Genomic DNA, 70,773 nt, shown 5'->3' on the forward strand with positions numbered 1-70,773 from the left:
AGAGTTTGTAGAATCTTATGGATTTAAAGAGTTTTAGAAGAGTTACAATTTTTTATGGCTTTTGCCATGAGGTTGTACTTTGAAAACAAGCCTACAATTAGTATTTTTCATAATGCAATTCAACGTGATTGAATCAAAATGTAAAAGTTGACAAATATATCAAAAGAAAGTGGATGCAAATCAAATTTGCATGTTTGTTTCTACTTCATAATAAGTGACATACTTTCTTACAAAAGGATTGTTTAGTCTTAATTTGAAATTCTGTCAACAAATTAGGCTTGTTGAACATTTGTGTACCAATTTGGGGTGTCGACAACTTAATTTAATTTTATTTAAATTTAAATTTAGGTAATTAAGATCTAACTTATATTTAATTAAAGAATATTTAGTTAATTAAGATCAAGATCAAATTATTTAGATATGATTTGATTCTAATTTATTTTCTCTCTATCTTATCTTTATATTTATTTTGTAATTATTACAATGATTAAAATTTCTTCTAATCATCTCTCTCTTTATAATCCTCTAAGGTAATTTTGATCGATGTACAAAAATAAAGATCATCTTATTCTCTAAAATTATAGCTATAAATATGTTATATATAAAATTATGCTCCATAATTATAAAAGTGTCATCACTTATTGAGTATTCAAATAGGAACTTCAATAACATTGTTAGCAAAAAAAAAAAAAAAAAGTGACATTTTAAGTAGTAGCTCCCACCCATTATTTCTTAATCTTTGAAACAATGATTTTGTAGTTGAAATAAAATGCATAACATTCACAATATAGTAACTCTTAGTTGCAAAACTCTTCACAAAAGATTTGTGATAACTTTTTTCATTAAGTGCAATATGAAAACAAATTCAAATGAAGTTAATGTTAAGTATATTATCTCTACAATACATTTAGGGTATTTTTTTATTTGATAAGGAGATCAGTTTCTATAAAAATAAAGTAATACCTTCAATTACTATTCTAAGTTTAATATAAGAATCAAACTAAAATATTTATTTATAAAACATAAATATCAAATCATTTGAGTCAATAATTTTTAGTTTTTTTGAGAGTGTTTTACTCTTCCTTTAAAAATATTATTAATAACAATGTATGTCCCTAAATATACTATTTACAAACTTTTTTTCTATCCATAAGAAAGAAACTTTTTGTCCAAGCTTTTTTTTTTCTATATGACATTTTGTGAAGCATTTTCGAACATAGCATTTAACGGCTTTGTCATTATAAGTTAGTAAAAGTTGACCATATAAAGTAAATGAACTGAAGTAGAAATAAATAGTTTTAATACAAAAAATATATATATTTATTTATTTTAATAGAGTTTTTGGTGTTAAAAGAAAAAAGAAGGGCTAAAATAAAACTAAAAGCTTACACTTAATTGTCTTTCCCTCTCCTCCCTCCCGACGGAGCCAAACCTCTCTTCCTCCCAAATTCATCATTCCTCTCTCTCTCCAAACCAAAACCCTAATACTACGTTTCTCTATAAATTAATCAAATCTCAATCATTAACCCTAATCGGAGGAGAAGATGGTGAAGGTGCGCATGAACACCGCCGATGTGGCCGCCGAGGTCAAATGCCTCCGACGCCTAATCGGAATGCGATGCTCCAACGTCTACGATCTCTCTCCAAAGGTACCTTTTTTTTTTTTTCATTCTTTTCACTTTCCTTAATTCAATTCAATTCACTTTCTTCTTCTTTTGCAGACGTATGTGTTCAAGCTGATGAACAGCAGTGGCGTTTCGGAATCCGGCGAGAGCGAGAAGGTTCTGCTGCTCATGGAAAGTGGCGTTAGATTGCACTCTACTATCTACATGCGTGACAAGAGCAACACCCCTTCGGGTTTCACTCTCAAATTGAGGAAGCACATTCGGACCAGAAGGCTCGAGGATGTGCGCCAACTTGGGTACGATCGGGTATAGCATAACCCCTCTTTCCTTTAGTTATTTCCCAAAAGAAATAAGAATATTTTCTGAAAAAATGTCATTTTTTTAATGAAAAATGTGGCAGATTATTCTCTTCCAATTTGGACTTGGGGAGAATGCAAACTATGTTATATTGGAGCTGTATGCTCAGGGGAACATCCTCCTCACAGATTCTAGTTTCACAGTCATGACTCTACTGCGATCTCACAGGTGCTTACGATTCCCCGTCTGCTCTCTAGTTTAAATGTCTTGCCTGTATCTACCCTCTGGTATAAAATATGAGCTCACTTGCATGCTTTTAGAGCATATATTTTCACTAGCTTATAATCATGTTTTAATTTTGGATAAAAGAAAAAGTTGTTAAGGGGGAGAATGAGTATACTTGTGGAGAATCAAGAGTCTCTCGTTGATTTTTGGAGTTGAGGATTTTTGTGTCATACCCACTGCCCAGTCAAGCTAATTGGTTTGGCATGTTTTTTTGAATGTTATGCCTGACCTTGCTTTTGAAAATGGGACTGATTAATTAGCATTCTTTTAATTTACTTTCAGAATGCATTTGCTTGCACTTTTTAAGTGTTTTTAGGGCATGTTTATCTGCTTATTTAATTTATCTATTGGGATTTTTAAAATGTCTCTGAGTAGGGGAATGGTTGCAATTTGTTAACAACAGGGATGATGATAAAGGGCTTGCAATCATGTCACGCCATCGTTATCCTGTGGAAAGTTGTCGAGTTTTTGAGCAAACTACTATTGAAAAGTTGCAGACAGCCCTAGTGTCTTCGAAGGAAGATGATAACGAGGAGGCTGTTAAGGCCAATGGAAATGGAAGTAATGCTTCATATGTAGGTAAAGAGAAGCAGGGAAACCAGAAAGGTGGGAAGTCAGCCACATTGAAAATTGTCCTTGGGGAGGCACTTGGTTATGGACCTGCTCTTTCTGAACATATAATATTAGATGCTGGCCTAATCCCCAGTACAAAAGTCCCCAAAGATAGAACGTGGGATGATGCAACTGTTCAGGCCTTGGTCCAAGCTGTTGCAAAGTTTGAAGATTGGATGCAGGATATTATTTCAGGTGAAACAGTCCCTGAAGGATACATTTTGATGCAGAACAAAAATTTGGGGAAGGAATCTTCCATATCTCAATCAGGAAGTGTTAGCCAGGTTATTTTCTATTTCTCTTTAATTTTAGTGGTTTCAAAAATGTGGAGCAGAAACTGGGGAAAAAATAAAGATGTTCACTCAGATGGTTCTGTGGAATTTAGTGTTTACATGTCTGTATCTTTTGATACAGATGTATGATGAGTTCTGCCCCATCCTGCTCAACCAGTTTAAGTCAAGGGATTATACAAAGTTTGAGACATTTGATGCAGCCTTGGATGAGTTCTATAGCAAAATCGAGAGTCAAAGGTCTGAACAACAGCAGAAAGCCAAAGAAAACTCAGCTGCTCAGAAACTTAATAAGATTCGCCAGGATCAGGTTGGTGCCCTTGCCCAAACTAAACACTTGGATGACTAGAAAGTCAGCTGAACCACATGGCGCACTATATTGTTTCTGAAATATCTCGTTCTGGATCATACTTTGGTGATTTTTGGTTATATTATTAATATTATTCATTTACATGTCACCATTTTATATGCTGTCACACTGAATGCCCCATCCAATAACATCACATTCTTATTTCATAATATGACGAAGTACTTCTCTGCTTATTTCAAATTAGGCACCTTTCATTTTTAAACTTACTCATCTTAGAATCATCTTAAGGTTGCTATGGTCTAATTTGTAACTTTCAAATGTGTGGGATTTAGTTTCTGTTGCAATGAAACAACAAAGAGCTTGTTTAAGTTTGGCATTAATTTGAAGGAGAATTTATGCTCATGATTTGGGCACCCAATTTGTTTATATTTTCTTTGTAGCAAACTATAAGTTTTTTTCTTTTCTCTTTTCTATTCAAAATCACTTGTACCAGAATATGATGGTTAGGGTTTAGGCAGGCAGCAGTATGACTCAATTAAATCTTTCTATCTGAATATGTATTATTATTATTAATATTATTATCATTGTTGTTGTTGTTGTTATATGTTACTGCTAGAGACATCTTATTACACTCTAGAGAATCTTAATAGTTGTATCTCCTGAAGCTCACATTATATCCTAATAAGCATGGACACTTCTAATAGTGGCTGTGTCTTAACCATGTCAGATACATATTCATGTTGGATACTGTATTAGAATTACTTTAATTGCTTTTTTATATTTTTTAAACTTTTGTACCAATATTGATTAGAATGCCACAAAATTTAGATAAATATTTGTATTTTATTATGTTTCTATTGACTTGTGCTCATTTTTAAAACATGAATTCTCTCGAGATCTTAATTTTAAATGTTTAGATTAATTTTATATATATTATGTTATAGCAGTGTCACACCCTATAATTTTAAATTTTTTCCATATTTTCATGTTTGTGCCATATCGTTTTCCTGTTGTATTCAAGCTTCCTAGATTATATCTATCCCCTCCATTTTGTTAAATGTAGAGGTTTGGGTTATGCTACTCAATTACAATTCTCTTGATACGAAGGACTGGAAATTAAGGGTCTGTTTGGTAACTTTGGTTTCATAAAATGTTTTCATTTCTTATTTTCATTAGAGTAAAATACACTGATACACACCTAAAATTTCATGAAATTGTACAAATACTCTACTTTTTCTACCCTGTACAATAACCCTCTTAATTGTTTGAAAAACATTACACTAACACTTCTTAGACATTACATTAACCCCTTTAATTATTTGAAAATATTACAGTGTAACCTCTCCCTATTAGGGAGATTACTGCAAATTTTAAAAAAACGGGTTGTCAGTGTAATTTCACAAAACCTCAGGGGGTGTTAGTGTAATCTACTCTTTTCATTATAACATGATAGGAAGTGAAAACAAAACATGCTTATTTGAACTAAACACGCTTTAAGTTCCTTATTCTATTTCAGATTCATTAGAGGGCTGAATTTTAACCAGATTTTGTTTTGAGTACTCTGCAATCTATAAAATAAAACAATTATTTATGATTTAATGTAGTAACATAGGAAACAAATATAACTTAAAGTAAATATTTAGAACATCCGACTCATCACAATTTATATCATTTCTGCTGTGTAGGAAAATCGAGTACATGCTTTGAGGAAAGAAGCTGATCACTGTGTTAAGATGGCAGAATTGATAGAATACAACTTGGAAGATGTGGATGCTGCTATATTAGCTGTCCGCGTAGCTCTTGCAAAGGGTATGAACTGGGATGACCTTGCTCGGATGGTGAAGGAAGAAAAGAAAGCTGGAAACCCAGTAGCTGGTCTCATTGACAAACTCCATCTTGATAGGAACTGCATGACTTTACTGTTAAGCAACAATCTTGATGAAATGGATGATGATGAGAAGACACTCCCTGTAGATAAGGTTTTTATTTATTTATTGGATAAAAGAATAAATTCACCATGACAGAAAAAATTACAAAGAGAAGGGAGGATAGTCAATCCTTTTTAAAAAAGAAATAAAAAACAGAATAGTGAACAACCAAGAAAAAATAAAATGAATGGAGAAAAGCTACCCAATCCTTCATATAATGTAAAAACCTCCTTAAAAGTAGGAGAGTCATGCTCCAACAAAATGCACCTAAATGTAGCATAGGCTGTGATTACTACAAAAATTATCTTGTTATATTTAAAACTCTCCTTTTGGCCTTCTGTTATGATACTTAAAATATTTTCTTCAGACTGATTTATTCAGCCAACAAATTCTTTAAGACATCTAAGTTGTTGTGCATAAGAAGACTTGTGTATAGTTTTGGGGGTTTCTTAAACTGTCTGCCACTGTTATATGATTTTCAACCCAACATAACATGAGAAGAAAACAAAAAATTTGGAGAAACATGCCATTGATAATCACATTATATCCTTATTATAGGTTGGTCTATGTCAATAAGTCAGTATTATGGATTTTTCATTAACTTTTTATCTTGCCATTCTCTCTATCATCACTGATTTTCTTCATATTTTCTTTAAATGTGGGTTTTTAATGCTTTTCCTTTTCCCCTTGAATGTTTAACATTAGTAACCATACTATGTTTATGATCAAGGTTGAAGTTGATTTAGCTCTCTCAGCACATGCCAATGCTCGGAGGTGGTATGAACAGAAGAAAAAGCAGGAGAGCAAACAGGAAAAGACTGTAACTGCCCATGAAAAGGCTTTTAAAGCTGCAGAGAGAAAGACTCGCCTACAGCTTAGTCAGGTGGCCAGAAATTGTATTTTTTCAACTTTAGTCTATATAGCAAATTAGTTATTGGATTGTTCTCGAATAAATAAATTGAAGAAAAAACTTGGAAAAAGAAAATAAGCGGTCTGATTATGGTAAGGAACATAATTAGTTTTGCAGTTTGTCTCATTTCAAATTCTAAGAAGTTTATTGGATCATTACCATCTTATATTAGTCATATAGCATGTGCATTGTAAATTGGTTACTTGATCGGGTTTCCATTTGTGGTACTGGTAGGACATAAAAGTTTGTATTTGTGCTTATGTTTAGAAATATGCCATTACCAGATCATAATACTTGGACATTCTCTCATACTTCACTGCCTGTGGCATTATTTTACCCTGTATATTTTTCTTTTGTTTTCCTAGGAGAATTTCTTATTATCTGCTTCCACACTTTTTACTTTCTATGATATAATGAAGCTATATTATTTTTATAATACTTGTGACTATTCTTAAATTTTAATGAAAGTTGACTTGTGCTATGGCTATGGGATATAATTGTCATTTTGCCTTCTTTGTGATATTTGGCCAAAGGTTATATTCTCTAGGGTTTGAGGTTTCTTTCTTTGATCATTTCTTGTTATCTTTGGAGAATGCCTCGTCATTCTTACCTTAACCTTTACATCTTCTCTCCCAATAAGAAACTATGAATAGATTTTTCAGTGCTGAATGTATAAATATAAAACATTGATATGCAAGCTTGGTCTGACTTTTCCATTCTTGATTGCTTTATATAACTACTAAAATTGTATGTAAATTTCTCCTTTTTTGTCAAATTTATTTCCAGGAAAAAACTGTTGCCTCAATTTCACATATACGCAAAGTTCACTGGTTTGAGAAATTTAATTGGTTCATTAGCAGTGAGAATTATTTGGTTATCAGTGGACGTGATGCACAGCAAAATGAGCTGATAGTGAAGCGTTATATGTCAAAAGGAGATCTGTGAGTATTTCTGTGCAAAAGCTTAAATGTTGATGAAAAATGCTTAGTAATGGTTAAAATAATATTAATTTGGTTCAGATGCTATCTTCTTGGAAATGATTGACACTTAACTGTTTACATGCCTCTAGATCATTTGAAGAATATGTTAACTAGTATATCTTTGTAAAAAGAACTTTATATTTAATCCAAACATGCTGTATACTCATACAAAATTTATCTTCTTCTAATAAAAAGAAAGAATTGTACAAAAGTTTTCAATGGTGAAATTATAACAATCATAACATATCTTGTGCGAAATATTTGTATGCCTGCTTCACTCTGGAAGATGCTTCCACTTTTGGGCCATAAAATATACTGGTTTTCTTCATTTGCACCAGTAACATCAGCTCTGTCTGTTCCCCTTGTCTTAGGAGGCCACTTATTCCTTGATTAGACATGTAACATGTTTTCTTCATGTCACTCGATACTACCAGTATTTATGATATCTTGTTGGTCATGGTCACTGCAACTCAATAATTCAAATTATTTATACTAGGTCATTTCTAATAATGAACTAATGCACATTCTCAGCAGCAATGTAAAGCACTTGGAACATCTGTAATAACTAATCAGAATTTAGAAATAAACATGATTATACTCTACTTTAAATGTGCAAACTTTTTTCTGTTTTGAAGTATGATTTGATTTTTGATTCAGTGATTCTCATTTTGTTGATTTGTTTCTATAATAGGTATGTACATGCCGATCTACATGGAGCTTCTAGTACAGTTATCAAGAATCACAAGCCTGTGCAACCAGTTCCACCGCTGACCCTGAATCAAGCAGGGTGTTTCACAGTATGTGTTTAACAGCCCTTACTATGTGATCTAAATTTAAGTTTTTGTCATGACCAAAATCTAATGTTAACCATTACCACTTCCACATCATTTTGCAATGTAGGTCTGCCATAGCCAGGCATGGGATTCAAAAATTGTTACTAGTGCCTGGTGGGTCTATCCTCATCAGGTTAGTAAAACTGCTCCGACAGGTGAATATCTGACAGTAGGGAGTTTCATGATCCGGGGAAAGAAAAATTTTCTTCCACCACACCCTCTTATCATGGGTTTTGGCCTACTATTTCGCTTGGATGAGAGTTCCTTGGGTTCACATTTAAATGAAAGAAGAGTAAGAGGAGAGGAGGAAGCAGCAGAAGATGACTATGACGAAACTGGCCCTCTTGAAGACAAATCTGATTCAGAGTCTGAGAAGGATGTTGCTGATGTAAAATCTGCTACAGAATCAGAAAGGAACGGTAATTTATTGGCAGATTCACACAAACCCCTATCAGAAGACTTTCCTGCAGACTCATCTCAAACTAGTTTGGCTACTATAAATGCCGAAACTGCAATTTCACAGGATTTTCCTGCAAAAGAGACAAGTAAGTCAAAGATGGTTGATAGGGAGATATTATCAGACATTGGTGAAAATGGCATAGCGTCTGTCACCCAACTTGAGGAACTTATTGATCAAGCTCTGGAACTTGGATCTGTTGCTAAATCCAGTAAAAGTTATGGAAATGAGAACTCTCAAATTGATTTAGGCAGTGAGCAACATTTTGATCAAAGCAAAGCTGCAGTAAGGGAAAAACCTTATATATCAAAAGCTGAGAGACGAAAACTTAAAAAAGAACAGAAACATGGAGAAGCAGATTCAAATGTTCAACATGGAAAGAATGAATCAAAACTAAAAGATATTTCTGCTAACATACCTGCAAAAGAAGATCAAAATTTGAAAAAAGCTGGTGGTCAAAAAACCAGTCGTGGACAGAAGGGCAAACTTAAGAAGATAAAGGAGAAGTATGCTGACCAGGATGAGGAAGAAAGGAACATCCGAATGGCATTGTTGGCTGTGAGTTCAGTAGCTTACATGTACTTTCATGTCTATGATCTATACACATGAGTAATAGATATGTTTTTGCCTTATGCACAATACATGCATTATGTTCCCTAAACCCTAAACCCATTATCTAGGATACATATTACAGGGCTGCTAAGATGAGTCTCAGATGTTAAATTTAATTAATGCTATAATCATTCCCTAAAAAATATTTCGAATAATCAGAGTAGGAGAAAGTACACAAGATCACATAATGGGTATTTTCAAGAACATATACTGCCTCCCTTGTAATTCCTGAATTTTTTTATTTCCCTGGTTCCACCATGATTTTGCTCTAAATATGATTTTTTTGGTGGTATTTGTAGTCTTCTGGAAAATCAATCAAGAAGGAAGAAGTGTCATCTGAAAATGAAGCTTTGGAGAAGGGGGAAAAACCTAGCAGTGGTAAGCCTTTCTATAGTTTCATCATCAGTGTTGCCAAAATTGAGCTGCACCAAGCTTGGTCTCAGTTTGATTTTGATTACAATTGGATTGCCTGAAAAGTTCAGCTTGAATTTATGTGTACCAATTCGTTTGGATTGATCTTGCCTCAAATAGAAATTGTAACTGTTATGATTGACTTAGCTTGATTCATTTAGATATATGTGCCAATTTGAGTTGAGCTGGAATGCTGGATCATGCATTTCACTAATAGGTTCATGAACGTGCATATTACATTAAATAAGTTTGGGCATGGTACTATATAGTAGTTTGTATGATACGTTTTTATTTAATTCATTTTATGACTTGATCAACTAAGTTTATGAACCAAACAAGATGTGTCATGAGGAAAACATCTAGGAAATTCTTTACCAGGTTTCACTATTTGGTTCATGTACTATAGGCTCTCTATCTTTGGGCCACTTAAGCATTTGGTTTATGGAATATTTTTTCGTCCTTGTGAATCATGTTTCTGGGAATTAAATTTGTTGGGAATCATGTTTCTTGGAAATGCCAAATGTTTGGTATGTCTAAAATATTCCTGCAAATTAGATAATTAAAAAAAAAATTTAATTCTCCCTTCATGACCCCTTCTCATGACAAAGTTTTGGTGGGGAAAACTTCATTAAAAATTATCCCTGGGAATTTTAGATTCCTGAAAATGTTTGATTCATGACACTGATTTTTAAAATTATCGTTCCAAGCATAGGACTTTTAACATTCGTAACCTAACATTCCTAATAAACTTAAAAGAATCCCATTACCAAACATCCCCCGGAGGGTTGGGTAGTGACCCTTCTTGGTTCATTGCTCAGTGGTGGTGGGCATGTTCTGTAATTCAATGTGTCACACTACCTTGTATCTATTACCTGACTACCGAGATCTGAACTTTGCTGTAAATTAGACACAACATATTACATGCCAATTATTGCAGCTGTTTCATTTGTTATCTTGTTTATTGTATTATAATTATAATGTTAATGTTCATTGTGGCAGGTCCTTCTGATGCTCCAAAAATATGTTACAAGTGTAAGAAAGCAGGTCACTTATCTCGGGATTGTAAGGAGCAACAAGATGATCTGTTGCATAGGCATGCAACTGGTGAAGCTGAAGAAAATTCCAAAATGACTGCTATTGACACTTCCCAAGCAGACAGGGTGGCAATGGAAGAAGATGATATTCATGAAATAGGAGAAGAGGAGAAAGAAAAACTAAATGACGTTGATTACTTGACAGGGAATCCACTTCCTAATGACATTCTCTTATATGCTGTTCCTGTCTGTGGTCCTTACAATGCAGTTCAGTCTTACAAATATCGGGTGAAGATAATTCCTGGACCAGCAAAGAAAGGGAAAGGTTCTATTTTTATTCTTTAATTTTACCTGTTTTCTCCTTAATTTCATTTTTTATTGATGACTATTATCTTAGACTAGTGCCTGGTTGAAGGAAATATTAGAAAACTAGTTTTAACCATAATTGATAACTTGCCAGGAGTCTAGGATTCTCTCTCTCTCTCTCTCTCTCTCTCTTCCCTTGGCAATATATGCTTTAGCTTATGATTATGCAACATTAGATGCATGAATTATTGATATCTTATTTCAAGATGTTCCCATAATTTTTTTTTCTTTTCCATTTATTGTTTAGCTGCAAAAACTGCGATGAACTTATTCAGCCACATGTCAGAAGCAACAAGCCGGGAGAAGGAGTTGATGAAAGCCTGTACAGATCCTGAACTAGTTGCTGCAATTATTGGTAATGTGAAAATATCAGCAGCTGGCCTTACTCAATTGAAGCAAAAGCAAAAGAAAGGCAAAAAGAGCAGCAAACAACAGAGTTAACCAACCCATGGATCCATCCTCTACAGTTTGGAAACTAACTTCACCTCATACAAGCTTTAATCCTATGTCCCGGTTCGATGCAACTCAAATTCTATTGTTTGTTCTCTATTAATAAGCCCTTGGATTAAAACTGCATGTCCCTGCCATAGGATTTACTCAGGTATAGAAAAGTTATTTTCTTTTTCTTATTTTAGCTAGAGTTGAGAAATTTGTATGTTGTATATCCTTCTATGTTCCAACAGTAGATAGAAGTTTTCATCAGTAAATCTGCTGGCTAAGTGCGTATTAACTTATTGCACGGAAATTTTATACTATCCTTTTTGGTTTTCTGCTCTTTAGTGTGAAAGACTAGGTCACAAGATTTTTTGTTTTAGTCAAAGTATATGAAACCAACGGGTCAATTATTACAGTGGCACCACTTCATCCAACCTCTCCCATCTCTAGTCGCATGCTGTCTTTCTACGTCTTTACATTTCGTAAGAACTTGTGAATGACTCTTATCTTAATATCTAGAAATATTGCGTTGTTAGTCAAGCAAATCTTGTGCAATCCCAACACATTAATGTGCATGCGTAATTTGTTTATCTAAAAATTTATAATCAAATCTTATAAAAATTGTACCCTATTGTTGGTTGGGTTTTTTTTTTAAAAAATCACAATTGTAGAAGTCTTGCTTTTTATTTAATGAGCTTTGATGATTTTGTAGTTTTTGATAGATTTTAATCAATAATAAGGTGTATTAGGGAATGTGTAGTATGTAAATAAATATAGATTAATATATATTTTATATTTATGATCTAACAACAGTATGTAAGAAAGAATTCAAACAAAATTATTTGATGTGCGTGTTCACATGTATACGTTTAGCGTATGAATCATTTCGTACAAGTGTAATAAGTAATATATATTCACTTCATTTAATAACTTAATATAAATTACTATTTGTATTAATCTAACTGTTAGATTAAAATTATTTGTTACCGTAATTGTTTGTTAAAATTTGTATAAACTAAATATTATTCTCTTCATATGTTTTTTAAAACTGCATATCAAACTAGCTAAATGTCCTAATTACGCTAATTGCAGAAGAAAAAAAAAGTATATATTGCATTAATATTAATTGGTTAAAATACTTTTTATAATTTCACTTATTTTTTTATTTTAATTTTTATAGTTTATAATAGATAATTTTAATTTATATACTTATTTTTTTTAATCTTTTTTAATTCTTATAGTTTAAGATAAAATTTTTAGTTTTTATATTTGTAATTTTTTAATTCTTTTAGTCATTTTTATTAATTTTTTTAACGTTGTCTTTTTAGTAGTCATGTGATAGATATATTAATTCAATTTTATATGTCAAATTTATTTTGGGTGAATTATTTTAAATTAGACCTTTCAATGTTTCATGCCTCTTTTATATCCACACATGTGATGTCTATTGGTGAAACACATTTTTCTTGGTCTCAAAATTGAAAATCACTATTACATCAACATAAAACAATGTTACAAAAAAAATATTAACAATAAGAACTAAAAGAATTTAAAAGTTGCAACTATAAAAATTAGAAAGATCTAAAAATATAGGAATTAAAAAGTATTGAAAAAGATAAGCATATGAACTAAAAAAAATATTTTAAATTATAAGGGTTAAAAGATAAGTGAGTAAAATTATAAGGATTAAAAAAATACTTTAACCATATTAATATACAAATTTATTTACACTTTTAATCTTTAGTTTGAACTATGTAATTTTAGGCTTTCAAGTTTTTATTTTAGCTTTCAAGTTTCTCTGTTTAAAATTATGCAAAATTTATTGTCCCTTTCAATTTTCTTCTACATAAAACCATCAAATGATCATTTTCTACTCTATCGTTACATAAGGAATCGGTTAGACCATTCTAAGCTCTTCCATTCAAAATTTATTAACCATAATATCAAATTTTATCCAAACTAAAAAAAATTTAATTTTTTTAATCAATTTCTTACTAAATTTCTGACTTCTAAATTTCTTTGAATTATTTTATACTTAAATCTATTAACCCCCAAATATTTGAACAAAAAAATTAAAAATTTAAAGTATTAGAAAATTAACAGGACCAAATTTACTTAATTTTAAAAATATGGAAACTTATTTGACTTAAAGAATCTTAAAAGATTAAAATTACAAAATAATTCAAACTGTCATTACTAAAATATATAATTAAACCTAGTATGTATCAACGTGTGTACGCTGTCGATTCAACGAGGCCTGATTTCAACAAGTTAGTGCGCCCGGCTCGCTCCAATAATGCCAGGAAATGTAATACTATTCAAGTCCTTTTCATAAGAAATAAATATATTTTATTTCTTATGAAAAGGACCAGATGGCACTATCATTTATTTCTTATGAAAAGGACCAGATGGAGTAAGAATTACAATGAAGTGCAAGTTTCTGGTTTTGCCATATGTACGTGGCTGCCTTGTGTCCATCTTTTCATTGTCGTTATTCCAGTGGCTTTCAAAGTATTCACACTGTTGCCTCTTGCTCGGATGATAATTTCAGAATGAAGATGGCAATGTGATATTAGCTAATTTCTGTAACACAGTAGGTTGCTAACAGTTATGCCTTATGAGTTATGACAATGATAGCTATCAGAGACATAAATATGTGAATCTGGTTTTTTGAACTGATTCTACGATTGTCAATCTTTAGCCTCTCCTAATAATTTTGACAGAAAATGAAGTGTTATACAATTGCCTTTACTACAATAATGAGTTGCTGAGAAGAACCGCTACATTAGGTTCATCTTTCTGTTCTACAGCAATATTGAGAGCAATGTGTAAAAAAGAAAATAAAGAAAAAAAGATAAAGGGAGGGGAGGAAAAGAGGTCTCAATTCTCAATCATATCTTCTGCTGGGGGTACCTCACTCAGATCCAGTCCCTCTGGAGGCAAGTCTGAAGTAAGTGGTCCTAATATCCCGTCACTGCTGAGAGTTAATCCACTCTGTAAACAGAAGTATAGGAGTAAAATAGGTTCATCAAATGAGAATAAATAATGTCTCAGTATGCATGAATGCTATAAGGTGATCAAAGAAATATATCCAATCCAACCCAAATATGAAACTGTCAATAATTGAAGCAAGAATTATTCAAATTGATATCTCGAGTCAGTAAAAGGAGTGACTCAGCCAGGACTAAGGAGTCCAAAATATCAAAACTACTTGTCTCCCAACTAAGATCATCAGAACGGAAATGCTTAATTTTTTTTTGTATGTTATCCATTAAAAAAGATCCATCAAAATCATTTAAATTTTGTCATTTCAGAATATGTGATACTTTTCACGTGCAGCAGCAAGAACCCAGAAGTGACTTGTTTTTACGCTATTTGTATTTTAGTCCCCTTTAATCCCTTGTTGCTTCTTCATTTTCATTGAGATGAAATTTTGAACAAATAATTAACAAATAAATACCTCTGGCTGGAACCTAAGCATATCAGCACGAGCCATTGCTTCTGCTTGGGCGATTCTCTGTCTGAATGTCTGAGCCATCTCCTCTGCCTATAAAAACATATTAAGAATTGTAAGTGTAAATTCTCTTTCAAATACGATAATCCTAATGAAAAAGGCTTGATATACCAAATAAAGCCTCTTTTGTGCTACAATCGTAATTCAGATAAGTAGCGGGCAAAAGGCTTGATATCCTTTTGGTTGAATTATACCTTCTCAAAGACAAGCTTTGGATTGCGAATCATGTCCCCAGGTGTGGGTTCCAACTTCTTAGTGGAAAGACTTACTCGTCCTCTCTCCCGGTCATGACTTAAGATCATCACCTAACCAAATAATGAATAATGAGATTTTCTGTCCGCTTAACACTTGTGATTCCAAGCAAATACCCACGTAGCTTATCATAGGTTTACCTTCAGAATATCACCAGGTTGAAGAACAGTTGCAATATCAGTTATACGGTCATGACTGATCTGACTGACATGAAGGAGGCCACTGATTCCACCAATGTCAATGAAGGCACCATATGGCTTTATGCTTTGAACAGAGCCAGTGACTACTGATCCAATTCCTAGCTGTCCTTGGTTCTCAGCCACAGCTTTGCGGTGACTGAGGACAAGTCTAGACTGTTCCTGATCCACCTCCACAAACTTAAAAGGAATCTCCTTCTCTAGAAGCTCTTCTCCGGTAGATTTCTAAGAAGAAAAAACGCAAAAGGGAAAGAGTTTGAGTTGGCAGCTGAAATTGTAATTTTTAAAATGGGACAGATGAATGAATATGAAAAGAAACTTTCTATTTACCCATAAAAATCTACATGAACTTGTTGAGGCATATAAGTATTGTTAGTTAAAATTGAATGACTCAATTTCATATTGATAAGTTAGTGGAAGATTGACATTTACAAGTTTTTGGCATGAATACATGCTAGAGACTATTGGGAAAAATCCAACACCCACATTAACTAGAGATAAAGCTAACAAATGGTATATAAGTAGGAGACAATCCTCTTCTTACAAGTTAATTTTATAGAGTTAAATTCAACTCAAACCCACATTCTAAGATATATATATATATATATATATATATATATATGATATAAAATGTTAATTTTATAAAGAAAAGATATATAAATTGCAGTCGTGTATTAAAAAATTATCATTACATAATAAACTAATAAACTTAAGAATTATTTCAAGAAAATATTTGATGAATAAAAAAATAATTGAATTATAAATGAGCTAAAACAAGTCAAGGTCAAACTTCATATTTTTCCAACAAACAAAGATCAAGTTTTAAATTTGAGCCAAGCATGAGGACCATATTTTTTATGCAAGCCAAGTTTGAGCTTTTTAAGTGTTTAGCTTGGCTTGACTTGTTTATTCCCGTAATTGCATGAATGTTTTGAGATTTGATCGCCCTTATCTGATTCTTGTTCCCTAAAAAAACCCTTATACTTTTCCTAATGACAATAAGTTGAGCTCCTGCCGCATGGCAAGTTTGAATCTGATGCATGCAAGTCCATAAATGTCAAAGTAGGTCAAGAGCTAACCGCTGATATCTGTGAAAATGGAACAAACCCCTTAAGGCATTCCACTTGAGCCACTAGACCTCCTCTGTTTGCATTAACAACCTGCCACACCAAGTGCATAACCAGTTAATTTAATCAAAGGATCAAATAAACCACTCACAAAGGTAATAATATCAATTTTTCTTATGCTTCACCTTGTAATCTTCGCTTGATAGAGATTACCAAAAACTGATGTCATAACTATTAGAATTTGAAATCGACACAAATATGCCAAATCTAAACAGAATTAAGTTTCTCGATTCACAAAACCCACCTTACCCTTGACAACAGCATCTTCAGTTTGAAGTTGTCTACAGCGTTCCCATGCAAGGTCATACTGGATAGATCTCAAACTCAAGATCAAGCTATCATCCGCTTCATTCTCACCAATGATCACAAATTCCTCTCTCAAGCCAGGAACTATACCTGCTTCTTCCACATTCTTAATTCTGTGGATGCAAGCCTCTTGCAGAGGCAAGTAAGCTGTTGACTTTGCAGTAATGTCCACATAAGCTCCACTGGCATCTGTGGCAAAAACAGTGCCCTTAACCTGAAACACAACCAGCAACCATCAGCAATCCATTCCAAAAACCCCAAAACACAAGGGTAAACTTAAAATGTACCAGGCCCAATTTTATCCAAATAAATTTTATTATTATAAATTTTCCATAAGCACTTATAGGAAAAAAAATAATAAGGTAAAAAAAAAAAATTGAGTTTATCTTGTAAGCTTAAATCAACTTATGCATTTAACTTTTATGGAAGCTCTCTTGTTTAGACTCTACTAGCTGAAATGCACAAGTTAATTTTAGCTTATGGCAGAAGCTCAATTCATTTTACTTCCTATTTTCTCCGCTTATCAGCTTACGAAGAAGCTTATCCAAACAGCTCCTATATGCTTATGGAGAAATTTATTCAAACAAGACCTAGCTACAGCGTAAACTACAACTACAAGCCTCTCAAGGTTCTAAAACAACAGTTCTCAAGCGCAATAAGTTTTTTAGGGTCTTAACCACTTGCACCATATCAGCTGCATTTATCCACAATTTTCTACACTATCAAGGATCCCAACGAGACCGCAATGCACCTCGTGAATTGCATTTGTTCACAATCCTCTGCAATATCAAAGATTGTAACTGTAACTAAACCGCAACCACAATGCAAAACCTGGAACCTCCTCTCTTGTTTTTTTCTTCATACAGAATCAATCAACAATTGATGCGTATCATAAGCAAACTAGGTAAACAGAAAACAGCGTCATCCAGAATCCACAGAGAAGTTGAATTGAAAAGATGAACGTGCCTTGGTGCCAATTTCAGCGTTGAAGTCGTACTTGTCGAGAGCGTCGGTGAATTGTTGGAGGCTGAAGGAGACGCCTTCGGTGGGAGCAGTGCGGCACCTCTCGTAGGCTTCTTCGAAGAGTTTCTTGAGTTTCGCTCTCTCTTTGTTCTGCGCGTTCTCTATGGCGATGGAACAGACCACCGGAAGCACACGACGCCGTTGCTGCTTGGGCGGCGGCCTCCACCCCCACCGCAGCTGAGACGCCGTCATCGCCATCGTCATCGTCACACTCACACCGTTAGACAGATAAGGTGTCAAATTGTCGAAATGAAAAAATAAATTATGTCTCCTCAAAATCAAACTTCTACACTTCCTAACCCTCATTTATTTCATATCCTCGCATTTAAAATTAATAATTTAAATATATTTATCTCTTAAATTTAAGATAAATTTATTTTTATTTTTTTAATTTAAAATTATTATTTTTAATCTTTATAATTTTTAAAATTATTATTTTAATCTCATAAATTACTAGTAATATATTAAAAAGTAATAAGTTAAGATGATTATATAATATTAATCAAGTTTAATGTGATATTTTTACAAATAAAGACATTAATAAGTAAATTTTATATAATAATATTTAATAAATTTTTTAACAAAATTTGAATATAAGAATTAAAATAAGATTTTTTAAAGTTACAAGGGCTAAAAATATTAATTTTAAATTTGAGAGATCAAAAATAAATTTATCTTAAATTTAAGAGACTAAAAATATATTTAAATTAAAATTAATTATGACTCATATTAAAAATTTGTTAAAAAATGAAAAATTGTTTTATTAAATTATTTATTTGATGTGTATAATCTTCGATATGTTGTTATTTTTACATATTTTTCTTTGATGAGAGAATTTATATGAATTTTTTATCTAATTTAATTTTTAATTATCATAATTATTTTATAAATTAAGTATTAATATTTTAAAATAAATTATCAATAAATAAAATATATTTTATATATTTAAATATAATATTTATTTTAAAAAACCCTAAACCTTAAACATGTTAAGCAGTTTTGGCTCTGCCGTTAACACAAGACAAAATTCTCTAGTCACAAAATTTATATTAAAAAAAAATCTGACTGTAATAAGTTACAATTAAAAATTATTTAAGAACTAAAATTCAATTTTTATAATACAGTATTGAAATTTAAAATGGAGGTAAGTATAGAACAGAATGAATAGTTTAACTATAAATATTTGTATATTTTTAGAATTTAGATTAAAATGGTGACTAATTTTAGAGGGATAGGTGAAGTGAGACGGAAATGTTATATTTAAGTGGTGGGGTTGGAGTAATAATAATAATAAAAAAGTCTATTACATTACTCGAATATATTTATTCTTTGGAGGTAAATTTTGATAAAGAATATATTTAATATTATTAAATTTAATTGTTGATCAGTTAATTAAAAATTAGAAGTTATAATAAATAATGTCAAATTAGAGTGTATTTAGTTAATTAATCTGTTTCTTAATGAATACATAGTATTAGTGTAAATTTATTGGGTCAAATCAACTTTTATCTTGGTAAGTAGTGTTATTTCATTATGTATTGTTAATTTATGTTTAAGTCGAATAGGGTGTTTTTAACGGTAATACAACATGAAGGACAATATGGTTTAATAATAATCGAACATTTTTCAACTATGATGAATGCAATGGATGGAAAGAAATTCGATGGCAAAGGAAAATCCAATTACAACAGTAAGATGTGAACCTATTGTAGAAAGCTAGGACACACGATTGAAACTTGTTACTGGGAACATGGTTTTCTTCCTAGTTCAAAGTATAAAAAATGAAACTCAACCATTAATGTCACTGGTGAAGTTTAATCTTTTTCTTTTGGATAATGAGTGAAGTTTAGTCTTGTTAAAGGATGAGACACCAACAGAAAAGTCATTGACTATTCCCAATTTTACTCCAAAGGAGTACAAAGCCTTACTAGGCCTTTTGAAGCATGTCCAAAGGCCACTAATTAAGACTCGGGAGCACTAGGAGATTTGAGTATCAATCAATTGATTTTGAAGGACAAAAATTTTTTTTCACGATTTTCTACAATTATTAATGAAGGTATTCAATGTATTTTTCATTACCATGTGACTAAGAATTCAAATTTATGGATTGTAAATTACAATACCATTGATCATATCAATTCTTGTAAATCTTTGTTCCATTCATTTCATAAAATTACAATGTACATATAAAATTGTCTAATGTAAATATAGTGGTCTCAGAAATTGTTGGTAACTTAAAATTTTTAGATACACTCTTTTAGATGATGCCTTATTCATATTTAAATCTACCTTCAATTTGTTAATAGTCTCAAACCTAGCAATCTCATTGTAGTATTAGTTTGAATTCTATGGTGGATCTTGTATTATTTGGGAATGTTTGAGTTCAACAACATTCAATTTCCAATAATATTGTGTTGTTATCACTCCTCTTGTTACTAATATATATATATATATATATAAATAATGTCCTTTTCATTTAATTTTTGGCCAAAGACTACCTTATGGCATTTGAGTTAGGATATGTATCCCAAGATTGCATGTTGACATTATGTAAACATTTTCCTTTTATTCAATTACATAAACATGATGCTTGTGACAAGAGAAATTAGACTTGAGTGTTGGAAATGTTGACATGATTAAGCTAATATAAATGACATTTTTGGCCAAACTAAAGTTAAATTTTTAATAGTATATTTGAATACAAGTTAAAAATATTTTTAAAAACTTTTTTTATATTAAAAATAAGGAGTATTTTTCAATTAAAAAAGCTTTCATTTTTTAAGTTTATATCTTAAGAGATTAATAATAAGTGTCAAAATTTCATCTTTAAATATTTAACACAATTATATACTTAAAACTCCAACTTTAAAATTAATAATTGAGTTAGAACACAATTTTGCATTGATTATTCCATGCACACAGCGGTAGAAGGTATAATTTTTGGCGTTTCCTAAAAGTTTTAAAAGACTCATTTTATAGTTGTTTCTGATAGGAAAAAAATACATACAAAGAGTTTGATGATAAAATGGATTAAACACTCGTCTTTTCTTTGATTAGATAGCAATGTTGTTTTAAAAAGAATTAACATATAATAAGCATCGGTGGTTGGTTTTATCCAATTCTAATAAAAGCCATCAAAAATATATTTATAGGTAATAAGTCTAATAGATACTTACATGCACACAGTTGCTACTTATTTAGGATATGAATTGTTAGGTTATTTAATATGTATGCTCATATACGTGTATACCTTAAACATTTGACACTACAATTGATTTTGCCTGTGAGGAACAATGATCTATAACACTTGTCAATATGTGAACAACACTGAAAACAACAAATTACGTACTATTGTTGAGACCACTCGAAGTGAGAAGACTCGAAAACAGATTGACTAAGGGCATTACCTCAAGGCTACCATACATGAAAAACTTATAACCAGCCCTAAAAGGAGATACTCGAGACAAGGTCGAATTAAGATTCAAGAGCATTCGAGTTGAAAACAAGATTTTACATGGGAGACATTCAAAATAGGGTCGAAAATAACGCACTTTGGAAAAGTCGAAATGGCTAAGCCATAAGCGGTTATCAAGGAAAAGGATAAGAACACGTGGGAAGAGCGGTTTAAGGAAGTTATTCTGAACCACGTAGCAAATGTAGTGGGTAGCAGTTATGGGTTAAGAATATACGTGTACAGAAGTAACTACCCATTACATCTCTATAAATACAAAGATCACGGACTTCTTCAAGGTCCGAAAAACTCATATCTAATAGAACTCCCAAGCATTCACTGCCTGCGAACATGGCTTCTGCGCGAGGAATCATCTTTGGGTATGATTGCTTCTGGACCATTTTTTACTTTGCATTTTAGGAGTAGGGTAATAGTAGTTTTCCATTCTTGTACTCACGTAGCGTAGTTATATGGTTCGATCAAGGTACTTTAACGTGAATGTAATCAACCTTCAAATGAATCATGATTTGTATTGCTCGCATTATGATTGTTCATTCGATTCATTTAAGCATTCATGTATGTGAAAATAGTTATATGTTAATCATTGATGAATGTTGGGAAATGGGTAATCATTAATCTCTCTATCTCTCTGACGTAAGTAAAACACACTTAAATTGAAACACTCATTGTGCTAGTCTAAATAAAAAGAACTCATAATTCCACCGTAAACAAATTGGCACGCCCGGTGGGACACGTTTAATTTAGAACATAATTGGACTAGTTTTAGGTGTGTGAATTGCATGAGATTAAGGAGTGGAAGAACTATGTCTACGTCTGATAACATGAACGTAAACCATAATAATGTAGATGTAGAACAGCCTAACTCCAATCTTGATAATGCCACCAATGTGACCAGGGGGCAAGATCCCCTCCTGTGTTGCTTGAAAACCATGCTAGGCATAATAATACCACTCAAGAGTTAGTAAATGTTACTAGAGAGTACCCTTGGGGTATGCCACCTAATTGGCGAAATACCCAGCCTGCGTATGTCGAAATGTCAATGCCTTTTATAGGGCCAAATTCACAAATGAATATATCCCCACAGGGATATAATCCTGGGCCAAGTGGACTGGGTTTTGTTATGCAAGACCCGTATCAACATGTAGGAACAAGTCAGGAGGGTTCATTAATTCGACAAGGTAGTTACATGCCCACGGGTATTAGTAATCAAGCAATGATGGCCCTTCGACAACAAATGGACCATAGTAATCATGACATGGTCAATTTGTTGTCTACTCAGATGCACAACATCATGACACCCCTTTATGAGCTAATAAACAAAATAGGAGATAAGTTGGGTAATGGGCCTCCTTCGAGAGCAATGAGTGTGAATTTGAACGATACAGAAAACCCTGGGGGGCATGAAAATTTGCAAAACATAGTTCGACCTAACAGAAACCCTAATGATAATTTAGATCAAATGGTAGAAAGGATATTGAATAGACATGGATTCGATGTAGGTCGAAATGAACGCCCATACTTTGTGTTAGCCTTTCCAGATTATATTACACAAGTAGAATTACCCCGTGGAGTGAAAGTCCCAAAATTCTCGAAATTTGCAGGAGAATTAACTGAGTCAACAGTTGAACACATAGCTAGGTATGGGGTCGAATGTGGGGATTTGGCTAATAATGAATACTTGAAAATGAAATATTTCCCAAGTTCGTTGACTAAACATGCTTTTACCTGGTTTACTACCTTACCTCCTAATTCGATACATACTTGGGTACAGCTAGAGGGTAGCTTTCATGAGCATTTCTTTCGAGAGGAAACAAAGGTTAGTATAGTCGATCTAATGAATATCAAAAGGCAAAGTAATGAAACATTAGATGACTATTTAAATAGGTTTAGGCAATTAAAATCTCGATGCTATACTAATATTCCAGAACATGAATTGGTTAGAATCGCCGCAACAGGTTTAGACTTCTCAATACGCAAAAAATTAGTAAACGAACAATTGAGGGACATGGCTCAACTCGCTGAGAAAGTGAGGAGGATTGAACAAATTAAATTAGAAAAGGAAAAGTTGAGGAAATTCGACAAGTTCGTTCGAAAAGAAAAGATAGCGTAGTTAGAAAGTTCTGAGTTAAATGAGGATTCTAATTATGAAGTTGTAAGTGAAGATTTCGAGATTAATTTGGCAGAATTACGCCCTGGACCTACGTACCAATGTCAAATGCTAAAACCAGGAGGTAATATAGAAGGGAATTCGACTAAGAAATATAGTTTTGACGTTAGTAAGGCAGAAAAGATATTCGATACCTTGTTAAAAGATAAACAGATTATACTCCCAGAGAATCATAAAATTCCACCTTTCGAGCAAAGAAAAGGAAAGAAATTCTGCAAATATCATAATATGTATGGACATTGGACTAACAGTTGTGTGAGTTTCAGGGATTTCATCGAGAAGGCGATTACTGATGGTCGCCTGGCTTTTGAAGAGAAGGAAATGAAAGTAGATGTTGATCCATTTGCTGCCCACACTGGCTACGTCAAACCAGTTTCGATGTCCATCAACATGGTGGAAGTTGCTGCTGAGGACGATGATAGCATTGAGCCCATTTCTGACGAGAAGCTCGAAGAGTTAATGGAGGATTTTGCTAAAGAGCAAGAACCCATATACCCAAAGGAAGGGGGATAGTCTGGTGGAGTTTCTATCGAAGAAAAAAGAAGCTGATAAAGAGGTCATGTTGTGTCCTCGATGCAGTGCTGTCTTCGACAGAGCAGCGGCTAAGGCTTTCGAGGAGTATGAAATAATGAAGAATTACAAAGCTGAGAAGCTGCGTGAAAAAATGAAGCCCAATGCTAGGTCGAATGCTGGTTTGACCATGAGGCAAGTTCATATGCCTCAATATAATGCCCCGGTCGGGAAGATGGAGATGTATAACTCGTCTAGGTTCGGCAATACTTTTGTGCCGAACGCGAATGTACCTGTCGGGAGATGGAACGCACCACCTAGGCCTATGATGGGTCGAGGTAAACAAGTAATGACTAGCATGGGAAACCCGGTACAGAGAAATGAAGGAAAATTTTCGAATTTGACTACAGGGAATGTTAGAATTCCAGCTGGGGGATATGGACGTGGCTTTCGACAGCCATTTAACAACTTAACCAAAACCCAATGGAGGAGGCAGCAAAGGATGCGCAAAGAAACCTTTGAAGGTATGGGAGGAAATCGTTTTTCGATCCCAGTTCCTCAAAAAGGGGAGTCTTCTGGAAAGTTCATCGAAGACGATGAAGACATGATAACAGACTGCTTCGAGAGCGGTTTCGAAGATTCTTTGGAAGATATTTGTGGGGTAGTTTCCATTCTACCTTCAGAGTATAGTGGTGCTATGGAATCCGTGAATGAACTAGAGGACATGCAACGAGAAGATTTCTTTGATGACCCCAATTATGAATCCAAAATCATATGGGTCAATCAAATCTCGAGGGTCATCCCCAAGTTTAATTCTGCTGTCTTCGACTCTCCCACAGAGGAAATGAAAGGACACCTTAAACCCCTATTGTTAACACTGATGATTGAGGGGCAAGAGGTAAACAAAGTCTTGGTCGATGGAGGCGCAGCTGTGAATATTTTGCCTAAGACAATGCTAAAAAGGTTTGGGAAATCCTTGGCTGATCTGAAACCCCACAACATCATGATCTCTGACTATGCAGGCAAGTCTTCACATCCTGAAGGTATGATTCTGCTCGATGTACAGATTGGAAGTGTGAAGAGGACTACCATGTTTATAGTGACACCTTCCAAGGCAAACTTCAACGTGTTGCTAGGTCGGGAGTGGATCCATGGTGTAGGTGCTGTTCCTTCGACCGTACACCAGAAGGTTTTCTTCTGGAACGATGATGAAGGTTTAGAGGTTCTCGAAGCTGATCAGAAGACTTATGAAGTTGGCATGTATTTTGTTGATCAACAACTGACAGCATTTGCCAAGACCAAACCTTTCGACGCTTACAACTCTGGGGTGATGGATGAAGAGGAAGGTGTCAAGAAAACCTTTTGTTGGGATGTAAAGAGAGGATTCGTGATTCGAGCCGAAAAGAATTCGGCTCCACTGGATACATGAAGGACGAAGATCCTTACTCGAGCTTCTTAGCTCGAATATCGGCCTACGTGGCCGATCAAACGGCCAACTTGGCCGATAAAGATCAATTTGACAATGAGGTTAGCACGGCCATGTTGGCCGAAGAAAAACAAAAAAAAAGAAGAGATGGATTTCGAATCAATAGAGAAAAAAGAAAAACAACAAAAAGAAAAGGATTTCGAAATCGGGAAAAAGATGGAAGAAAAGCAAAAAACAGAAAATCAAAGGGACGAAGGAGTCTCAGAAAAAAATGAAAAGCAAAAGGAAAAAGCAGATCTAGAGATCGAAAGGACAAAAGAAGGTAAAGAGCAAGAGCTAGAACTCAAACTGGACTGCATTTTTGATGATTCACCTTTGGGTTTCGAGAGGGCCGCTAATGAAGAGCATAAGTTAGAATCCCAAGATCCGCTCGAAGAGGTTAATCTGGGAACTATCGAAAATAAGCGGATCACTTACATTAGCAAGTTCTTGCAAGGGGAGCTGAAAGGGGAGATAATTCAAGTTTTGCATGAATACAAAGATTGCTTCGCATGGGATTATGATGAAATGTCAGGTCTGGATCGAGAATTGGTGGAACATAGGCTACCAATGATCCCAGGAAGGAAGCCCGTGAAACAAAGTCCTCGAAGATTTGCTCCTGAAGTGATTGAGAAAATCAAGGGGGAAATTGAGAGATTGCTGAAGGCAAAGTTCATCAGAACTTCGAGATACCCTGACTGGATCTCGAATATAGTGCCGGTTATAAAGAAAAATGGGAAACTCAGAGTTTGCATTGACTTTCGAGATCTCAACATGGCAACTCCCAAGGATGAGTACCCTATGCCCATTGCTGAAAATATGATAGATGTCGCTGCAGGTAACGAGATTATGAGTTTGTTAGATGGTTATTCTGGATATAATCAAATTTATATTGCAGCTAATGACGTGTCGAAAACTGCCTTTCGATGCCCAGGTGCCTTAGGCGTCTACGAATGGGTGATGATGCCATTTGGTCTTAAAAACGCTGGTGCGACTTATCAAAGAGCGATGAACTTAATCTTTCATGATTTGATTGGTAAGTTCGTGCAAGTTTATATTGATGACATAATTGTTGGCTCAAAACAAAAGAAAGACCATTTATATCATTTGAAACTAGCCTTCGAGAGAATGAGGAAATATGGTTTGAAAATGAATCCACTGAAATGTGCTTTTGGTGTCATAGCAGGCGAATTTCTGGGATTTATTATACACCAGAAGGGGATCGAGGTAGATAAGAACAAAACCAAGGCTATCATGGAGACCAAGCCTCCATCGAACAAGAAAGAGCTTCAATCTCTCTTAGGTAAGGTAAATTTTTTGAGGAGATTTATTTCGAATTTGTCTGGTAAAACTAAAGCATTCTCTCCTTTGTTGCGTTTAAGAAAGGAGCAAGAATTTCGATGGAATGAAGAGCACCAGAGAGCATTCGAAGAAATTAAAGCTTACTTGGCTCATCCTCCAGTGCTTGCACCAATCTCTGAAGGGAAGCAACTGAAGTTGTACATTTCAGCTAATGATTCGACTATTGCGGGCATGCTGGCGCAAGATGATGAAAATGGCATCGAAAGAGTCATTTACTATTTAAGTCGAATGTTAGTAGGAGCAGAACTTAAATATACCCCTTTAGAGAAATTATGTTTAAGTCTTTATGTTGCGTGTACTAAGTTGAAGTACTATATTAGGACTCGTAATGTTGTAATACTTTGTCGAAGTAATGTGATAAAATATATGTTGTGTAAACCTGTGTTACATTCTCGAGTCGGCAAATGGGCACTCGCCTTAACCGAATACCCATTAACTTTCGAGCCGCTAAAAGCAACTAAAGGACAAATAATTGCAGATTTTCTTGCAGATCATTCGAATGAAACTGAAGAAGTTAATTACATAACCACCAAGCCTTGGCAATTATATTTCGATGGCTCGAAACACGAGTTAGGCGCCGGAATAGGTCTTTTAATCATCTCTCCCAAAGGGGTCCCGACGAAGTTATCATTCAAAACAAATACAGGATACTCGAATAATGAAACTGAATACCAAGCACTGATCACTGGACTTGAGATTCTTAAAGAATTGGGCGCTAAAAATGTGGTAATTCGAGGAGATTCACAACTGGTCATCAAACAATTAACTCGAGAGTATAAGTGTTTAAATGAAAAATTAATTGAATTCAAAACTCGAGCTACACAGTTACTTGACACGTTTGGTGAAGTAGAGTTACAACACATTCCTCGGGACTCAAATCTTATTGCAAATGAATTGGCCCAAATAGCCTCTGGATATAAAATCAGTAAAGAGTATCTCGAATATCTGATTCATACAAAGAGTGAAGTGTTAGACTATCGAGAAATTCTAAGTATAGGTTCAGCAAGTCAACAAGATTGGAGGAGCGAATTGATCGAATACTTGCGAAATCCTAACATAAAAGTCGAAAGGAAGATTAAACTCCAAGCTCTTAATTATCTCTTACTAAATGATGAATTGTACAAAAGAGGCTTCGACGGAGTTTTGTTCAAATGTCTGGGAGACCATGAAGGTTATATAGCAATGACAAAAATTCATGAAGGCATTTGTGGAGCACATCAAGCTGGAAAGAAGATGAAATGGGTTTTGTCAAGGAAAGGCTTATATTGGCCTACTATGATTAAAGATTGTATCGAATTCGCAAAAAGTTGTGTGGAGTGTCAAAAACATGGACCAATACAAAAGGTACCGGCAAGTGAGTTGCATTCGATCATCAAACCTTGGCCATTTCAGGGTTGGGCAATGGATTTAATCGGACAAATACACCCACCTTCCTCGAAGAACCACAGGTATATACTAGTTGCCATAGACTATTTTACAAAATGGGTTGAAGCTATTCCTTTAAAAGAAGTCGAGCAAAAAGATATAATTGATTTTATCGAAGACCATATTATTACAAGGTTTGGAATTCCTCAAACAATCACTACTGATCAGGGTACGGTTTTCACGGGTCGAAACGTTGCTCGATATGCAGAATCAAGAGGAATTAAGTTGGTAACTTCAACACCATATTATGCCCAAGCTAATGGTCAAGTTGAGGCTGCTAATAAAGTGGTAATTGGTTTAATCAAAAAACACATATCAAATAAACCTCGAAGTTGGCATGAAACTCTCGTCCAAATACTATGGGCATATAGGAACTCACCTCGAGATGCCACGAAAACAACCCCATATAAATTAGTATATGGCCATGAGGCTATTCTTCCTATCGATATTAACTTACAATCAATTCATATACAAAAACAAAATGAATTACCCGTGGAGGATTATTGGAACTTGATGTATGATGAGTTGATCTCTTTAGAGGAAGAAAGATTAATTGCGTTACAGAATATTGTTCGACAGAAAGAAAGAGTCGAGAAAACTTATAATAAGAGAGTGAATATGCAACGTTTTCGAGTCGGAGAATTGGTATTAAAAGTTATACTTCCCATGGACCAAAAATCTCGATGTTTGGGGAAGTGGTCATATAATTGGAAAGGCCCATTTCTAGTCGAGCAAGTATATTCAAAGAACGCATATGTAATTAAGGAGATAAATAATTCAAGTGCAAGCAAAGTTATAAATGGGAAATATTTAAAACATTTCCATAAAAGAGCAAAAGAATAATTGTTCAATACAAGACAAATATAAACTGAGAGGTTGAAAAATAGACAAGAAGAACGAATTATTGCAAAAATTGCTTCTTGAAATCCTCGAAAGCTTTGTAAGCCTCGTCCAGATTCTTTTTGCGAGAGGCACATTGAGCCTCCAAGTGCTTCTTGTGTTCCAAGGTCTTTGCCAGCCGAGAAGAAATAGCCTTGCCCTCCTCTTTAAGTCCTGTTTGGTGCTACTTGACCTCTTGGCTCTTCATTTTCACACCGTCCTTTTTCGAGCGAGTGTTATCAAGCTCATGTTTCAGAGCCTCGATAGCATGCTCAATATCAGCTTCATCCTTCTGCAATTTCTGCAAGTTAGAGATCAGTTCTTCTGTAGATTTCCTAATGGAAATCAATTCATCACGGAGTTTCTCGAGCTTGGCACGATCCCCCTCAGTTTCGACCTCAATCTGGGCTACCTCTTGATATGCAGTAGACCACTGAGATCGAAGCTCCCAGGCACGGCTGAAGGGCTTGATAAACGCTTGAAGCTCCGAAGATATATCAGAAGGGAGGTCAGAGTAGCTGAGCAAATCATCGAGCATTTGCTGCACCTCTGTTTTAAACTCAGGGACGAGGAAAGCTTGGTCAAGATCTTCAACGTAGGCTTTCGAGTGAAAAGATTCGAGCAGAGGCTGATAAGAAGGTGTATTGGGAGTTGGCTCAGCAACCTGCAATTTTTCTTTTTCTGACCCAGAGGGACCGCTCGTCCAGTTATCCAAGACCTCGAAGATATTATCGAGATCTTCGTCCTCATCGTTGAAAAAGCTCATCAAATCCAAATCGGGAGAAGGGATAGAGGAGAGGTCTTGGACAGAAGAAGTGGCACCTCCTTGGGTCGAAGGAGAAGTGGTAAAAGGTCTTGGAGACTCAGTGGAACCTACACAAGGAGAAATACATAAGAGATCTTCATTAACAAGTTATCATATCAAAAAGTAAAGTCGAAAGAAATATACCATCGTGTGGACTCAAGGGAGGTCGTAACTCAAAAGAAGGTTCACCTTGAGCAGAGTCTCGTTGCGTCTCCACATGGGTCAAAGGCTCTGGTTGGAAAACCCTATCTTCTTCAGCCTGAAGAGGAACCTCTATCGAAGCCATAACTGAGGCCAATGTTGCAACATCCGCCGGGGAGGTAGGCAACTGATGAAATGAAAGGGCAAGTTAAAAGATTAAGTTAAAACACCAGAAAATTCGAAGTCGAAAGGTATGAGAACATGAACCTGTTGAGTTACTTCAGCGACAAGAGGTACGTTTTTCTGTATCTCACGAGACATATCTTGAGAGGAGTCCAAAGGGATAATCTCGATACCCTATTGAGGAAATGTTAGACAAATCAAAAATACAAAGTAAATGAAAGTAAAAATCGAAATACCTTTGGAACAGATTTCATGGCGTCGCTGAGTAGCTTCCCGCCAGAAGGTTTATGGGATTTCTTGGGAAGAGGTAAGACCATCTTCGCTTTTCCCTTGTCCTGCTTTTTTGTGGTTGAGACCTGAATTGAAGAGAATTGAAAGGTAAGTAATTGATTATGAAATATGAGCATGAGAATAACCTTGATGTTCGAATTAAATTACTTACAGTTTTGGTACTGTCCGAATCCACTCTTGGCTTTTTCGAGGTTTCTTGTTTTTGTGAGGTTTCGATATTCTGTGAAGTTGAAGCTCAAAAAGAGTGAGATAGAATAGAATATTAATGGAGAAAGGTTGCAATCGAGACAAGCCGTACCTTCGAACGTAAAGAAACCTTGTCAGCAGCGGTTTTTCTTTTTCGACCTTTCTTCGAAACACTTTCATCTTCATCACTCTCCCAATCGGGAGTTGGATCAGGATGTTGAGGAACACGCTGAGGAATAGCAGCTGCAAGGTTGGACCAAAGAAGTGAGACAGGTTCGAGGTATACTCGAAAAACAAGTAAATGAGAAATATTTACCAGGAGGAGGGTTAATGTTATTGACCCAACATAATGGCCACCACTTGTTTCGAGGAAAATCGTACACGGAACATAGCGCGTAGGTAACTTTATCCTTTACGGGAATTTCTTTGCGTTCAAGGTAAAACGGGTCGAGTGTTTTCACCCAAGGAGGATGAGATACATGTTTAACCAGGCCAAAAAGGGCATTTGGAAGAGGAGGTATATACTTTGGACAAAATTTTTCGAAATTAGTTTTACCGAGAGAGTTTATTACCTTTTTCGAGCGTATGTTCCGTTGTACCATTTTCGATAAGGACACAGAAGCGTCAAAGATGGTGCGGTGTACGTTGTCAGGTCGATAACAAACCTTAAAAAATTGTTCAAATTGATAAATGGTAAGTTGATTCTTGAAAGTACCTGGTTGTTTAGGCCCCTGTGAACAAGAGAGAGGAGAGTTGATCAGCTTCTTCAAAAAGATATCGAAAGAGATAAGCTTATCAGTACAATACTGACACCACCAACGAAGGTAACATCTAGAAACTAAGAAAGAAGGTGAGAAGTTGCAAGGGGTAAGTGTAAGTTTCTTGTCAGGACGCAAAATGAATTGTAGAACCTCTTCATAGTTCCCAGATTCGACGCAGATGTCAGCGTCTATGCCTTCTTTTCGACGAAGGGGAAGAGGTTTCATTTGGCACAATCCAAATTGTCGGGCAAAGAGTTGAGGGTGGTAAGGGTAAACTCGAACATCTTTTTGCCTCATACCAGAAAAAAGTAGATCCCATGATAAAAAGCCAAACCAAGTCTCAATCATATCTGAAGCAATATCCCCCACTTGGTTGTTTTGTCGAAGCCAAGAAGGACCTATTAGGGTAGGTCGAATGAAAGGAGTTAAGTCTTCACTGAACTCCGTGAAGTCGAGGATAGTCTTTACGTAAACTCCAAAGTTATTAACAGAACGTTTTCGAGGGGTCAAAGTGGTCAGTCGAGCCCCTTCAAGTTCACAAGTAGAGTTGAAGGTCGAAGACAGAGAAAGCTTCTTCTCAAAGATGGCATTGAGCCATAGTTGAAGTAACCAAAGTGGACCAGAAAGGTTTCGAGGGCCTGATTCACGAAATAGACTCTCCGAGGCTTCATCGAGGCAAGTATAAAGAGAAGCCAACAGTAGTTTACTCAGACAGATTCTCTTCTTTAAGTATAAGGCTTGAGCAAGAGCGTAATAATACTTGGGTACTTGAAGGGAGGGTGTGCAAAAAACACAAGCTGACAACCAATATAACAAAAATGCAATGTGTTCAGAGGGCGAAACAGGGATCCCAGGCTGTCCCATGTGCGCATTGATGAAAGCCAAATAGGTTTTCTTATCCCAAGTGATAGAGAGATCTTTAATCGAAAGTTCATCTTCGAAAACATCAGGGTAAAATCTATCGCCTAAAGGGGACAAGCCAGTTATAGCAGCGATATCCAGAAGAGTGGGGCAAACGAAACCACAAGGAAACTCGAAAGCTCTTGTTTCCCTATTCCAAAAGAAAATAGCAGAAAGAAGCATCTGGGGATCGAAGAGATGTAAATCGAATTTCGCGAGTTGGATGAATTCGAGAATACCCGTTTCAGCCCAAGAAGAACTCATATCATCTTCCACACGAAGTAACCATTGAAGGTGTCTATCTTTAATAGGAGGAAAAGCTCGAAAAATCTTGGTAGTATCTTTAAACAGAGAAAGGTCTATGGAGGGTGAATGGATAAAAGGTAATGTAGAGGAGTCCTCAGGGAGCAGGGTATTACCAAATTTTTTCTTGTTTTGACCTAGAAACGGCCCTAAGAAAGCATGCATATTACCATTCTCAAGAGAGAAAGGAAGGAGTACCTGAGAGTTGAAGATCTTGAGGCTGGCCTCTTCCATACCAGGGATGGGGATGAAGGTTTCAGTGCCCTCTGGAATGGTATGTACTCGCGCGTTAGCCATTAGCAAAGAACTTGGTTGGGTGGAAGTGGCAGTAGCCATAGTGGTGACCGCGGTGGTAGCCATAGTAGTAGACACAACCGGGGATGAAGCAGCCCCAGTAGCAGTGACAGGAGACACCAGTGAAGTAACAGGGGAAGGGGTTGAAGCAGCAGAAGAGGCCATGATAGCGGAAGTAGTTCAGCAAAGATATCACCGGAGAGAAAGAAGGAAGCTTGGGCGTGAAGAAAGCAAGTGAAGAGCAAAGAAAGAATACCAACGAGGAAGAAGAAGAAAGTGGAAACGTGAAGGAAGGTAAGATGGTAAAGGTAAAGGTAAGTTTAACCCTAGGGTAACAAGGTATTGGGCCTCAAGCAAAATGGGCTTTTGGAGTAAATTCGAACTTTGATGATTGTAACGGCCGCCAAAACAATTTGGTAACAGTAAAAAAAAAAAAAAAAGAAACAGGCACCGTATTTATCATCAATACCTCAATACAATCTCAACGATCAGAGGCAGTAAATGTGATAGGACAAGGGAAAACAGGGTTTCATCGAAAGAGAATACTCCTCTTAGAGATATTAACTAAAGGGGGCTTAGATAGGAATTCAAATCTTTCTATAACGAACAATCAAGATTGAATTCCTAGGGGGGCATTTGTTGAGACCACTCGAAGTGAGAAGACACGAAAATAGATTGACTAAGGGCATTACCTCAAGGCTACCATACATGAAAAACTTATAACCAGCCCTAAAAGGGGATACTCGAGACAAGGTCGAATTAAGATTCAAGAGCATTCGAGTTGAAAACAAGATTTTACATGGGAGACATTCAAGATAGGGTCGAAAATAACGCACTTTGGAAAAGTCGAAATGGCTAAGCCATAAGCGGTTATCAAGGAAAAGGATAAGAACACGTGGGAAGAGCGGTTTAAGGAAGTTATTCTGAACCACGTAGCAAATGTAGTGGGTAGCAGTTATGGGTTAAGAATATACGTGTACAGAAGTAACTACCCATTACATCTCTATAAATACAAAGATCACGGACTTCTTCAAGGTCCGAAAAACTCATATCTAATAGAACTCCCAAGCATTCACTGCCTGCGAACATGGCTTCTGCGCGAGGAATCATCTTTGGGTATGATTGCTTCTGGACCATTTTTTACTTTGCATTTTAGGAGTAGGGTAATAGTAGTTTTCCATTCTTGTACTCACGTAGCGTAGTTATATGGTTCGATCAAGGTACTTTAACGTGAATGTAATCAACCTTCAAATGAATCATGATTTGTATTGCTCGCATTATGATTGTTCATTCGATTCATTTAAGCATTCATGTATGTGAAAATAGTTATATGTTAATCATTGATGAATGTTGGGAAATGGGTAATCATTAATCTCTCTATCTCTCTGACGTAAGTAAAACACACTTAAATTGAAACACTCATTGTGCTAGTCTAAATAAAAAGAACTCATAATTTCACCGTAAACAACTATATAATAACGTTTAATTTAAAATGGAAATCTCATTTATTATTTCAAAATAAGAAAAAATCAAAACCAACAAAAAAAAAGGTTTATTTTATGTCCATTTGAACACTTAAATCAAAACTTTAATATTATAAAAAATTATTTTTAAGTATTCAAAAAAATTAACTTCAAATATTAAAATATTTATAGTACAAATTTTAGGGAGTTGTCTTGTGGAGTGGAATGCACTTTCCTTGAAAACTAGAAGTCATGTTTTCTTTATAAAAAAAATCAAAAAATATATAATATTAAGATTGTAAAATTGTGCTGTAAAAAAATCTCATAAAACTCTTTATTATAAAAAGGTAAATATACAATCTTGATGACCGGATTAGATTTTTTACAAGGTTATTTATTAGTCTACAGTATCTCGATTTCCAGCATTTTAAATATTAAATATACTCCGTACATACTAAAAAAAATGATCATATTTTGAATTAAAAACCGCAATCAACAAAATAAAACATAGTACAGTCAGAAATTTCCCCAAATTGCAAAGTCTGGAATTTTAGTATTATGAATGGAAAGAAGAAAAGTATACAGCAAAATTTTTAATATTAATCATCGGTAAAGTTAACAAGTATATCGTAATAATAATATAGTTATAAAGGAAAAATCAAATCCCGAGTTAAGACTTAATTTTCGTGGAATAAAATTTCACTTTACAGAGACTCAATATTTTATTAATATCTCACTGAGTAAACAATAAAAAGCAAGAGTTTTTATTTGTGGTTTGTATTAGTATAAGATTATTACTATACATGGAAGGAAAATCAATAACGGAAGTTTATTTCTACTTTTTGTTTTTAATCAAGTGTTTCCATAAGATAATACAGGCATATAAATTTAATGAAAGTTTGATATCACTGCTTTTATTATGGCCTTCCTAATAATTAGAGCAAAAAACCACTATTTTAGTTTTTAGAAACATAATGTTCCTTATAATAAAAGAAATTTTTAGTAAATCCTTAAAATCTTAAACTGTTTCATTTTAATCTAATTACTTATTATCATTTTAATTCTTATATATATATATATATATATATATATTTCTTTAGTTTAAATTTAATAACTAATGACACTTTTTTGGAACTAAACTGACAATTCGTTCTTACTTCTATTAAAAACATTTGGTTATTTTTATTTAATTTTTTCTAAGAAGAAATATAATTTTAGATTCGTTAACGCCATGTAGTTGGAATGAATTTTTATCTTCTAGCACCTCGAGTACTTGGGAGTTTTAGAGAATTGGAAGTAAACGAGCAAGGAAAAAAAAGGACACACGAAAGGGTTGAAACGTGCACTCTACTCATTACTCAACTATCCCATCCCACGCATCAAACAAACCCCTATTGAATGCAACAATCAAGAAAATAACTCGTTTTCTGTTCTCATTCACGCATAGCATTGCTGAAAAGTCTAAATCATCTCTTATTTACAGATGTAACAACAATGTGAAATCGAATCCTCCATTATTCCCGCCAAAACTAGCTAGCTACATGTTTCTCTACATACACCAAAATAACAATTAAATAGGTCGAAACTCTTCTATCCCTACAAAAATTGCTGTAGCTGCTTAGCTCCAACTCCAAAACAGCCTACAAACGCATGAAAGGAATGATTGTGAACCATGAGAACCGTATTTACATTCAGTTTCCCTCTAGCAAGTTCCTCAATCTGTTCCGGGCCTCTTCAGACAGAGAGCAAGATCTGAATCTTCTCCTCTGGGGTGGACATGATTCAACAATGCTTTGCACAGGTGACAAGCAGATAACAATCCCAGTAAGATTATCTGATGTGTGTAAGCGCAATGCTTCCTTAACAAGCTCTCTTGCACATTGTTGTGGATCATCATGCCTCCTTAATCCACGCCTCACAAGACTAACTGCTTCCTGGCTTGACATTACATCCCAAATGCCATCACACCCGATGATCAAGAATTCATCATCCTCCGTCAATGCGACCACCCGAACCTCGGGCTCGGCGATAAGAGGCGATGCAGAACCAAGTGGGAATTTCAAGTCCCAATCCCCAAGGGCACGAGTCACAGAAAGATAGCCATTGAGATAACCATCATCAATGAAACCACCCAACTCCTCCACCCTCCGGAGTTCTGGTAAATAACTTGGTCTGTGATCTTGAGACATATCAACAGCCAGCCCTCGCCGACAAAGAACAGCTCGACAGTCACCGGCGTTAGCAACCATCAAATGCCTTCCAAGTACAAGGGCAGTCAACGCCGTTGTCCCACAGGAACTGCTAACACTTTGTTCATCAGCCAAAGCAAGGTCCGCACCCAGAAAAGCTCTCCTATGAGAATCTTCCAACCTCTTGAGAGAAACTGCATCAGCATCATATGATTGCAGCATATCAGCATCCTCAAAAAACAATCTCATAGCATTGTTCTTAACAAAAGCAGCTGCATCAGGCCCTCCATGCCCATCAAAAACCGCATAAAACGCACTGGGTATTGGCTGCTTGAACACAAATCCAAGGTGGCCAGCAAGATCATCTATCCGAATGTGCTCATCATCCATTGACCCCCTGGGTCCAATATCCATACAGCACCCAGATCGAACATTTGGTATAAATTTCGTAGCAGGACTCTCTAAAACGGAATCCTCAATCATCTCAGAACAACTCACAACCTAACATCACACAAAACAACAATCAGCACCAAAACCGTTTAACCAAGCAGAAAGAGGCTCAAACAATGACAAAATTCTTAGAAACACCCAATTCAAAATCCTAGTAAAAAATTATAGCTTCTGAAATCCCTCAACCATTCCACACCAAAATTTGATCCCCCCCCCCCCCCGAACCCACAAATCTAACAAAGAAAAAACACGCGAAACTCGCAAATTCACAGATAAATCCACGCCGATTGATGCACAATTATCCACAAAAAAGGGGAAATTGAAAAAGAAGAAAAAAACTAAAAATCCCACCGATTCAAGTTCCAAGAGACAACCGACAACATAACAAAACACCAATTTTACAAATTCTCCCACCGAATAAAAACAAAACCAAAGCCCAAGAAGGCATCCAAATAAAAATCGATTAAAACACCGAAAAAAGAAACCTGGAAAAGGGGAACCCACCGATTCGAAACAAGGCGTTTCAGCGGAAACCGTCTCAAGCCGCACGTGGGCAAATACAGGAACGACGTTGGAGGAGGGCGAAACGACGTCGACCTTAACGGCGTGTTCTTGCGCCACACGAAGGTGGTACTTGACGTCCAACATCGGAATGCTCTGCTGGCACATGATTTCCGCTTCCGTCACCATCTTCTGCCTCACGATCATCACCACTACAACGCCAATCAAACGTTTCCAATTAGGGTTTTCTCTCAACAACACAATTGCGCTTCCCTCTTTCTTTTTTATTTTTCCCTCTTTGCCTCAAATTAATTCGCGGGAGCATTTATAAAACGCGCTCCCACGGAATTTCACTTTCACTGTGCCGCCGGAAAATACCCAAATACCCTTCGCTCTCCCCAAACAATTTTCCATTCAATTAAATGTTAAAATCGTGGAACCAGTGGTGGCGTGAGTTCGACACGCTTCCGTATCTGACGCAAAATTACGACACTACCCCTACCTCATGCTTCTAATCAAAGTTTATGTTAATCGGTCACCCATTATTTAATTATGATATTATATTAGGTAAGAGAGATTCTCCTATCGACTAAATTAATTTCTAATTTTTTTAAATTAACATGTGTAGATTCTTTTTTTCACCAAATCAACTCTTTTATCAATAAAATGAGACTTTATATATAAGTGGAGAGTCGAACTTCAATTTTAAATTAAGGAATCATGTGCTAACAAACTTTTGGTACGTGTAATTATGTATGAATCACAATTCTTAGTTACTTTTAATATGGATTTGCATCAATAGTAATATAAATTAATATATTAAAGAAAATATGTTTCGTAAGGGCGTAGAACAGCGTGCGTGTGTGGATATTGAATATGCACTATGCAGGACATAAGATAAGAGTACACATCTCCTTTCCCTTTAACAACTTTATTTGGTTGATTAAGATCTTAGACTGCGTATTCTTCAAGTAGTTGTTAACCAATAAATGGAAAGAAAAATAATATACTATCGAGTTTTTTTATTTATTTTATTTTTCGCTATTTTTGTTTGTACCTTTCAAGTTCATTGAAAATTGAAGTGATAAAATTTCTAAAGGTGTTTTGGTTGAATGATTTGTTGATATCTTAAAGTAAGCATTTGGAAATCACTCAAAATACAAGTAATTTGATTTAAATGGACTTCGAAATTCAAATTTTGTGTTTGAAATCCATCGACAACCATAAATGATTTGAATTTATCTATCTTTTTTTATTATTATTTATTGAACTCTACTTTAAGCACATTAAAGATGAGTTGAGTTTTTTGTGTTTAGCTAAATTATATTTTTTATTACTCTAATAATGAATTGTAACTTTGGTTCTCCAACAATTTCTTATTAAATGGTGTTAAAAAAACCAAATTCTTATTAAACTGTAATCTGTCGATATCATTAAGTTTTTAAAAGCGTTTTCATTTATGGAAAAACTCAATTTTTATTTTATGCTCAAATAATAAAAAATTCAAATGAACATAGGGTAGAAAATGGCTTAGAAGATCCAGAACTTGATTATTTGAACAATTTTATAAGGTGTGATGCTAAAGTTTAAAATAGAAAAATGTTGAGTTTTTTTTTTAAATGGACAAATATACGGCATTTTAGATGGTGGATTTTGAGGGAAATTGTTTAAAACGTGTTTATTGAATTTAGTTCATGAAAATTTGAGAGAAAACCTGTTAAATTTTTCATAACATAATGGATAACAAATCGGATCACAGTTGAACAAATTTAGGGCACCAAATAATAATTAAGAAAGGGTCAATAATACTTACATCTCCAAGTCATTTTTCCTAAATATATAAACTCACTTGAAAGCCTTTAAATATCTTTTATGATTGCCTTTAGGATTGTCTTATACATTGTAAGATAAAATCGTATAAAGTTTTTTTTTTAATCGTATATTCCAAGATGTGTATTTATAAAGTGAAAAGAGGTCCTATTATTCCATTCAAACCATTTTCTTTTTTTATGAAGAGTTACAATTGTTCCATCCATCGTGGTTCCATTCAATTATAGACACTACATTCGATAGCACACTTACCATATAATATTTAATATCTATTGATCACATTATGGATATTCTAAGATATATATATAAAAAAAAATCATTCAACCAACTACATCTTACCATGCTGTTAGGTAGTATATATTAATTTTCTAGATTGTGTAAATGACCCCACTTATAATTGAATTGAGTTTCTAATTTGGAAAGAAGAGTTATAATATAAGAAAGTAACTTGGGTGAAAAAGGTTTCGGTTACAATCTTGTCATTGATTTTATTCGATAAAATATTCTTTTAAATGTGAATGTAGAGAATTTATATCCAATGAGGGTTCAAACGATAGCGGTGTAACTTTTACTAAGTGTTACACCGTTCAATAACTTTATATTAAATATAAATTTTGAAAATCCAACCGTTAGATTGAAAGTTCATATCTTTTAGATCATATATGTCAAATTTTGTTAAAATTGAACAACAACTTGAAGGTAATCAAAGTGTTCATATTTTAGTATATTTTGAAATGTATATATTACGTCAATTTTGTTTTATAAGAATGAAGTATCAAATCATCTTGGATTAATATAAAATTTGATATATATGATTTAAGAGATATAAACTTTCAATCCAACGGTTGGATTTTCAAAATTCACATTTAATATAAAATTATTGAGCGGTGTAACACTTAGTAAAAGTTACACCGATGTCGTTTGAACCCTCCTCTTCATATCTTTGTTTTATTTGTAATGATAATAAATACCAGTAAAAGTTAACGACTATCCCTTAAATATAAAGAAATAGGACATTAACATGTGATAATCCAAAAAAAAAAAATTAAAAATTATTTTTTATGAAATAAAATTTAAAATTCAAAATTTTTAAAAATAAAAAATTTTAAAATAAAAATTAAAAATTAGGAATAAAATGAGAGAGAGAGAGAGAATGGGTTTAGAGAGTATTTAGGTATGAATTTTTTTTTTCTAATACATGACACGTATCCCAACCAATACCTTATTATATTAAGAGTAATCGATGATTCAGCACCCACCTTGTTATGCTTTCCATTTCAATATTATTATATTATTCTATTTGATATATCAAAGTGTGCTATCCTAATAATGCTATGCTTGCTCATCATCTCATTGCTTCCTGCCTATTAGACACTTGGTTTGGTTATGGCTGGGAAAAACAAATAACTCAACTCAAGTCAACTGGTGATAAATTAAATTTTTCGTAAAAAATCTTGAATCCAACTATTTTAAAAATAAAATAAAATTCAACCGAACTACATTGCTTAAAAACTGAATTATTTTTATAAAAGAGTAAAAATTAAAAGTGTCTAAAATGGTTTGTCTTAATTCGATAGTGTAATGATCTAAAAAGAAATGATCTGAAAAAATTATATCAATTTAGTTAGATATGAGAGACCAATTAAACTATATTAGACCATTAATTTTTAGGTTTGAAACTTATTAAGTCTATTTGACATGATATTTTATTTATATTTTTATTTAAAAATAAATAAAATAAAGTTCACAAATTTATTCTATTTGATAGACTAATGGATTAAAATAATTTAATTCAAAATATTAGAATGAGAGTTTTGTTGATTTTAACCTTATAGATCGATCCTATTAGGATAATCATGCTTAAATTAGATAAGATCATTACCAATGATCTTTTTGATATTTAATATAGTTACATGTATAAAATTTGAACTTAAATTTTTTAGTTAAAATAGAATAACCTCAGATCTTGATGCATTCAGCTATTTTTATTTGGAATCATTTACCAACAATATATATTTAAATAATAACTAATAAAAGTGGAAATGTATGTTTTTTTTTTTCCCACAGGATAACCATCAATAAGCTGTATGACTTTATGACAATAAAAAAATGCAATGAATATTGGCAAGTCATTTTAATAAAGAAAATATATAAAATAATAAAATAAAAAAAAAAACAGGAGTTGGGTCCACAGAAATTGTGGTTGGATTCTGAATTAATTTCTTCCTTTTGATGGGAATTGTGGTTGTAGGAAGGAGGCATGGATGTGTGAAAGAAGCATTTCATCGACCACCTCTTCTTGGCTTTTAGGTGCCACCATTCACCCTCAATACCCTGTCTCACCTTTTAAACCATATTTTACACGCCTTCTATATATAATCTATTCCTCACTTTCTATATTTATTAAAATAATTCATTTAAGTGTTTTATTCTAAGTGTTACTGAGGTTTAACTTAATCAATGTAGGTCAAATATTATAAACTTCCTTAATATCTATGCATGAATGATGAGATAAACTTAATTTATTAGCTTATTTATTATTTTATAAGAGCTTTAATTCTTACTATACTTGTAAAATTAATCTATTCACTTTTTTTTCCTTCAATTATATGAGTTTGGCACAAATTTTTTAGTTCCAACTAACTATAATATGGTCATTATAATTGGTATGTATATATAAAAATAATAATAATACTAGTTTAGCACATGTCACACATATGGATCAGTTGATCCATTTAAATTCAACTTTTCCACTTTCGTTTCCCCAGGCCTGGTATAAGGGGATGAAAATGGGTTGCTTTACATTGGCCTATTAAGGAAAATAGGTTGGATTAAATATATTTTTAACCTTTCAATTTTTTTTAATTTTTTTTTAATTTTTAAATAATTTTTATTTACTTTTAGTCGTTGACATTTTTTTTATATGGACAATAAAATTTGAAGGAACCAAAAAAAATCCAAAGATTAAAGGTGAAAATTAGTAAAAGTTTATAGACTCAAATTAATAATATAAAAAAAAAGAAAGTAAAAACATATTTAATCAAATATGTTTCATTTTTTTCTGCATCTCTCATTTCTCTTTGAACCAAATAAGAAAAAAGTAACCCCAAGCGTGTGATTCAGTAGTAGGGGTTGATCCACGCTTAAGCAAGGTCAGGAGTTCGAATCCTGCATTGTGTATGCAGTCGCGTTAAATCTGCGTTCGACAACGAACCTAAAAAAAAAAAATAAGAAAAAAGTAACCTTTCCTCTCTTCACCACCTCTTAATGAAACAATTTTTTTACCCATTTTACTTCTCTCATTAAAATTTAAAATCTCTTTCCTCCTTTAAAAAAATAAAAATAAAAAAATAACAAGGCAATGAGAGATAAAGGATGTAAGCGTAATTTCTTAATAAAAGAATGTAAATAGAATAATGTTAACTCAAAGGGAAGGTCCGATTCGTATGACAAATTCAAAATTTATTTTCAAAATTAGGCCAATTAAATGGCGCAAATGTTACTAGCTAGTTAAAAATAATAATAACGTATCATATCATAAAATTTATTATATTCCCGACATGATTTTTAATTATTAATTTCCTTTACCAATACACATTGTTCTTAAATTCTACCATTCTAAAAAAAGAAAAAAAAAATCTGATTCTAGCAAATTGGCACAAGGTTTGGCAGTCACTGTTCTAGAAATGATTAATGGAAATTAACTTACTACCATCACTGAATTAGAATATTCATTGATAGAAGGTTTAGTGCCTACTAAAAGCAGGGACGAGACATGACGTCGAATATTATGCCTCTTATGCTATCTAAAACTCTATCTCTCTCACTATATATATCACAAATTGCACCCCATGCATGCAAATCTACCAAGATAATACCCTTTAATGTTTAAATAACAAATGAATCCAGATAGCTAGTGAAACATTCATCTTTCTTTATGCACAAGTATAACAATATAATTAACACCCTCCTTTGGCTTTGATCATCAGATTAACAGGTACGACTTTTTTTTTTTTTTTTTTATATAAGAAAATATCAAATGTTTCTAATTATTTTTAAGCTTTTATTTTGATTTACAAAAATATATTTTTAGTGTTGAAACTTTATTCGAATTTTGTTTATAGTTCTTAACTAAGATTAATCTTCCTACCTAAACTTTTTATCTGTTAATATCGTAAGTGATATATAATCAAGTTGATAGTCATTTAGACAATTATATGACTTGTCAAATTATCATAAAGTCTAGTGTGACAATTATGTGTAACTTTTTTTAAAAAAAATATATATATTTTTAGTTTATCATCTTTTCATAAAATTTACTTAATTTATAATTTTTTTTAATGATATTTATTCTTTAACTATTTCTTGTCATTGTAAGTAATCTTTCAACTTATTTCTTTAACAAATATGATTAATTGTTAACGATGTGACTGTTTATGACTTATCATGTGAACTACTAGTTTTACATGATAATGAGACGTGATAAAATATTGTTTGTTTGAAATATTTTTATGTTCTTAAGGTGTTACAATTTTTTTTATAGTATAAAACTGTTAAAAAAAGGGCTTGAGAATTTTAAAAAAATGTAATAAAAGAAATCAACAACATACAATAAACAAATCAACACCCAACTTAAAAATTCTTGAGACAATGAAACTTCTTGTTATTGCCTAACATGTTTGTTATCATACACACTTCATGTTTGCCATATGTGCATGTTAGTTCCTGTGAAACAAAATTATACGTGGGGAAAAGATTAAGATGAAAGAATTTAATGTTAATTTTTTTGAAAAGTGGGGTCGATGATTGAGATATGACAGGGTTCAAAGATTGAAGTTCTCTTGTCTAGAGTGTTGATTATAGGTTAATTAATTCATGATTTGTATTATCCTTATTGGTTTTCTTATTATGAATTGTTGATTTTGCGTTTTGAATTTTGATTAAGTGAATTGTTGATTTATATACAAGGGTCGTTGATTTTACTTACTGCTTAGTTTCTCTTTATTTTCTCTTTCAATTTTTCAAACTCATTTTTGGTTATCACATCATTGCTCAATGATAATACTTGATGTGATTGTCATGTAAAAGTAATTAATTACATATTAAGTGACGTAGTTGTTAATGTGCTATATATAAAAAAATCATTTTTAATTTTTATATGTATATGTTAAATAAAATATTATTTAACATTAAAATAACTATGATTACAAAAAGAAAAGATATCCTCTTCTTCCTTTCCCTTACTTTAAAGAAGGTTTTATATATAATAGAAAAAAGAAAAAAAAATCACTTATGAGTTACACACCCATTTATTTGTCCCCTCTTTTCTCCTTTCTTCTCAACTAAGTGAAGATATGATGCGTCTCATCTTTTGCAAAAGTACGACTTACCATAAGAATAAAATTAATATTTATTGTTTATTTTAATTATTTCAAAGATTTAATTATTATGTAATTCCATAAACTATTTGAGAATTTTATACCCTGGCTATTTTGAAAACAAAAAACAAAAAATAAAAACATAAAGGTGTTAAAAATTAAAACTCATTTAAGAAAATATATAACCTTCACGTGCTTGGATTTGTTCCTTAGAGTAGGGAAAAACGCATGTGAACTTGAAACACCCAACAACATTCCTCAAAATGTTTAATTAAAGGTTAAATTATATTTTGAAGTTACTTTATTTTTTTTTAAGATTCTGTTTAGTCACATTATTTTAAAAAGGTTTAATTTAGTTCTTTAATTTTTAAAAAATATTTAATATTATTTTTAAAAAAATTGATATTAATAAAATTAGATGAAATGATAATATTAAAAAAATTGAAAATTCAAGAACTAAATTGAATATTTAAAAAATATTATGAACAAATTAAATAAAAATCTATTTAAAAATTTTTGTCAAATAAATTTGAAATTTTCTTATTCACCTTGATAAAATCATGATTGACAATAAATTGTATACTTAAAATAAAAAAAAAAAATGATCACAAAATTGAAAAAAAATTAATTTATATAGAAAAAAATTGTTAAATAAATTTTTGTTTAATTTAATTTATGTATTTATAAATCATTCAATTTGATCTTATTATTTTTAAATAATTTAATTTAATCTTATAATTTTTAACTAATATTTAATGTTGTCCTTCCATTATATTTTATTAACGTTATTAATGTTTAGATGAAAAGATAATATTAAAAAATTGGAAAAAAAATTAAAAAATAAAATAAAATAATTTAAAAATAATATAACTAAATTGAATCATAAAATAAATGAAGTAATGAAAATATAATGTATCCTTCATTAAAAACTCATAATGATAGCATAGCACATACAAACAAAAATAAGTTTAAACTAATGGGTTATCTCAACATACACGGAAAAAATAAAGTGTTTTATACCTAAGATTCATATGTTGTTCACATTAGTGTCTCAAAATAAGAACCCCAAAAACAAAGCTAGCTATATGGATTAACTTTATAATTAACCATCTTCCATTTGCCCGTGACACAAACTACAAGTACAAATATACACCCCGTGATTTCACCCCTAACACGTGTCCATAAACTAAATGTGTAAAGGAGAAAAAGAGATTTCTGCAGAATCTGGTTGCATGTGATGTGAATATGTGATCATAATATTATTGTCCAGCTCAAGGGGCTCTCCAATTCTTTTCCTCTATTTCTTATTTATTTATATGATTTTAGATATATAAATGGCATTTAATATTAATTATAAAAATAATAATTAATATTTAACATCATTTATACATTCAAAATTATTATATAAAAAAATAGAGAGGATGAGAATTCCTATTTCATGGTGGCATTGTTTTACAACCACTAACTCCGCGAGTGCCACGTGGTGTGGTAGAGAGCCACAAACATAAAAAAGTGCACCCCATAATCTCTCGATCAGGACACAAACTTTTGCTGTGTTCAAATTGCGATTGGTGATTTGTTTTTGAACTCTCGCATGTGATCCTACACACGTGATAGGTTAAAACAAAAACCAATTCATGCTTAGATGATTGTGTATCTAATAATTATCGTAAAGTTTAATAAATTTAGGCTAAAATAGTATTTTAGTCTCTTATAATAACTGTTTGTTTTAATTTAGTCCCACTTGTATTTTTGGTTTCAGAACGGGTCGTTCTTTTGTACTCGTAGTGTGTTAATTTTACATCTGGAACGGTCCGTTTCATATGCAAAATTAACACACCAAGTGTGTACCCAGAACGACCCGTTCTGGTTTCAGAATGGACCGTTTTGGTTCCAGGTGTTTTCAAGATATTTAGCATCCACGTGACATCCACCTATGCATCCACGTGGCCAACAGTTAACTTCGTTTAAATAATTTAGACGGAAGTCTCACATTGCAACCAATTAATTTATTAGGGATCAAATTGAGATAAAAAATAAAAGTAGGACTAAATTGAAACAAACAATTATTATAAGGACCAAAATAGGTCTTTAGCCATAAATTTATCATTTATGATGGACAAATTATGATTAGATGATAATATAAAATTTATCAAAAAAATAAAACTTTTCCTCATAATACACATATTTTACATAGTAAGTTGCTCAATAATATGCTTAGACATTCATCTAACTCAGATAAAGAGGAGAAATTGCACCACTCTTCATGAGGTAGTTGATTTTTTTTATGTTCCTTTATTTGGTTAAATATGGTCACGTAAGAGATATGGATATATATTATAGGGGGATCTTAGTTTTTATGAGGGTCACTTTTTATGTCCTAACTTTTTTTATCTCTTCGTGCGTGTCTATTTATGTTTTGCTTTAAATCATACGGATTTGATTCCACCGTGACTGCATTAATTCTGTTGTCGCGCTCTTTACTATTACTAATTCACACCCACGACGAGTTAAACAATCATAGTCACGAAGAAATGCTAACGATATTTAACACTTTCTTATTAATATCTTTTTACTATTGATTTAAAGCCACAAATTATTGTAAAGTCTCATGATTAAATTATGGGAGAAACTAGTTAAATAAGATGTTAAACTTACAAAAAACTTTGGGTCAATAATAAAAAATGTTAGAGACAATATCTTTAACATTCTTCAATAGTCTCCGTGTGAATTGCTTTAACACCAAAACCACATCCCCTTTCCACACTATTCCTCTCATGCCCCCAAAGCATTTTTTTTCTTCTTCTTTTTCTTTATGCTATTTTTACCAAACTTTTGTACTATTTTGTAACCAAAAAAGTTATTGTACTGTTTGATTTAAAAGGGTGAGAAGGGAAATGGGAAGGATAAACACCGTGATGGGTTTATTGTTATATCTATAAAATAGACAAATAAAAGTATTAAGTTATGATAATACAATCTAATTAGTGTACTTTTTTCTTTTCTTTTCAAATCCAATATTGAGTGGAGAAGAATTTTAACCCTTACTATTTCCCTCCCTTTCTTTTCAAAGTTTTGAATTCCCTCCAACTAAAATGTTAGCAAAGTATTATTCCCTCGAACATATTATGGTCAATGACTTTATGAGTGCATTTTTGAGTTGGTGATGAGAATAAAACAAGCAATGAGTTGGTGATGAGAATAAAACAAGCAAAATAATTTGGAAATAAACAATACAAATGGTGTAGCAATACATTTATTATGATTGTGATATCTAAATTGCATTAATTAAAAGTAGAATGCACCATGGATGAGAAAATAAAACATCTTAATCAAATTCATTAGTTGATTCATCTAGCAAGAGAAAGTTTCTCATTCATAACATGGAAATATAAAATTTGTTTAACTCAAACAAAAATGGTGGCTGTGATTCCGTATGTAAGTTCAATATTTTTTGTTCCTTTCTATGCAGCTTCATATGTTCATGAATCTCATGATGCTCAGCCTTTTATTTTACAATATGTTGCTCTGTTATTTACATAACTGGTTCTAATTAACATCTATAATTCACATGCAATATTTCGTATAAAGTTATTTTTCAATAGTTGCATATATCAGTTTGACCTCTTCCAAGCTATAAAACACACAAACACAAGAAAGACACCAAATTTTCATTTTCACAATTATTTTGATCATTTTCTTGAATAGTAAATCATGGGGCTTTTATTTCTTCTCTACTGTAATTTTACATGTCTTCATCTTACACTAAAATACTCTTTTTTTTTCTACCTTAAAGGTAAAATATATTTGGTCTAATTAATTACCACAAAAGAACTTATTGTTCACGTGTTTTAACCTAAGTTGTCAGTTATAGGCTTATAACATCTTCTATAAAAAATCATAAATGACACATGAAACTCACATGCATAGTTTAGGACAAGTAATCAGTTGTGAGAACAAAACTCAAAATTCCATGGACCTTGATGTAGAATTGTTTCCCCCCACTGTACTACACATAATTCATTTTTATCTTTTGAGAGTAAATAGAGAAAATACTGATGACAAAATTGGAAACAAAAAGAAGAAAAGGTAATACAAATATGGTTAGTGCTAGCACAAATTTCTAGAAAACTTGAGCCTCAAAGGAGCTAAACATACACTTTAGAAAATTGTTCAGAATGCAGTTTCTGAAAACAAATTCACAAAATACAAAAGAGAAACTAATAGTGTTAAACTAGGTCCAAGAACAAAGAAGATAGTTAAGGCATCATGTCACGGATCACAAAACATTGAACATATGCAGTTAAAATAAGAAAGTCAATCATAAAAATGAGGTTAGAGAACAAAGACACAGTGGCAGGTTACTGCAAAACATTGACCTCTAAATCCTCCAAAATTGTCCAACTGTTTCTTTGAGGCACTGAATCAACCAGGATTCAACATGTGTCCACCTCATACTTTAGAATATGTTCACGGGCTATCTAATGTATGCTTTTCAGTATAAATAAGAACCTTTGCTTCAGGAATCCGGATAGTGAATTATCCTTACTAGGCCATTTTGCTTCGAACCCTCTAGAAGTTAGTTTAAATCTACACCATTTTTCTTCGTCAATACAAGATTTCTGAAGCTATATATTTGTATTTTCCATCCACAGATATCATCATATTGGTGGAGACATTGTAAGTTTAGCGTCTAAACTCGGACTTGAAACTAATAATGAGTCTCATTCGTTGGTCTTTTATCCTATGGATAACCATGATTCTTTTTACCCATAATTTGGATAATGTGGAAGGAAGATACCACAGTCACAAGAGGCAGAACAAAAATTCCCCTGCTCATAAGCCACCTGCTAAGTCCCCTACATTAAAAAACCCTTCACCCCCTTCCACTTCCCCTAGTGTACCCTCTAACCCTTCAAACAACATTTTCAATGTAAGATCCTTTGGTGCGGTTGGAGATGGTTCAGCTGATGACACTGATGCAGTCGTGGGAGCATGGAAATCAGCCTGTGCAGTAAAGTCAGGGGTTGTTCTTCTTCCAGAAAATTACTATTTCAAAATCACTTCAACTATCTTTTCAGGTCCATGCAAGCCAGGACTTGTGTTTCAAGTAAGAAGCTTGTTCAATTTCCTACTTCTTCACATCATTTTTCTTTACTGTTGTTGTTGTTGTTTATAACATATATGTTGGAATGAAAATGGGAGTAAGAATCTTACATTGGATGAAGAGGGGCATGTTGAGCAATATATGTACAATAACTCATATATCTATTGCCTTTAGGTTTTGGGTGGATCTGGTGTGGAGTTCATTTATGTGGCTAACTCATATTTTCTTTATTACTACTAATGTCGGTCTAATGTAAACAGGTTGATGGTACTCTCATGGCACCAAATGGACCAGAATCCTGGCCTAAGAAAGATAGTCGCGATCAATGGCTTGTATTCTATCGACTTGATCAAATGACTCTGACCGGGAGAGGAATCATAGAAGGCAATGGGGAACAATGGTGGGATCTTCCTTGCAAACCTCATAGGGTAATCATTTAACCAAGTATATAATGACATTTATAACATGACATTAGTGTTGTATTTATTTAATTTTGAATGAACTCAAACTAAATGTTAAAATAAAAAATGACATTTCAGGGTCCTAATGGAAAGACTGTATCAGGACCATGTGAAAGCCCTACAGTGAGTGAACTACTCATAACTGTTTACATTTTTTTTCCTATCATTATGATTTGTCTTACAATTGTTTCGCTTTTCAATTATAGATGATACGGTTCTTCATGAGCTCCAATTTGGTGCTGAGTGGGGTGAAAATTCAAAATAGTCCTATGTTCCATGTAAAATTCGATGGTTGTCAAGGAGTGATAATTGACAAATTGTCAATTTCTTCACCTAAACTCAGTCCTAATACTGATGGAATCCACTTAGGGAACACAAAGGGTGTTGGGATATATAACTCCATGATAAGCAATGGTAAAGACTAAAGAACAATGTCTCACTTGTTCAATATGGTAGTTTGATTCTGTTTCTTATAAATGTCAGAAAGTAGTTTAGAGAATAATGTAATTTTTGAACAGGTGATGATTGCATTTCGATTGGTCCTGGGTGCTCAGATGTGGACATAGAGGGTGTAACTTGTGCTCCTACCCATGGTATAAGGTATGTAATATGTTAACACACATAATCTTAATTTCAAGTTAAATTGAGTTTTAAATTAGTAATAGCAACTACTAAATTGAGTTTAAACTCCCCAATCATTAATATGACAACAATTTCTATTCTTCATTTGTATCCCCTCATGATTCCAGAACATCATATTGTATTCTATTGTTTTAGTTAGAGAAATCAAAGCCATTTTGAAAACTTTATATCACCAAATGCTTACATTGGTCATTTCATTTCCACAGCATTGGAAGCCTTGGAGTGCACAATTCTCAGGCATGTGTCTCAAACTTAACTGTTCGCAACACCATCATAAAGGAATCAGACAATGGTCTTAGGATCAAGACATGGCAAGGTGGCACAGGCTCAGTGAATGGCCTAAGATTTGAAAACATCCAAATGGAGAATGTGCAGAACTGCATCATCATTGACCAATACTATTGCTTGTCCAAGGAGTGTCTCAATCAAACTTCAGCTGTGCATGTAAATGATGTATCATATAGGAACATAAAGGGTACTTATGATGTGAGAACCCCTCCTATACACTTCGCATGCAGCGACACTGTGGCCTGCACTAACATAACACTCTCTGAAATTGAGCTTTTGCCATATGAAGGGAAATTACAAGATAACCCTTTTTGCTGGAATGCTTATGGAACTCAAGAGACCATGACTATACCTCCACTTGATTGCTTAAGAGAAGGTGACCCTGATACAATTGTTGATCTCTCCCAATATAAATGTACAAGCTAACATGTCACATTGAATTGTGGTTAGTGATATGGGAGGTATACCATATATATATAGTACATGTATAGAGTAAGAGAACCATTGTTGTTGGTTGTGATTGTGGTCTTATATTTGTTAGGATTCGTCCCTATTTGGGGTTTCCCCTTGTGTGTGATGAGTGATGAGATATAGAATTAAGTCTCTTTGTTGGGACATACATTGTGATAGTTTGATTGAGCATTTATATATATCATATGATAGGCTTCAAATATCAACTTAGACTTCATTTCAAACTAGTTTAAATTTAAGGAATGTAGTTTATAGCAGAGGGGATGACAAATAAATTTAACTTGGATTTGGGAGAGAAAGATTTAAGCCAATTAAGATAAATTACTTGGATTTTACATTTTTTTTTAAAAACCTAAAGTAAAATAGTAAAAAATGAGTTAATTTGGTTTGATGAGTGATATTTAAAAAAAATAAAATTTATTGTATCAGTTGAAGTTAATTGAATTTAATAACCATCTCTTTTAGTCAAATGTATAATTTGGATTAATTGGATTATAAAAGATAGATAAATATGTTGAGTAACATGTCATTAGACTTTAAATCACAAGACTAATACTTGAATAAAAAATATTTGAGTTTCATTAGATTGTTGTGGTTTGGATCTGACAATATATAAACTAAATTGAATGTATTCAAAATTTTACTTCAATTTTTGAAATTCATCCATTGGTATGATGAAATAACTTAAGCACCCCTAATTAATTATGTCATATAGAAACACGTATGGAGTATGCTCCTGCATATTAGGAGTCACTGAATAAATTACTTACAGTGATCTGGCTTGCATATAGTATGTACAAATTTATAAATTAATCATTACCTTCATGTGGTCTACTGCCCTGTCGAATAAATGAATAAAAAATAGGCCAAACATTACTATGGGATACAACATATTCTTTTTTTTTATTATTTTTTTATTGGCACGATAAGAACTTGCTTCCATCAAATTGTTGCTAATCGTTTTATATAATAAATCTATTATTCTGTTTTACATTCATTCTCATTCAAATGACCGATATATTACTTAGCATGTAATATCTAGATATCAAAATGAGAGGTTAGAATAAATGTTAATCGTCATTGTATTATATAATTTATATTCCACTGATATAAAAAAAAAAACATGAATTTTACTTATTTTTAAATAATTGAGATTATTCTATATAAAAATGATTGAGACTAGTTTTATATTTAAAATTATTTACTTAAATATATAAATTTAATTGAACATTTAAGGAGTAAAAATTAATGTTTTTAAAACTAGACCGATTATTAAATTGAACCGGTATTTATAAAATAATAATAATAAATAATATCATAATTTTATAAAATTAAAATTAAAATAAAATATCATTATATATATATTTTTTAAAATGCACGTAAAAGTATAAATATAATATTTAAATTTTAATTTTAATAAAATATAAAAATACATATCAACAATTTTATATTTAGAGTAAAACAATCTTAAATTAATATAATATAAAATATAAAATATCATGACATAAAAGTTATAAATTAATATAAATGACTAAATTATATCTTTATAAGAAAATTATTAAAATAAAAATAAAATAATTATTTTAATTTATAATTTTTATTAAATATTTATCATAAAAATATTTTAAAAAATTAGAGAAAAAAACATTTTTTTAAAATACTGATTCAATCAGTTTTCTAAATCAATTTTTGATCAATACTTTTTTATTAGTTTTTTTTATATACCAATTTTATGGTTTGTCTAAACTGGTAGACTAATCAATTCTTTGTTCGACTTGTCGAACCGGCCAATCCGATCCAGTTTTGACAACACAGGTAAAACCTCATAAATATAACATCTCATTTACTACCTAGTTACAAGTTTGAACCAATGAACACCAAAATTAAGCATAAACTTATGACAAATTTCTCATATGTTTTTGGGTTCATACCCGTTTAAAGCCACAATTAGGGCTGCAAACAAGTTAGGTTAGATTGAGCTTGGATGAACTATATTCTAGTCACAAGATTGATCTCGTCATTGGAACACTTAAAATGCTTTTTTTTCTTCTAATTTTTTGTCTATCTCTCTTCTGGAGCATCCCCTATATTTTAACCTGTTCGTTCCTCCATCCTGATTTTTTGCCCATATCATGTTTCTCCGTTATCATAAATATCGGACATTCTCATTTCATTTTTCTCTTGTAAAGTAGTGGGTAGGTTTTTATCTTTATTTTATGTTTTAGTTAAATTATCGCTATGGGTCGAACAAATAGGTTGAATTTTTCCTATCATGAGCTCAATCAACCTACAGATAAGACATTAGATCGACATATGCACGATATACTATATAAATTGGCTTAAAATCCATGAGGGCATAGCTAAAGGTCTTTCATAACCTTATCATAAGCTTGGTCAACTTTCTCATAGTAAAACATGATTGATCGGATACAGATTTGTGAAGATAGATTATTTCATGGCCAAAATCCAAAACTTAGGAAGATCGAATTTCCCCTTATAAAGAAAGTTGGTATAGGCCTATGAGGGTATAGACTCGTTATCCAAGAACACAAAATATATTATTATGCAAGAGTGACAAATAAGTACTATTATAAGTAAGTTATCATCTAAACATTGACTTATTTTATTATTATTGTACCCTCTGATAGTCAAGCACCAACTCTTGTCTTAACCAATTACCACGAGCTTAGAACTCGATGCTTTCCAGCCCATGATTATACGTCAGTAATTCCAAGTAGTTTGCAACCTGAGTCTCCTAAGAGCATCTGCAACCGGGGGTTACTTATAAGTAACCTCTTATGCCACATTACTATCACATCAGTTCTTGCCCACTTTATGAATTGCTTAAATTTTAGCAAAGTTTTTGCTTTGCTAAAATTTAAGCAACTCATAAAGTGGGCCAGAACTAATGTAATAGTGATGTGGCACGAGAGGTTGCTTATAAGCAACCCCCATTGGAGATGCTTTTAAATTCATTGTTGTTTTGGGACTAACACATATCTAGGGATGGCAACGGGGCGGGGCGGGCACGGGTTTCATAATACCCGTCCCCGTACCCGTACCCGTCGGGTATGTGATTTTCATCCACATCCTCGTTCCCGTCGGGTATCGGGTATACCCGTACCCGTCAAAATTTTTTTTTTAAATATAATATTTTTAAATTATTTTTTTAATTATATTATAATTATAATTAGGTTATTTCTCTATCTCATATTATAATAAATAATCACACATAAAAAAAATATTAAAATTCTTTAATATAATTAAATTGAAAGTGGGTATTAAATTAAAATTTGGAACGAGGACGGGTATGGGTACGGGTACGGGGCGGGTAAGTACATACCCGTACCCGTACCCGTACCCGATTTAATATATCGGGTTTTACCCATACTCGTATCCATACCCAGTCAAACCGGGTATTCCCCGTTAAAGTCGGGACGGGTTCGAGTATTACCTGCGGGTACGGGTATATTTGCCATCCCTACACATATCCTAGTTCCAGGTTAAATACCCCACGTCAGCGCTTTGAGTATTGCATTGAGCACTTTGATTTTGTCGAAGGGCATGATCATCCATCTAGCTTTTCTAATTGTGCACAACATTGCTTCAAGAGGATAAGACTCCAAGTGATTGAAAATCATTCCCGATAAAGAAGGGACCGAAAGGTCTTTTAAAGATGTAATTTTGATAGAGCTGTCAAAACGGGCTATCCGGCCCGGCCCACCACGGGTTGGTGGGTTAAACGGGTTGGCTCACCTTTAAAAAAATATTTTTTTTCATTTTTTTTTCTTAATATACAACTAAAGCCCAAAAATTTAAACTTATTTTAAAAATCTGAGATTCTTAATTAAGACATTCATAAATGAATCATTCATCCCAAACATTAAATGATAATTTTAAATACAATCAAATCAAATCTAAATAATCTCAAATAGATAAATATAATCCAAAACATCTTAAACTTCAAATATAATTCAAAATCATCTTAAACTTCAAATACAATCCAAAATCATAAAAATTACAAATCACAATCCAATATTAAATCATTATTGTCTCATGTTGGACTGCATCATGGCCCAATAATTATTGTATTTTTTTAAAAAAAAAATTTAATCACGGGTTGGTGGGCCAGCCCGGCTCACCACGGGTTCAACCCGGGTGAGCCGGGTTGTTAGTGAGCCGGGTTCAAATTTGACCCGTATTGAAATTTTCAAAAAATTTTCAACCTAACCCGGCTCGAACCCGTGGTGAGTCGGGTTGGCTCACCGGGCCAAGCCCATTTTAACAGCTCTAAATTTTGAGTGCTTTGGAGATAATTCCTATAACTTAGTCAAATAATAATAATAATTAGGTTAAAATATTTTTTTATTTCTATAATTTAAAATAGATTTTTTAGTCTCTATATTTATAACTTTTTTAATCATTTTAGTCCCTATTGTTATTTTAGGATTTAAGATTTTATAACGTTTGTTTTGTGTTATTTGTTAAAGGTTTAAGGTTTAATATATTTTTTGTAGTGTTGTTTGTTTTGTATCAAGACACCATTTTTTATTCTTTACAAAATTGAAGGTCTCTATTATATCAATACAAAACAAATGGCATTATTTTTTTAATCATTTTGGTCATCATCGTTATTTTTTTTAACGTTGTTTGTTTTATATTGACATAATAGAGGCCTTCAATTTTGTGAGAATAAAAAAAATATCTCAATACAAAACAAGCATCATTACAAAAAATATAGGTTAAATACTTAATTTGGTCCTTTATAATATTTAAAGTTTCAATTTAGTCTCACTTTAATTTTTGGTTTCAATTTGGTCCCTAATAATTTAAATTACTGTAATGTCGGACCTTTCGTCCAAATTTCTTAAACGGAGTTAACTGTTGGCCACGTGGATGTTAGAAAAGAATGGCACAATCCAAGAGGGGGGTGAATTGGATTCTATGACCCTTTAAAAAATTTCAGAGTCTTTAGGATCTTTATTTCACTTAAACTTTTCTAAGACTGAATTTTCAATGAAGTTTCTTCAAAGACTTGCTTATAGAAAAATGAATGCTATATGCTTTCTTGATTACAAAATAATGAGGTTCAAATGTAATGCTCTAATTCAAATTAAACCATCAATATTCACACACACATGTTAATCAAGAATTATCTTCTTTAATGTTCAACCAAGATATTACTCAAAGTAAAAGATAAAGGTAGAAGAAGATTGCACAAGTCTTTTATACTGGTTCAGCCACTCCGCATGTGACCTACATCCAGTCCTCAATCAGCACCTGATCAAGATTTGTTCCACTATCTCAATGAAGAAGGTTTACAATCACACCACACATGCATATACTTCCACATTCAAGATAACCACTTTCTTGACCCCAAGAAAGCACCCCTTGTAGAAACCCACTACAAGAATCCTTACCACTTGAGAAACCATTCTCAAGTTTTAACACGTATTCACAAAGAATAAAGGAACAAATTCACCTGGAATTCAGAAGCAAATCTTAATCTTCCCCTTTCAAGAATGTGATGATGATGATGATCTTCTTTCAAAGTTTTTCACAAACGTTTTTCTTCTTGGATTCACAAAGAAAACTCTCCAAGATGGTCACAAAGACTTCACAAAAACGCTTTTCTAAATTTGATTCTCAATTCTAACTCTGTTATGAAGTTTCTAAAAGTTCAAACTATTTATAAAAATTTCAGAGCCAGATAATCGATTATTTTAAAGAATAATCGATTATTTTGTTCTTCAGGTTTTCTGGAAACCAACCAAGAACAATATAATCAATTATTTTGCTGGATAATCGATTATTCCAGAGAGTTATTTTTGGGATAATCGATTATTTGGAAAATAATCGATTATTGCAGCAAGGCATCCCATTCTGCCTGTTGCTGGAATAATCGATTATATTTAATGATAATCGATTATTTTGAGTTAGTTTTCAAAACTTCGTTTTAAGTCTCAAAATAACTTTCTAGTCTTTTTAACTCATCATCATACACTCTCTAATTAGTTTAGAGATATATTTTGCTTATGCACACAGCACACACAACATATAAACTCATTCAGAACAATTTATATATTAATCCCTATTACATAGCATTTTCTTTGACTTTGTTTTTGTCTTCTAAGTTGTTGTTGTTTGTTGTTGTCCTTGACACACATTTTGTGATCATCAAAACTCCTTTAAGCTTCAGAGATAATCTTGACCTCATCAAGTTCAGGCTCCTCTAAGCTCAACAGTGGATACCACGTATATGCATAGGTGGATGCCAAATTTCTTTAATGCACTTGGAACCAGAACGGGCCGTTCTGGTTTTAGAATGCCAAACATAAACGGTCAATGATTATAGTTCACACTCGTGATTCTAAATCACGGTTGTGAATCGTGCAAGGAAAAAAAACCCAAAGTACAGAGCATTTCAAACACTGGATTTGGTAATATTGTCAATGAGGGGTTTATAACTTCAATTGCTAAACATTTGGGCTATACACCATTTCTGGACCAATTTCAAGATATAGGAGCTCTTAGAAGTATTAATTATAATACTTGTTATGCAATGCAGTGTATCACTAAGGACAATGGTGGCAGGTTTTATTTCATTGTTAGTCAAACTGGAGTCAATCACTTACTATCAAATCGGCACTATACAGTCAAGGATGAAACGACATGGTGTTTCCCCTTGGAGTCATTGACCGATGTACCCCAACAACAACAACAATATTTCAGTATTTGAATTTTTGTTTTCATTCTCTGAACCATATTTCAGTCTTTGAATTTATGTTATGTTATGAATTTTTGTTTTCAATCTTTGAACCACATTGCTGCATTTTGTTGAACGCACGTATGTGGTTGGCATTCTAGAACGACCCGCTCTAAATCTAAAATGGTTTGTTCTAAAAGCAGAACGGCCCGTTCTGGTTTCAGAATGACTCATTCTGTTGCACTCGTTGTGTGTTAACTAATGCATCTGAAACGGGCCGTTCTAGATGCAAAATTAACACACCACGTGTGCAAGTAGAATGGATCGTTCTAGTTTTAGAACGAGTTGTTCTGGTTACAGATGCATTAAAAAAATTTGACATCCACTTATGCATCTACATAGCATCCACGTGGCCAATAATTAACTTCGTTTAAGAAATTTGGACGGAACGTTTGACATTGCAGTAATTTAAATTATTAAGGACTAAATTGAAACCAAAAATTAAAATGAGACTAAATTAAAATTTAAAATATTATAAGAAACTAAATTAGGTATTTAACCAAAAAAATATACAAGCCTTAAACCGTAAATGAATAACACAAAACAAATGTTACAAAATCATAAATCCTAAACTAACTATAGGGACTAAAAATATTAAAAAAATTATAGTATATGAATTAAAAAATATATATTAAACAAAAAGACTAGAAAGGGTTAAAAAATATAAGTATAAGAACTAAAATGACGTATTTTAAATTATAAAAATAAGTAAAATTATATAGATTATAAAATATTTTAATCTTATTATTATCATCGAGTGTCATAGATAAAATAAAAATAAAATAATAAAAACTGGTTACTCGAGTGATACTATATTACCAAAATTGAATGGAGTACGTTGGAACACTGAAATAAAAATTGATTCAAATTCATTGTATCCATTTGAGTTAGTTCGGGAATTGGGGTTATGGGTAGATGCTGACTCTGGTGCTGAGCTGAGCTGAGAGTTGTAGTCAGAAGACGAGGTGGTGTCTTCTATCTCCTATCTCCTATCTCCTATCTCCTATCTCCTAATTAGAAGCAGCATCAGGCAAGTAAGTACCCACGCCCACCCTCACTCTCCCTCTCCCAATCAACCCCCTAACTGTTCGATGAATTGCCTCTCTCTTTTTGTTCCGCAGTTTCCAACATGCCTTCCCTTCAGACTGCCCTGCCTCCTGAGCTCGCCAACAATGCCATTAGGGTCAGTCACATTAATTCAATCAAACCCCTTTTCTTCAAAATTTCAATAAGCAAACACAAATCAATCTCTTTTTTCACTTTTTCATGCCCTTTTTTCTCTAGCTTTACCGTGAATGCCTGCGAAGAGCTAAATATATTGGCCATCGGGTACGTCACTCCCCTTCAAATTCAAACAGATTCACTTGTGGCTTATTGATTCAGCATAATTTCAATTGAATGTATGGGAACCCCTGCCCTTGTGTATTTTTCCCAAATTAAGTTTTACTTATGGTGTTGTAAGTGTCTCAAGTTTGTGATGTATGTTTTCTGAAGACATGTGATTGATATTGAAATTTAACATGTGGAAGTGGAACAAACTCTGGTCCTTTGAGTGCACACCATCACTTACTTCATGTTTCGCATTTCATCTATCATCATGCTGTGCTTCTTTATTCAGGTTACTTTCCTATTGCTGCTATGCTGGTAAAGTAATGCACTCTTTTTGCTGAAGCACTGTCTTTGTTTAATCTTGTCTGGAGAAATTTCTCTCTAAGCACTTCTATAGGAAAAGAAAATGAGATGGTAAAATGAATTATACTTTTCTCGTTAGTTAAAATTAGCTTATGCATTTCAGCTTTTATAGGAACTCTTTTGTTTAACACTTCTAGGAGCTGAGGACTGAGGTGCAGCATAGTTGGTTTTAACTTATGGAAGGTGTTTGATTCATTTTTCTTCTCCTAAAGTGTTTACGAATGAATTCATGCAAACAGGATCTAAATATATTTAATCTGCATGTGTCATAAGACTAAGATGTTGAAATTGATTGTGCTGTGTGTCTGCTTGCTGTTGCAGAAACATAACACGGAGCTTCTTGTTGATATGGTGAGACAACAGTTTAAGAAACACAAGCATGAAACAGATCCCGAGAAGATTCAAAAGTTGAAGGATGAGTAAGCTTGCGTCTAGTATAATGCACATTTATATTGTGCTTGTTTATTCCCATTGTGATCCTTTTTCTTCCTTTTTATCTCTTTTTCCTTCATCTGCTGCAATACATTTCTAATGTCCCCGTGCACAAAAACATGGGTATGTATGTGTAATTTATGTTTAATTACTTACCGTAGATTGGTTTCTGGTTTTGCAGTGCTGCAAGGGGCCTTATCAATCACATACTGTATGAGTCAGAGCAAATGACAGGTTCTAAATTTAGCAAGAGTAAACAGCCTAATTTGCTTTATCCCAAATGATTCAGTTTGTCCATCAGTGAAGGTTTCGGAGACCAAGCATGTAGAGAAAGCCTTCCAAGGGTTTTTTTTTCTGGTGACAAGCCTTCCAAGGGTTTTATGATTGTTATTGGTTTTGTTAAAATTTTATTTAAAACAATTGTGGAGAATAGGGCAGTGGCTTTATCGCTGTTGCTATTTTTTCATATCAACAGTGCTTAAGTTTCTTAAAACCGTTTTGTAGTTTCTACCAAATGATTCTGTGTCTCAATCAATTCAAGAACCCTGCATTTTCGTGGATGATTTTCTTGACGTTTATACCAGTGTAGAACCAATAAACCTTTGAAGAAATGACACTGATCCGTCTTTTTTTTTTTTTTTTAATTAATTTATTTAATAGTTTAGTTTTGTGTTTACATTGAAAAGCATTGTGTGATACACGACAAAAGATGCCAAACAGCGAAAGTCGAAATCTCAGTCAAGAGACTGGCATTGTTAGGTTCCAAATTTCCACGCATAATACATTTCTACAATTTCTGACTAGTTATTGAGCAGTTGTTTTCTCACTACTCTTGGTTAAACATATCGTCATAACTTTATTTTTTTAGCATCTCTTTAAAGTAACGGGAGAATACCATACGGTTATTCCTTGTCTATTCTATTGTGGATGAATTATAAAATAAGGTCTTTATTATTCAATGACTCATCTTGCATACCGAGGAATAGCAACTTAAGAATGACTTTCCTTGATCATTTTGTGCGACTTTCTAAATCCATGAGTCAGACAGCTGGAGGGACGAAAGAAATTTAGAGACAAGAAATTATTTCTGGGTAGTATATTGAGAAAGCTGGAGAAATCAATGGTAGATAAACCATCGGTAATCCTAAAGGTGTAAAATGATTTTACATAATTTACATGATGTTACATTGAATTCACATTACATCAAAGACAGGATAATGTTAACAAGAATATTCGTAAGATTCATAAGAAAAGCTTCTTTATTGATTGCATATCATTACACTAGTAAATCATGTTAGGTTGATGGCGGTATGGTTTTTTGTTAAAATAATTACCTTTGCTCGTTAATAACAATTAACCCTTGGTCTACAAAACTTGTCTTTTCAAGCTGTTCCCCGGTAATTATTTTACATGAATGATTTTTAGTTTTATTTTAATTTGAACGAAAGATTTATGGAGACCTTTATCCATAAAAAAGTTAATAGGGTGGAAACATGTCAATGTCTCCATAATTGCATTACCTAACAAATAATAGGCATCAACCACTTAACAACTTTTTTTCTTTTTAATCATAAACATTAACAACTTGTTACAAATTCCTGCACTAGATAGTTTATATTGTCGCAATTGCCTATGTCAAGAATCAGAGATTAAAATGAGTGAGGGGCATGCCACCTTTGCTGGCAATCCTTGTATTATAGGCATAAGTAAAGATGCATCAGTGTTCAACCACCTTTCCTCAAATGGGATGGCCTAGCTTCTGCAGAGCTAAATGGTCCTCTCACAACACCTCGAGGGCTTTGATTTCCTCTGAGTTGGCTTATCCGAGGGCTGTATACTTTATCTGGGAACTTTGGACTTTGAACACTTGTGAACTCCTGGGATAGTGTTGGAGTGGAGCTCATTACCTTTGGACTGCAAACACGTCTAACCTCACCCCGGCTTCTAGTAATTACTCCATCAAGAATCTCTCCATCATCTGCAAAGGAAGCTGCCCTGCTCAAGTCCCCTTCCTGCACACACAGTGGAAAAAGGAGCTTGAGTGTGTGTTTAGTTATCAGTTCAAATCATCCAAATGGACATTCAGTACCAATGATACAAAATGTTGCTTCTTGTGAACGCTTGTTTGGAATGATGCAAACGGTTCTTAAGTCATGGATTGACCTCAAAGTAGTTGTGCACGTATCATGTTCCTAAGTAATCTAAATCATTAAAGAACTACTTGCAACTACTGATGTTGATGTCATGAATGTGTTTTGTAATTCCATATCAGAAAGGTATAAGTAATTTGAAATATGTCATGTATGTGTTGTGTAATTCCATAACAAAAAGGTGAACTTGGCTCTAGTGTTACACTTACAGTCGCTAGGTTGAATGACAAAGCAGGCACTTCTTCATATTCTGCAGCGTCTAAATCTTGAAGGTGTGCTCCTTTGAAAAACTTGGGCAGAATGTATTGCCTCACAGGAACCAGAAGCATGATCATCAATGGGAATAGAACCCCAGCTATTGGAACCCAAGTGATACCAAAGCAAACAAGCAAGTAAGCAGTCTGGAAGAGAGTAAATACTGCAGTTGTCTTGAATGGTACGGTTTCCACATAAGTTGCATGGAACTCCTCCAAGACTCTTCATATTTATTTTATAATGTAAAAAATAAAGCAGCAACAAGTCAGTGAATGCAACTCTAATTATTCTGAAGAGATAAAAATCAAATAGGAAATGTTTAAGGTCATATTCATACTTGTATCTTCTGCTTGGAGCAGTGAAAATTAATAAAATCCGTTCCCAAAACTGGTTGCCAGGTAAGTTTTCAATGGCCATGAAAGCAAAATAGCCCCAGAGTACAGAAGTTGGAATCATTTTCAGGAAAGGCATTGCTGCTACACATCCTCCTACCATCAAAGATTGAAGCAGGTTGCTCACTCGTTGTTCTTTGACCTCAACAGGCAATAAGTCATCAATGTCCTTCTCCACATCAAATATTGACTCATCAACTGGAGCATTTATACTCCCCATGCTTGATGCTAATTGGATAGTTGACTCTTTCATCTCATTAAGTCCCTGTCAGAAGGAGTTTAGTCAAGGGTTGATGATAACATGACATGCCACTTCTTGTTTGAACTAGAGACAACATAAGAACAAGTTCGATTTTTTAAACCATTAAAAAAATGATATGATTGAAGATTCTCTTTGGATCAGTTTTAGAACAGGGCACTTTCAAAACATTAAGCAAAATTAGGGGACTAATATGCCAGAAAACTATTATAAGTGATCATGTCATATAGGTGGAAGGGAGAGTGATAAAAAGACCACAATTCCATGTACCTGCGAGGAATGTTCCTGGTGAACTAGAGGGGTTTGCATCTGCCAGTAAGCATCTTGCATACTTCCATATACTTGTCCCAAGTTTTCTTGCTTTTTCATACAGCTTCGTGCTGTTGCAACAAGTCGGTTTCTAAGTAACTGCAAATCACCCAAAATATACGGATAATGATAGTTGCAGAGCACATGTAATCATATCATTATGTATTATGTTCCCACTTTCTAGGTCTACTACAGAGTGTACTAATGAAAGTGTATCGGCAACATTTATCACGGTAAAGCACCATAAAATGAGAGAACAGGAAACCTGCAATTGTAATTAATGTCTACCTGGTGCTTCAGTGTAGCTAAACTTTTGGTATGCATTGGAGATTGTGGAATGACACCATTTGACGGGGGAATTCCAATTAGACCACATAATATAACCTGTCATTCATTTAACACATCAAATGTGTCACAACCAAGAATCTCATTCAGTTTACAAACAGAATAGGAGGCCATACACAATATCAATCTCAAATTGCAAAGGGAAAACAAAGAGCATCGGGCAAAAAAGGCAAGGAACCAAAGTAATTTTATATAAAGCAAAGGATCAAAAAGAGCAAGGAGTATTAAGTACCATGAATCCCAAAAGAAGTAAATCATAATGGAAAGAAGGTGGCTTTCTTAAATTGAACTCTTTCTGCTGAGCAAGCTGAGATGCCACACTATGGTCAAAATAATAAAGAACAGCAATCATTGTTGCTGGAATAAACGCTCCAATAATATAGAGAACTGGCACATTCAGCATGTCCTGTTGGTGATTTTGAACATTTCATGAAAAATTTCCAATGAAGAACTGAGAATATAAAAAAATGAAAGATAAATTTAATTATGAGATTTCCCAACATTAAAATATTTGGACATATCAACTAGTCATGCCTTTATGACAGTCCAGTTTTCAAATGCACCAGGGGACCATGGATTTGGACTGAAGAGACGCCTAGGGATTCCTTTTGGAATACTTCCAGCGGGAATATAAGAAATGCCGGTCCACAATAGAACCATCAACGGGACACCATAATCCGCTATGAGGCCCCGTAAACATCCTGTAACAAGTTGAAAATATTCTAAGAACTACTGGAACATAATAACAAAAGGTCAAAGTACAAGTTGAAAGGACTTTTTCAGTTATTTTGATGTTAAAAGCAAATCCTTAGTCTGTCGTTGATCAGATTTAATCTCCAGGTGATATACACTTCCATTTTCAATTTAAGTTTGATAAATCTAAATAAACTCATAAAGGTGACATATTATGGGTTCAAACCTTTTTTTGTGCATTGAAGAGAAGTCATCTTACAAAATTTATTTGAAGAGTAGCAACAAAATTTTCATTAAGACAGAAGTTCATTTCTTTTACGGTTCTAAGCTTTAAAGATAACTTTTGGAATATTTTTCAGGCAAGATTCAATTTACATATAAGTCCACTTAGTAACATCAAGATCAACTCTACCATAACAAATGTTAATTGGAATCCACTACCCCTCAACAACATTGTTTCTACTGCAGTTTTTTCTCATTGAATGCCAGAATTTCTGCTAATTTGTTTTATTTTTGTAACAGGAGGCCTTAAAATGGGAATCAAAAGGGATGGGGAACGGATTATATCAAATACATAACTTCAAGCACCTTACAGTACATATCAAAGTCGGTGCCATGTAAACTACTACTTATTAGCTTATTGACTTCTGTTAAATACTTCTTGCAGAAAAGAATGCATATCTCAATGGAAGAATATAGTATTTCTGCAACTTCTGTCAACACTCCACAATTGACCATAAGGGAAAGAAAATTTTATGATTTGTTAATTCATATCGTGTTGATGATGCACATGCCCATGTGATTTGGAACCTCTAAAATTTCCCAAATCTTACCTGATCCATATCGCCAAGACCTTGCTTTTCGGCTTCTCAATGCTGTAAGCAGGAGACCAAAAGACAGAACCAAAGAAAACATACCATTTCCAAATCTCCATGAAGATTGAAACTCAGGTGATGTTGGGTCTGCCCTCTCAGGTATGTGAAACTCATGGATGAGTCCCTGTTAAACCCATTTAGGGAGCACCTTTATCAGTTGAATTGATTTTCCTTCAATGTTATACTTATATCTTAAATCATCTTATATATTTATGACTTCATGCTAGAACCACATAATCATTAGCAGTAGCACTAAAAATACTCGTGAGTCAATATTACAGTCAAAGAAAGCAGAATGATGTTTCTTACTTTAATAGCCTCTTGCATGAAAAGCATTGCAATAAGAAGGCCAAACAGTTCCCCTGCAACACGAGTGAACCTGTTGATGATGGAGCAAGCTCCTAAGATAGCCAGTAGGAACAACAAGATGGCAGTCCACATGCATACCCTGATCATACATTAAATACAGGATGCAAATAAGTTTCTTTTATAATGCATCATACAGACAGTAACTCATCATAAAAATTATAGCTAGGAATATAGCATGATTACACCACTACAAATATGAAAGTCAGCAGGCTATACCATCCACTCCATGCTAGAAAGAGTTTTGAACCCAATTCTGGCCTACTTTTGGCAAAGTTGAACATGAATGTATACATAATTACAGTTGGTTCTGCTACTCCAAGAATCAGCAAAGGCTGGCCTCCTATAATAGAGTGTATAATTCCACACAATGCAGTAGATGCTAATGTTTGCACTGCAGTGAGTACTCCATCTGGAGATTATTGGAACACATTACATCAAATTTGAGGTTCATTATATCACTATCTCTGCATTTATCTACTCAGCTATCTTATCATTAATTAACAAATTACCATACACAGATAAAACCCAAGAAAATTATGGGATATAAATAACAAGTAATGTACCTGTGTCTCTTTCCAATTGTTCTCCAAATGAAATAACAGGAATTGCTGATGCAAAGAATATATACGTGGTAGGGGCTAATATCCTGCGAAATAGCAGTTTAAGCACCAAGTTAACATTCCAATCAAAACAAGAAGTATGTAGTTACCAGGAACTGCTTACTAGTGTAGAAATTTTAAAGGAATACTAGCTGAATTAGAAGGAAACCCTTCTATCATCATTCAAGTATATGTCATGCTATCAAAATCCAGTATCCTTAGAAAATAAGTTATTATTTTTTTGTAGCATAAGAAAGGTGTACCTGAAGCCTGCCGTGAGACCACCAATCCAGTCTTGCTTGTAACACATCAATCTCCCTTGAAGATCATTTTTAATTCCACGAAACGGAACAAATGTCTCCTCCATAAGGATTTATATCTTTTTATGCTCTAACAACAGTACAGATTTGCAGAAGCAACTTGATTATTTAATCTTGGCTGTCACCAATGCTTGTGCAATGAGCAACAGAGGAACGAAGAACGATGGCAACACACCTATGGTAAAATCAGCAAGCAAGTACACATCATTATGATTTATAACATGAATTATGCAAACAAACCCCTTCAGTAGAATCCCAGTAGCAACACAACACTACAATGTTGCTTCATCTAGGCCAAATAAATACATAACACAAACTTACAAGTTACAATAAAGAGACAAAGCTTCAAAACCCAGTTGGAATACACATTAGTGAAAGACAAAAATGACAAAGAACGGGATAATTAAGCAAAAAAAAAAAACTTTTCACTCAAAGCTCATAGCAGTGAATGAAAAGAACATAAACGAGAATGTGGGTCAAAAAAACAGAAAAGGGGAATGAAAGAAAGTAAGGTGGTTCGTCATTGCAAAAGAACAAGGTTTATAATGGGGTAAGGAAAGGGAATAGGAATATGCTAAGAAAAGAGCTACAGTGTAACGTTGAGAGAGTTGGTGAAGATGGAGAAAATTACAGTGTGGTTTTGGTGAAATGAGATGTTTCATTTCAAAATACATGATGATTAGGGGAGAGAGCCATGCTTTGCAACTTTATCACAAGCAAGCTAGCTACCTTCCCTTTTATAAGACTTTTTTTTAATAATTTATTTTAATTTTTTCTTTTTTTTAGTATCGAACATGTGAATTGGGAAAATAGTCCTCCAGATATTCAATTTTTCTTCTATCTCATTTTCTATTTATTTATCACATTACTTGTCTTTTTTTATTATTATTATTATTTTCTCTTTGTATCTTTAATTTTCTCTCTTTTTATCTCTTATTTTCACTTCAATTCACTTCGAAATGAGATAAATAAATATATTTAGTAATTAAATACTTCCTTTAAATATGGTCATGAATTGGATAATACTACTGTCTAAAGAAAAATGGCCATAATTGAATAAACTTTTATATAAATAAAAATAATAAAAGAATTAAATTTATCACATAAATTAAAATCAATTTATACATACAATTAAAAATCAGATGCATAAATTGATTTTTAAAAACTCAATTTATTTTATCTTAAATTTTCTCTCTATACAAAAATTTATAGAGAAGTTAACTTATATGTACCATGCTTTCATACCGTGTATGATCATCATAATCTAAATCACATGGAAACACGTATGGTAAGTTTGAGTAAAAAAAATATTTATATAACATAAAACACAAAACATCAATAACTTTAATACATCAACACATCTCATCTCAACTTCAACACTATCAACATAACTTCTCATTTTACGACAACACAATATCAACTCAATCACCATAGTAATTTCAACATAGATTAATCATCATAGCAACACAATATTTTATAACACAATAATTATATGTGTCATCATGTATTTTAACTAGGAGATCTCTTACAATACATGATGAACAATTTAAGTAGCTTGACCCTACTGAACCGACAACACAAGGTAATCTTAAACAAGGAAGTCTAATACTATTGTCAGAATAGAACAGTTGGGTATAGATCTACCACGATATTAACTAGCTTAACTAATCCTTCTATAGGATTAGTCCACTGACTACCATTTAAATATTATGTCCTTTCGATACCCGGTTAAGAACTAAGTTCTTGACTTTTTTACTTTACTCGGTTAGTCACTTGTAATAACTATAACTCAACTTGGTCCCTATATTATGGTCGCTTCACACACATGTATCTCAACCTTTCCCACACATTGTACCAACAATGTTCTAGAAGAGAATCAACATAGCTATCCACTTCAAGGTTAACTTCTCAAGAAGGATTTTCAATAATTAGGCTCTCAAAGCACTACACACAATATCCACAAAATAGGATAAACAACTTTCAAAAACTTCTCCTCTAATCCTAAGTGATCATCATTGCTCAACAACACATCATATATTCAACACAACTAAATAGTCAACATACAACTTTGCAACTCATACCGCACAGCTTTCGACTCATTTCTACTTCTCAACTAACAGCTCACAACATAATTGCCACATACAACTTCATCTTTGTAACTCATTCATCATTTATTAATGCAACAACTAAATTAACAAATATTCAACACTTCATCAACTATATCAACATGTTTTTCTTCAGCAACCAACGCCCGATACTATGCACCCTGCGTCCAACGTCATGTAGGCAGGGAGCTCTTTGTCTCACCCATGCCCAATGCTACACAACTTGCGCTCGATGTGTTTAAGACAAAGCTCCTTGGGACCTTACACCTGGCGTGGTAAAGTGTCATGTTTGGCCCTATTTCAAGTAGAGAGTCTTTATCTAACTCACGTTCGATGTCATACCAACGTTCGACGAAATCCAAACAAAGAGTTATGGCTTGACCATGTTAGGTGCCACTCAACTTTGGGCCCAACATCACCAAGATAGAGAGCTCTCAAGGTTTCTACATCTGACACCATTCAAACCACACTCGGCGTCATGCCAATCCGAAATGAGTCTCTTTCTTCACATCTAGCACCACCAATCCTCTGCCTAATGTGATTAAGACAAAGAGCCTCAAGTTAGAACGACGCTCGATGCCACAAAGACATGCTTGACACGGCATCAAAATTTTGCATATACAAAGTCCAATTTTGAGCCACAACCTGAAATCCAACAAGGATTTAAACAAGCAACAGGAAATAACAATTCTACTCAACACAAGCAACTCAAATTTAGCTCAAAAACCAACATGCAACAACAATACATAGCAAATCATCACATTCTTTCTCATGAATCTCAAACCCCAACCCAACTCTTCATCATTTTAATCAACTCAATCTTAGTAGTTCAAAATCTAAACAATGTTCAACACCATAATCATCTAACATACAATAAAGAAAACATAAGTCTAGCTTCCCTTACCTTAAAATCGAAGCTAACTAAGAAAGAAAAAGAGAACTTTCGACTCCACAACTCTCCCAACTGATCTCAACAACTATTAACCTAAATTCAACAATAATACAACACTAATAAGGCTCAAGAAAGAAAGAGAAAAAGACTTGGAGTTGAATGAAACCCACAAACTAGAGCATTTCTCTCTAGAATCCTCTCTCTAGAAAGTTAATGAGAAAAATAGTTTATGAGACTTTGTTTAAAATAAATTCTTATATATTATTCTCTCCGAGGTCAAATCGAATCTCTGATTAGAGAAATCCCTCCTAACAGTACAGGAACTCTTACGAGATTCTCATATCCCAAAATCTCTCAACACATGTTAACAACTTAATTTAACAACATAAAAAAACTATAAATAATTATAACATTATCACCACTTAAAATATTATGGTTACCTTTCCTTTTTTTCATCATTAAGTATCTCTCTCAATTATACAAAATTATAAAAATACGAATATTATTAATTGAATTATACTATTTATATTACTAAATAGAAAGAGAAAAAAAAAAACCCACATACTTTAACAAGTTCTAATAAGCTCAATCT

General features: G+C 33.3%; 6 protein-coding genes across 12 annotated transcripts; 3 read left to right on the forward strand and 3 right to left on the reverse strand.

Annotated features, from left to right (window-relative positions):
• Positions 1-1,362: 1,362 nt before the first annotated feature.
• Positions 1,363-11,684, forward strand: EMB1441 (zinc knuckle (CCHC-type) family protein). Of its 3 annotated transcripts, XM_020350105.3 has the most exons (13): positions 1,366-1,649; positions 1,722-1,931; positions 2,026-2,150; positions 2,611-3,103; positions 3,234-3,419; positions 5,105-5,398; positions 6,078-6,230; positions 7,044-7,198; positions 7,929-8,034; positions 8,138-9,085; positions 9,439-9,517; positions 10,550-10,909; positions 11,198-11,684. In XM_020350105.3, exons 1-13 carry the CDS (start codon positions 1,545-1,547, stop codon positions 11,389-11,391), a joined length of 3,408 nt encoding a protein of 1,135 aa, XP_020205694.2. In that variant the 5' UTR covers positions 1,366-1,544; the 3' UTR covers positions 11,392-11,684. The 3 variants fall into 3 exon arrangements, with proteins under 3 accessions (XP_082919658.1, XP_020205694.2, XP_020205695.2); XM_083063532.1 differs by lacking the exon at positions 11,198-11,684 and having other exon boundaries at positions 1,363-1,649; positions 8,138-9,105; positions 10,550-10,749; XM_020350106.3 differs by lacking the exon at positions 1,366-1,649 and having other exon boundaries at positions 1,781-1,921.
• A 2,354-nt stretch (positions 11,685-14,038) lies between these two features.
• Positions 14,039-18,088, reverse strand: LOC109790860 (small ribosomal subunit protein bS1c). The gene is made up of 7 exons (XM_020350107.3): positions 17,748-18,088; positions 16,720-16,995; positions 16,428-16,508; positions 15,292-15,573; positions 15,094-15,204; positions 14,846-14,932; positions 14,039-14,379 (listed from the first exon to the last, which is right to left on the reverse strand). Exons 1-7 carry the CDS (start codon positions 18,006-18,008, stop codon positions 14,266-14,268), a joined length of 1,212 nt encoding a protein of 403 aa, XP_020205696.1. The 5' UTR covers positions 18,009-18,088; the 3' UTR covers positions 14,039-14,265.
• A 17,730-nt stretch (positions 18,089-35,818) lies between these two features.
• Positions 35,819-37,912, reverse strand: LOC109804192 (putative protein phosphatase 2C 13). The gene is made up of 2 exons (XM_020365984.3): positions 37,555-37,912; positions 35,819-37,101 (listed from the first exon to the last, which is right to left on the reverse strand). Exons 1-2 carry the CDS (start codon positions 37,756-37,758, stop codon positions 36,103-36,105), a joined length of 1,203 nt encoding a protein of 400 aa, XP_020221573.2. The 5' UTR covers positions 37,759-37,912; the 3' UTR covers positions 35,819-36,102.
• Positions 37,913-43,231: 5,319 nt separating this feature from the next.
• On the forward strand, positions 43,232-51,934 carry LOC109804133 (polygalacturonase At1g48100). Of its 2 annotated transcripts, XM_020365913.3 has the most exons (7): positions 43,232-43,378; positions 49,415-49,869; positions 50,127-50,294; positions 50,406-50,450; positions 50,534-50,741; positions 50,846-50,927; positions 51,176-51,934. In XM_020365913.3, the coding sequence occupies exons 2-7, from the start codon at positions 49,477-49,479 to the stop codon at positions 51,681-51,683; spliced, it is 1,404 nt and encodes a 467-aa protein (XP_020221502.1). In that variant the 5' UTR covers positions 43,232-43,378; positions 49,415-49,476; the 3' UTR covers positions 51,684-51,934. The 2 variants fall into 2 exon arrangements, with proteins under 2 accessions (XP_020221502.1, XP_082919679.1); XM_083063553.1 differs by lacking the exon at positions 43,232-43,378 and having other exon boundaries at positions 48,927-49,869.
• A 7,399-nt stretch (positions 51,935-59,333) lies between these two features.
• On the forward strand, positions 59,334-61,181 carry EMB2786 (COMPLEX 1 LYR-like protein). 3 transcript variants are annotated; one of them, XM_020366411.3, is made up of 5 exons: positions 59,334-59,524; positions 59,616-59,677; positions 59,779-59,823; positions 60,508-60,605; positions 60,800-61,181. In XM_020366411.3, exons 2-5 carry the CDS (start codon positions 59,624-59,626, stop codon positions 60,900-60,902), a joined length of 300 nt encoding a protein of 99 aa, XP_020222000.1. In that variant the 5' UTR covers positions 59,334-59,524; positions 59,616-59,623; the 3' UTR covers positions 60,903-61,181. The 3 variants fall into 3 exon arrangements, with proteins under 3 accessions (XP_020222000.1, XP_020221999.1, XP_020222001.1); XM_020366410.3 differs by having other exon boundaries at positions 59,335-59,528; XM_020366412.3 differs by lacking the exons at positions 59,334-59,524; positions 59,616-59,677; positions 59,779-59,823 and adding an exon at positions 59,901-60,112.
• A 906-nt stretch (positions 61,182-62,087) lies between these two features.
• Positions 62,088-67,923, reverse strand: LOC109804550 (boron transporter 1). 2 transcript variants are annotated; one of them, XM_020366400.3, is made up of 13 exons: positions 67,816-67,923; positions 67,128-67,359; positions 66,829-66,911; positions 66,482-66,674; positions 66,206-66,344; positions 65,855-66,020; positions 64,863-65,029; positions 64,561-64,734; positions 64,272-64,367; positions 63,945-64,082; positions 63,361-63,680; positions 62,978-63,245; positions 62,088-62,630 (listed from the first exon to the last, which is right to left on the reverse strand). In XM_020366400.3, exons 2-13 carry the CDS (start codon positions 67,229-67,231, stop codon positions 62,343-62,345), a joined length of 2,136 nt encoding a protein of 711 aa, XP_020221989.1. In that variant the 5' UTR covers positions 67,232-67,359; positions 67,816-67,923; the 3' UTR covers positions 62,088-62,342. The 2 variants fall into 2 exon arrangements, with proteins under 2 accessions (XP_020221989.1, XP_029128270.1); XM_029272437.2 differs by lacking the exon at positions 67,816-67,923 and adding an exon at positions 67,506-67,803.
• Positions 67,924-70,773: the final 2,850 nt, after the last annotated feature.

Source organism: Cajanus cajan, chromosome 1 (assembly GCF_000230855.2).
Source record: "Cajanus cajan strain Asha chromosome 1, NIPB_CcT2T_4, whole genome shotgun sequence".
Classification (NCBI taxonomy): Eukaryota; Viridiplantae; Streptophyta; class Magnoliopsida; order Fabales; family Fabaceae; genus Cajanus; species Cajanus cajan.

What these genes read in the sequence shown, in the direction of transcription:
- EMB1441 (XM_020350105.3), top strand. Translation starts at nt 1,545, where the DNA reads ATGGTGAAGGTGCGCATGAACACCGCCGATGTGGCCGCCGAGGTCAAA. An exon ending in ATAAGATTCGCCAGGATCAG is followed by an intron (nt 3,420 to 5,104) that starts GTTGGTGCCCTT and finishes TCTGCTGTGTAG; the next exon opens with GAAAATCGAGTACATGCTTT. An exon ending in GGGGGAAAAACCTAGCAGTG is followed by an intron (nt 9,518 to 10,549) that starts GTAAGCCTTTCT and finishes TCATTGTGGCAG; the next exon opens with GTCCTTCTGATGCTCCAAAA.
- LOC109790860 (XM_020350107.3), bottom strand. Translation starts at nt 18,008, where the DNA reads ATGACGATGGCGATGACGGCGTCTCAGCTGCGGTGGGGGTGGAGGCCG. An exon ending in ACGCTGAAATTGGCACCAAG is followed by an intron (nt 16,996 to 17,747) that starts GCACGTTCATCT and finishes GTTGTGTTTCAG; the next exon opens with GTTAAGGGCACTGTTTTTGC. An exon ending in CATTTTCACAGATATCAGCG is followed by an intron (nt 15,574 to 16,427) that starts GTTAGCTCTTGA and finishes TTTTCTTCTTAG; the next exon opens with AAATCTACCGGAGAAGAGCT.
- LOC109804192 (XM_020365984.3), bottom strand. Translation starts at nt 37,758, where the DNA reads ATGATCGTGAGGCAGAAGATGGTGACGGAAGCGGAAATCATGTGCCAG. An exon ending in AAACGCCTTGTTTCGAATCG is followed by an intron (nt 37,102 to 37,554) that starts GTGGGTTCCCCT and finishes GTGTGATGTTAG; the next exon opens with GTTGTGAGTTGTTCTGAGAT.
- LOC109804133 (XM_020365913.3), top strand. Translation starts at nt 49,477, where the DNA reads ATGAGTCTCATTCGTTGGTCTTTTATCCTATGGATAACCATGATTCTT. An exon ending in AGCCAGGACTTGTGTTTCAA is followed by an intron (nt 49,870 to 50,126) that starts GTAAGAAGCTTG and finishes TAATGTAAACAG; the next exon opens with GTTGATGGTACTCTCATGGC. An exon ending in TAACTCCATGATAAGCAATG is followed by an intron (nt 50,742 to 50,845) that starts GTAAAGACTAAA and finishes ATTTTTGAACAG; the next exon opens with GTGATGATTGCATTTCGATT.
- EMB2786 (XM_020366411.3), top strand. Translation starts at nt 59,624, where the DNA reads ATGCCTTCCCTTCAGACTGCCCTGCCTCCTGAGCTCGCCAACAATGCC. An exon ending in TCGCCAACAATGCCATTAGG is followed by an intron (nt 59,678 to 59,778) that starts GTCAGTCACATT and finishes TTTTTTCTCTAG; the next exon opens with CTTTACCGTGAATGCCTGCG. An exon ending in CTAAATATATTGGCCATCGG is followed by an intron (nt 59,824 to 60,507) that starts GTACGTCACTCC and finishes TTGCTGTTGCAG; the next exon opens with AAACATAACACGGAGCTTCT.
- LOC109804550 (XM_020366400.3), bottom strand. Translation starts at nt 67,231, where the DNA reads ATGGAGGAGACATTTGTTCCGTTTCGTGGAATTAAAAATGATCTTCAA. An exon ending in TCATGCAAGAGGCTATTAAA is followed by an intron (nt 66,021 to 66,205) that starts GTAAGAAACATC and finishes TGGGTTTAACAG; the next exon opens with GGACTCATCCATGAGTTTCA. An exon ending in TAGCTACACTGAAGCACCAG is followed by an intron (nt 64,083 to 64,271) that starts GTAGACATTAAT and finishes GGTGATTTGCAG; the next exon opens with TTACTTAGAAACCGACTTGT.